At 42.0% G+C, this 60,948-nt stretch overlaps 3 protein-coding genes across 3 annotated transcripts; 1 reads left to right on the top strand and 2 right to left on the bottom strand.

Moving 5' to 3' along the window:
- Positions 1-9,318: 9,318 nt before the first annotated feature.
- On the bottom strand, positions 9,319-12,169 carry LOC310868421 (immunoglobulin heavy constant mu). The gene is made up of 7 exons (XM_083778871.1): positions 12,088-12,169; positions 11,687-11,998; positions 11,295-11,579; positions 10,636-10,959; positions 10,070-10,363; positions 9,693-9,841; positions 9,319-9,366 (listed from the first exon to the last, which is right to left on the bottom strand). Exons 1-7 carry the CDS (start codon positions 12,092-12,094, stop codon positions 9,358-9,360), a joined length of 1,380 nt encoding a protein of 459 aa, XP_083634997.1. The 5' UTR covers positions 12,095-12,169; the 3' UTR covers positions 9,319-9,357.
- Positions 12,170-15,999: 3,830 nt separating this feature from the next.
- On the bottom strand, positions 16,000-17,724 carry ighd (immunoglobulin heavy constant delta). The gene is made up of 3 exons (XM_083780210.1): positions 17,383-17,724; positions 16,974-17,282; positions 16,000-16,484 (listed from the first exon to the last, which is right to left on the bottom strand). Exons 1-3 carry the CDS (start codon positions 17,669-17,671, stop codon positions 16,075-16,077), a joined length of 1,008 nt encoding a protein of 335 aa, XP_083636336.1. The 5' UTR covers positions 17,672-17,724; the 3' UTR covers positions 16,000-16,074.
- Positions 17,725-56,199: 38,475 nt separating this feature from the next.
- Positions 56,200-60,176, top strand: cabp5b (calcium binding protein 5b; the record flags this gene model as incomplete). Its single annotated transcript, XM_083778897.1, has 6 exons — positions 56,200-56,247; positions 56,795-56,825; positions 57,057-57,200; positions 57,974-58,083; positions 58,518-58,665; positions 60,148-60,176. The coding sequence occupies 6 exons, from the start codon at positions 56,200-56,202 to the stop codon at positions 60,174-60,176; spliced, it is 510 nt and encodes a 169-aa protein (XP_083635023.1).
- Positions 60,177-60,948: the final 772 nt, after the last annotated feature.

Here is a 60,948-nt window from a genome sequence, read left to right as displayed (position 1 = left end):
CCAAAGCAAGTACAATACAATAAAACATTTTGTAAACAGAGCTATCTCACATTGCATCGTTATATACATGTTATAACAGCTAGGGTATAAAGCTTTTTTTTTTTTTTTTTTTTTTAAAGCAGCAATTCTTTGCAGTCACTTTGGGACAAATGGCAGCATTTTTTTCTCAGGACTATTTAAATAGTATACAGGAAAAACTCAGATTTAAGATCTATTTAAGGTAGCAGCTCTGTTTACATGTGCAGGGTCCAGTGGTCTACTTGGTACAGATAGTAGTCCTTAGGGTGGTTGTATTCCACATGGCTATCCTTCTTTTGTCACAACAGTTCACAAATCTTGCTGCCGTGTTTGCACATTGTTGTATTTCTCCCAATAGGTATGGGAGTTTTTTGTCATTAGTCACATTGTGTGTGTGTAATCTGTGGGAAGTATGTGTCTCTGATGTCTTGATTTAGTGGGCAGGTGGTTAGAAAGTGTAGCTCTGTTTCCGCCACATTTTGTGTGCAGTGGGTGCATAGTCTGTCTTCCCTTGGGAGTGGGGTCTGTCTGTGGCGGCCTTTCTCTATTACAAGGCTGTTCACTGAGTCTGTACCTAGTGATGCGTCGGTACTGAGTTCAAAGGTTATAAAGTCCAATAAACAGGCTATAAACATAACTCATGTAGGACTATAAGAAATGGCATATTTTAATGATTACCAGGATACATATCCCAAAATGAATGGGTCCACGTGATATGAATATGAACAGCAAATGACATGGATAAAAGCAGATACGACCTGCTATATCACAAATTCGGATTAGATCATATCAGTCCGTTAGTCGGGGCGCCCCTCGAAGCACAGGCCAGAGGTTTCGTCTGCGTCCTGTCTGCGTTCTGTGTCTCTACTTCTTCAGACACTGAGACACTATAGAAATCTTCCTGTCTCTCTGTGACCTTGCTAAGCACAGCTATGGGTGCACACTCTTATAAGTACTGGTAACTGCTTTAAAGGTCTACTTTATATCATCATGCTTTCCTATAAGTTTTGGGTCATTTACCGTGTTCAGGTATTCAGGCAATGTATATTCTATGCCAGGTAGCTTTCTTTTTGTTTTCTTATAATCTGTTTGAGTCCAATGGGTTTTCCTTCTGGTGGTTGTGCTTGCGTTTGTGTAGTCCCTGGACCAGCTGACTAAAGCCCCGTTCAGACCTAAAGAAGCTGGAAAAAAAAAAAGCTGTTCATTCCAAGCTTCAAAACGCAAAAGCTGCTCTGCATAGAGATAACATGGGACCACGAAGCTAAAGCAGAAGCTATAGCTTCTGCAGTGTGAATGGAGCTTAGAGTGTCAGGGGCTTAAGGGGGCATCCCTGTAGGTTTTATCTTAGCTTTAAATTGTAATGATATGCTCATTGGCAGTGTTGGGGGGCAATTCATTCTTGGGACCAGTCAAACCTGACATCTACTGAATACTGATGGAAAGCAAGAGTACTGGTAATCAGTACTATTGGCTGGTGTTGGTGACAGGTAAAAAAACATATAGCTGTTTCCGTAAAATATCTAATTTGTGAAATATAATAACCTATTTGAGATTTATTTTAATGGCCATGCATGGTCTATTATGCCTTTCATAGTCTGCCACTCTCTCTTTCATTTGTCAAGTGAACAAACAAAATAAGGGAAATGATTGACGGCCCACCACACACATATCATCTGTGTTAGGCGCCTTCGTTTCCCTCAGCTTATGAATAATAAGCATTCTACAGAGTATTTAGAATTTCATAGTAGGCTGTTTTGCCCTCTAGGCTGAAAAAAGTTGAAGATAACCATGTTGCTTTTTCTAATATGAGTTCACTCAAAAATAATGCAGCACGCAGACAATACTCAACACAGCTCTGTCCTCGAGTCATGATTGCTCTCTCCATGTACCCAAGGAATGCTGAGACAGCATTTGTTTAAATCTGCTCAGCAAGATGAGACTCAGACTCTTTTGATATCTCAAAGACTCCTGTTCATATGTCTGTTTGAACATATTACCTTCTAAAAATAAAGGCAGATGGCATAGCTGTTGCCTTTCATTTATATTCATATTTAAATAAAAAGACGAATAATCACACACTCAGCTCCATACTGCAGGTGAGTTATTCCCCATGCAGTGTTTTTGCCAATCCTGGACTTCGTCAAGGTGTTTTGACATTATGAAGCTATAGTCCTCAGTTTTTATTTTTATATTTGCATGTGGCTGTGAAAACATTGAGCATGACGTTCTAGAACAGCGGTTCTCAACTCCATGCAGAGTCCAGTCCTTCAGGGACCCCTGCCACTGCTGATAAACCGGATCCTATCCTATTTTAGTATTACGCGATAATGACATAAGCTCCTGCCTCCTGCATGCCTCGATCCCGCCTTATTCAAGTCTTTGGCTCTTCAGATATCAATGCAAACACCTCTATTGGGAGTGGGAGACAATTGACATACATAACATTTACATTCTATAAATTCTAGTTCTATAAATGTATGTTCCAGTCATTGTTTTGTCGCTCTACATATAGATTCATTAGCAGCAGGCAATGGCATGTTGCTGTCACTCACATAATTTCCATTCTCATAAAAATTTGTGACACTGAAACAAAACTGTGTGGATATTGTCAATCCAAAACACTCCCCTGAAATGAACAGTATTGCCAACCACTGATTTTGACAATGACGTGTTTTTTTTATGGTGATAATAATAATAATATCTGGGACTTATATGACGCTTTTCATGACACGCAAAGACACTTTACGTGTGTGGGGGCCAGGGGGAACAAGAAAAGGACAACTTTATTAGAAAAACAATATTGCCAACTACTGATTTTGACAATGACGTGTTTTTTTGATGATGATAATAATAATAATATCTGGGACTTATATGACGCTTTTCATGACACGCAAAGACACTTTACGTGTGTGGGGGCCAGGGGGGAACAAGAAAAGGACAACTTTATTAGAAAAACAATTACAAAGAATAAAACAGTGCATAATAACAAGTTTAAAAACAAATCAGCTTGGAAATGCAATTCTGAACAGGTGGGTTTTCAGTGCGGATTTGAAGGTAGAAAGTGAGGGGGCGCCTCGGATGTGTTTGGGCCACAGAGAAGGCCCTGTTGCTCCAGGTTTTGCGTTTGATTTGATGATAATGATGGTGGTCCAGTGATTATTATTTAGATGAATATAAAGATGATATTGTTTGGGGTAAAGTTGACAGTGACTGACTATTATAATGATGGTTATTGTGGTGATCATATATTCATAGTAGGTTGTACTATTTAAGAAGCTGGGTAACTACACTTTCTTACATGCTACCCTTTATAAAACATATATGACAACATTTAGGGGCCCTGGGGGCCTTCATCAGGTCTACAACACACAAATGCAGCTGGGAGCTATACAGCATTATACCAATTAACTTTCATACTAGATGGTGTCGCAGCCACCCAATTTATCTCTATACAAGATTAAAGAATAGTGTTCCCCAGAGGGATCAGTGAAGGGAAATTCAGCCTTTGACCCAGCAGTGTGTTGCTCGATGTGAGTGCAAGGGGGAGCAGAGGTGTTAAGTTAGTTATACTGTAATTACGTAAGAACTCATACAACATGTTCCTCTAATATGGATATTAAAATGGGACTTGCGTGTTTAATACTGCGTTCACACGGGCAGTTGCAAAAGATGCAATGATTCACAGAATATTTGTCGCTTTCTATCTGAAGTTGAAGCCAGTTCATCTTTTTTGTAGCTTTGTATCTTTTGCAGCAGCTATACAAACGTCCGATGCATCTTTGTTTTTTAAATATATATTTTTTATCCCACGATTTTGTAACCCATTTTTCACCCCTGTGTCAATCATCTAATGTGATCCTGGGCTCTACACACCCTCCACCAACCTAGTCCCCATATATGGGGGACAAGGGGAGAGCAACGGACTTGAACACATGCTTCCTTCATGCCTGAGTGTCCAAGTTGCTCCTTTACACCTGACAGAGGGGAGTTTCCCTGGTTGGACGTAGCGCGTGGAAGGAACACGTTATTCCAACCAGTTCCTTTCCCCTCCATATTTGCATTCATGTTGCTGGCTTACATTGACAATGAATGGTATACTGTATCATTGCATCTGCCCGTGTGAATGCACCATTAGACACAACAAGGGCTTCAGTGGCTCAAACGTTATAACACGTGTGAAGATCTAGCTACTTATTTTTTCCAGACCAGCACCTGGCTATGATGAGACAACTATCCCCTATTTCCAGATTGTATACATGAAAATCCTCAGTGGTCATTTATCCACACAACCAAATGGACTCTTATGGTCCATTTGTTTATACTTTTACACAGTCTCTGAGTAAAGTTTTGAGTTTGCAGTTATCATACTTCACTTGACATTCCTCCATGGAACCTGGAGTGACATGAGGTCCAAGGCGAGGGAGGGCCACCTGCACAATGGCACTTCAAAACATCATGCAGTAATCATGGTAATGATGTACCCCGCTGACCACCATAATAATTATACCAATCTAGTCAAGTGGCCATTAGAGAAGCACTCATATAAATCTTGACAATCATCTCGGTGCAGATGTTCAGCCATTACTTCTCCATGGATGCATAGAGACAAGGTGTGGGGTCAAGCCAGGATCCAGAGGGGTGTGTGTGTGCGTGGGGAAGGGGGGGGGGGTGACTTGGCACAAGGGTATAGGAGTGAAAGGGGGGGGGGTGTGTGGAAGGTCAGACAGAGAGACGCTCGCTGGCTGCCTGCTGGGCACGGTGCCCTGCTTCCCTGTCGGCAGCCCCTCGGCGTTTGAGACTGGCAGCAGCACGCCGTGACTCCATCCTGGCAACAGCGTCACAGGCTCGGGCTGGCTGCCACACTGTCCCCAGCCAATCGGGTCTACACTCGGTGCCAGGTCACACTCGAAAGCGGCCAATGGCGAGGAGCCCTGCGTCTCATCCCTCCCAGATGTGCATTCCTTCAAACCCACAATGTACACAACAGCAGATCCAAACACTGCACAGCTCACACTCATAGAAAGGGTGCGCACGCGTGATCGCGCGCACGTGCACTCTGGCTGGCACACACTCGCAAACTCAGTCTCACGACAGACAGACAGACAGACAGGCAGGCAGGCAGGCAGGCAGGCAGGCAGGCAGGCAGGCAGGCAGGCAGGCAGGCAGGCAGGCAGGCAGGCAGGCAGGCAGGCAGGCTGGAGCTATTGCATCCTCTAGCGGACAATGCTGGTACAACAAGTGAACTACTAGACGTGGCTTTGTGTCCCTAAAGTGTGGTTTTTGTTTTTGTTGAACTTGTGACCATTTGTGTTAATGATGACATCATCAAGATGTGATTCACAATGTTAATGATTTTTTTCAGACCTAAAGTTCTAGGAAACACAGAATGGGGGGACCTTTTTATTAATATTTCCACACGACTCTAAGGTAATGACATAGTAAAATGTTGCAAATGAGTGCCCAGAGAGCTTTTTGTATTTGTATATTGTATTTGTCTGTTTTTAAGGGGCGAAGCCCGAAGGGGCTTTCGCCCCTTATTTTATTTGTTTTTTCTTCTCCAGGAAAGAAAGTAGCCCATAACATGTCTACACAAACAAACAAACACTTTGCAGATAAAGGATAATTCAAGCTTTTCATACACTGCAATGTTGGTGAGTTTGATGTTGTTTATATCAGACAGGACTTTTCTGTTTGGATGCATGTGCTGTCAATGGGAAAGCTTGGCGGGAGCTTGCTTGGAAGAATACAATACGTTACTTTATCAAGCCCAAAAATGAAGAGTTTCCAGCAGGGCGGTCAGGGAGAGGGTCAATGTTGGATACAATGTGATAAAAAGATGGAAGATCATTTCCATATCTTTTGGGATTGTCCCAAATCCAGCCCTATACTGGCAAGAAGTTATCAAGGAAATCAGAGCTACATGTATTTTTGAAATAGAAATTGATTGTTCTTTTCTTACTGTATATGGGGAGAATTCCTGTTGAACTCACGAGCCGTGATTTATATATGTATGAAATCATATTGGTAGCTTGTAAGAAAGCCATCACTCGGAAATGGTTACAGGTCATACTACCTACCAAGGAAGATTGGATCGCAGTAGTCAACGAGATGAGAAGCTTGATGTAGCCAACCACTTGAACATCTTCTTTACAAACATTGCAACAATGCTGGTTAACAAACTGCCCTCCCACTCTGGGCGTTTTGGTGTAGAACACATCAAAGCCTTCTACAAAAACCTAGGTGTTTGTAAAGATGATTTTAAAATGGCAATGGTAACAACTGAGGAGGTACTTAAAAAACTGAGTGCCCTCCAACCCCACAAGGCCACTGGCCATGACAATATTCCCTCCAAATTTCTCAGAGACTCAGCCATTTCCATAGCTCCTGTCATCACCCACATAGTAAACCTCTCCATCAAACAGGGACAGGTCCCCCAAGATTTTAAACTGGCCAAAGTAACCCCCCTGTACAAAAAAGGGAGTAAATTAGAACCTGGCAACTACCGCCCTATTTCTATTCTAAGCTCCATCTCGAAAGTGATGGAAAAAATAGTCTATGAACAGGTTGAAAAGTATCTTGCCACTAATAAATTGCTGTACGAGTTCCAATCTGGTTTCAGAACATCCCACTCCACTGACACATGCCTCCTCTATTTGAGCGACCACATCAAACACGAGGTGGACGCTGGAAAATACTGCGGCATGGTCATGCTGGACCTCCAAAAGGCCTTTGACACCGTGAACCACTCCATACTGGTTAACAAGCTTAAAGCTATTGGTTTTGATAGCACATCAGTGAGCTGGATGCAATCCTACCTGGAGGGGAGAGAACAGATGGTGGAGGTGAACGGAACACTGTCCCCTCCCCTCCCAGTGAGCTGTGGCGTCCCACAAGGAAGCATACTAGGGCCTTTACTGTTCCTAATATATGTCAATGACATGACTTCAGCTTGTGACTGCAACTTGTTCCTGTTCGCAGATGACTCAGCACTGCTGGTCTCGGACAGGAACAAACTGCAGGTTGAAAAGACCCTCAGCTCTGAACTCGGTAGAATCTGCACCTGGCTCGCTGATAACAAACTATCCTTACACCTGGGAAAAACTGAATCCATTCTCTTCGGATCAAATAGTAATCTCAGCAAGGCAGATGGCTTCTTGGTTAGAGTGGGTGACAGTGTTATCACACGAAAAGATCAAATTACCTACCTAGGTTCCATCCTGGAGGCCAATCTTTCCGGTGATAAAATGGCCACCAACGTAATCAAAAAAGTCAATCAAAGAACAAGATTCCTTTACAGGATCTCCTCACTGGTCAGCAAAAACACCTTGAAGACCTTAACAGGAGCCCTCGTACAAGGTTTCTTTGACTATGCATCCACCTCTTGGTACCACAGCACCTCAAAGGCCCTTAAAACAAGGCTCCAGACCTCCCAAAACAAACTGGTCAGGCTCCTACTTGGCCTCACCCCCCGAACCCACCTCACCCCTGCCCACTTTGACAGGCTGGGATGGCTTTGTCAGGCTGCCGACCCGGAGTATGTGTGTGGAACCAAGCAGGAGATCGAACACAAGAATGACTGATATAAAACACTTTACTTAACTTAGGAATCAAAAGAACACAGGAAACGCCACACAGGGCAGGAACTAAAACATACAGGAACAGCAGCGCAAAGCTGGCGTAGAACCAAACTATAAACCGACACAGAGTCCCACAAACACACCACTTAAATCCCAAAGTCATTAGTAGGCACAAGTGTCCACAGCTGTGTTCCCAGGAGGAAACTGTCTCTCAGGTAGGCTGGGGGAGGGGAACACACAGGGTAGGTAGGAGAGAACATAAGGGTGGCAGACCAGGCATGGGACGTTCTGGGACAGGACGTGACAGGCTTAGGGTCAACGACAGAGTACAGCATCTTGCAATGGGTCTGGTCCACAAGATTCGTTACACCACCAAGATACCCATGTACCTGTCTAAATACTTCCTTAATGTAAACGAAGTCCACACCCACAACACCAGAGGGAGTGCAACAAACCATGTACAACCCAGATTCGGCACAAACAAGGGACTAAATTATTTTCGCTCCTATGCCACCAAAATGTGGAACGCCCTACCAACAGTCATTAAGACATGTGAATCCCTTGACTCCTTCAAAACCGCTCTCAAAGGGCACCTACGGATGGCTGCAATTCGAAACTGGCCTCTGTAAGATCTGAATCCCCCCCACCCCACCCCCCCCCCCTTTCCCCTCACTGTATATGTATCTTTTCCCTTTTTGCTTCCTATATGATGAATTCCTGTTCTGTTCTTTAGCTACATAGAAATGTCTATTTGTATGTCTCTAAATGTTTTGATGAATTGAACAATGTGGACCCTGTTGTAAACAAGTGTAATGCTTAATTGGGTCGTCCACTCACAGTTAACAGTCTTTGTATTGAGTTTGTGCTTGAAATGTACTGTAAATTCTGCAAACTGTTAATAAATATTTCAATCAATCAATCAATAGACACTATGGAAAACTTGACCTTTTCTCTTAGGCTAAGGGCAGAGCAAATAGCGTTATAGCATTTGTTCACCACCAAGTGTCACTGTTGCACCGCCTAGCACGCACGCACACACACACAGGCCAGGGATGAGGGCTTGTGCAGTATGTACAGTACAAGTACAGTATAGCACCACTCACTTCAGACGGGTCTGATTTTTTTATAACTTTTTTGTTTTCTGTGTATGTGCTTATCGTGTTATTGTCCTTTGGTTTACTGGATTTTGCTGAAAATGTCAGTAAAAAGTGTATATTTGTATGTCTCTACCTTTTCTGATTAATTGAAAATGGTGGACCTTGTTGTAAATACGTGTAATGCTTTCTCATGGATCATCCACAAATTAGCCTAACAGTTTTTGTATTGAGTTGTGCTTTCGTTTGAAATGTACCCATTCTGCATACTGTGTTTTATGATATACATGTTATGACATTGTTATAACATTAAAAACATCTAGGAGAGAGGAGAGAGAGCATCAGCAGTAAAATAAAGAAAATCAATCATCATCTTCCGTTTTTTACTTCAATTAGGTAATTTACATTATTACTGCTCAAGGCCGTTCTATACGTGTGAAAGAAATAAGGTTTTTATGAGCTAATGAAAAATAATGAAAAATTAATAAAATAAAATAAAGTAAAATAAATGCAATATCAATCTCAGAAATAAGTATTATTAAATACTTATTTAATAATAATAATAATTAGTATTATTATTCAGTTATTATCTTAAACAGGGAAAAGAAAAGACCCTCCCATCATGATCATGGCACACACTGATCCAGTCCATCCTTCAGTGGTCTTCATCATTTAATCTGAAAGAAAAACGGAACGTGATAGTAGTAAAATAGCAGATCTACTCTGTCACTAACGCATGGCTTCACAATGATTTTGAGCTTGTACATTAGCTATTTCATCATTCATTAGTATTTGGGCTTAAGTTGTTACTATTGAACAAATAATGCAAACCACTCCAACAATACAGGGTGTTGTACAACTACTCATGGTGAGCAAGGGGCAAGTCCCTACAGCTGGCGCTTAGGCACTGTTCGAGGTGCGTCAGGCAGACATGCCCTGCAGGTACCAACATCTGCCTGTCATGAAATATGTGATGTACAACTACCCTGAGTGCCATCCTCACCTTCATGAGGGTGACCAAGGTGCCATAAAGAAGAGAAATGAAGAAGAGGGTGAGGAAGGTGATGGCCATGTACCAATTCACCTCTGCCAAGTCTTGAATGATAGGTTCATGTCTGCTCTCATCAAAGAACACAGCCTCCTCTAGAATCTCTGTGAAAGAAAAGAGATTTGTGTTGCCATAATAGGCAGACATTGGGTGAAAAGATGCGGACGGAAGGGTTTAAATGGTTAATATGTTGATCCTTGTATCTATTAAAACTCACTGTAACTCTATTGTAAAGTTGTGCTAAATGAAGTATGTCATGAACACTCCGAAACCGCCAGGTTCTACCATTTGCACCTGTCAGCAGATTAAAGACATAATGGAGACAAACGCACCTGGTTTGGTTATGTTCAGGGCTAAGGTGGTTGTGGTATGTGTATGTGTCACCCTGCAGGTGTAGACCACCCCGGGGAGCCAGTCTAGTGGGGTCAGGTGGAGTTGACTGTGGATGCTGAACTTCCCATTTGGATCCCTGCTGGGTTCACTGGTGTTGTAGCTCTGCAGCTCCGTGCTGCCATTCAGAAGCCATGTGATGTTGATGATCGCAGGCCTGAAGCCAAACGCCAGGCACACAAGCCCACCAGAACCCTGCAGCAGGGTGGCTGTCGGTGGGGAGGGGGTCACTGATACTGGGGAAACGTTACAACCATTCACAATTGGATTGTTGAAATTCTCTGAAGTTATTTTGACATTTTCTTGAATTTTGAAGAAAAAAAAGAAGAAGAATCCATTTATTGGAAAATGTTTGCCTATAATGAAATGCCATGGGTTAATGTGGTATGTGGTATAAGGAAACTCAACTATAGGCGTTGTCATCTCAGAGTAGCCTAGTCACTGCTGAGTGAATTAATTAATTCTGCACCAAACTGCATATACAATACAATTATCCATTCAGCTATACCTGTGTTTTTGCTGATATGAACCTCATAGCCTTGGCTGGAGCACTGGTGTTTTGCCTCACAGGACACTTGTATGAATGCAGCCCAAGTGTCTGCTGACACGTTCAGGATGCTCCGGATAGTCATTGTCCCGTTACTGTGGCTTTGTGGTATCACTATAGTAGAATTTTGAGAAGATTTGGTCCCATTCACTTTCCAACGGATGGAAATATTATCAAGATTTACGCCAACCACACGGCAGATGATGGGCACCTGTTCATCTACCTCCTGGAGCTCTTTGAAGAGCCCCTCAAGAAATACAGCAATAGTCTGAGATGATGGCCTTACTGAAAAGGAATAATATGGAGAATATTCAATTGCTTGCAGTGAGCACTTTAGCTGTTATTGAATGAATGTAGGCTATCTATTTTTGTGTATTGTCTTATGAACCATCCCTTGAATTAGGCCTAATTCAAAATTTCTTATTATTCTGAACTGTACAGTGTGAAATTATTCAGAAATATTTTATTTCATGACATGTTTGATAGGGGGATCATAATGTTGTTTTGTTTTTTTGTTATCAAATGTTTTTTATTTCTAGACAAAAATCACAATAAGACACGTTAACAACATGAATGACTTAAACATAATGTTGTTTTGTGAGTTTTTCTGGTTGTTCTACCTGAGCAGAGGCTAATGTTTTTTCCAATAGTTTTTTTGGTTGACTGGTCTGAGATTTCACAGGTGACGAACTTCCCTGTTTTCCATTCAGTTTGAGCTATGTTGAGATGACTGGTTACTGCAACACGTCCATCTTCACCCATCCTGATGTCACTGGTTGGTCCGGATATCTTCTCAGACTCACCAAGCCATTGGATATGAGGGTTGAAGCCACTTCCAGAGCACACCAGTTTCTGTGATACCTGGTCTTCACTGGGAGCTAGGAGAAGCTCAATCGATGGGTCACCTAAAAGTCCCATTGCAAATTGAATACAATTAAATGACAGCTGACAAATAAAGAAAATATGGATATTTCACCAACAACACATTAAATAAGATCAATAAATCACTTACCAAAGAACTTCCCAGTGGAGTTTGACACCCACTTGCTGGAGAAGCCTTGGTTCACTGTGCATGTGAAGGTTGTTTGTTCATTCCAGTAATTTCTGGGAACAGAACATTGTCTAGTGATTGAATGGATATCTGTGCTTGCAGGAAGTTCAACAAACTGTTTTTCAGAGATCTCCATTCCATTGGCCTGAAAGGTGATGTAGAGATCACTGGAAGAGATCTGAGTGACGTGACATTCCAAAACAGCGCTGTCTTCTTTTAGTGATTGTGGGAAAGATCTTCTGATCAGCACTGATGGATCTCTCACTGCACGACCTGGATAACAGAAACGATGCAATATGTTCACTTGTTCAGTGTTCAGTTCTACCAAGTATCATGTGATAGCATTTCTCCAGCTCTCCTACCTTTCATTCTCACAGTCTTCTCAGAAATACGGAAGCAGCGATGTTCAGCTTTACATGCTATGCTACTGAGGTCTTTCCATTGACTTGTGGAAACAGTGAGGTTGCTGATGATAGCAGCTGTGGTTCTGGCCTGGTCCACTTTGTTTTTACTGGGTGAGATGTTCTCATCAATGAACCAGGTGACCCTGGCATCAAGGGCAGTGTGGACAACACACGTAGCTGTCACCTCAGACTCTGCCAGCATCACTGTCTTCAAGCTGGGGGTGTCCAAATTAATGTACGGAGAGGAAGGTGGATGAACTGTCAGAAGAAAGAAAATGACATAAAAAGTTAAAGTAGTTAAAGTAATGTTGAAAACATCATAATTGAAAATGATAAATAGACCTTTAACTGTTTTGCTATTTTCTCATTTGAATCCTGAAAAGTAATGGACAGTATAAGGTTTCCACCCAAAAAATAAGTATTTCAATGATTGTTAGGGGGACTTACTTGTACAAATACTGATTGACTGATTTGATTCAACTGCATTGTGTCTGGATATGCATTTAAAAATTGACCCCTTTTTCCACTTGTCTTTATCCGGTTTAATCTGGCTAATTAGACTGAAGGTTTTTTCAACGCCCTCCGTGCTTTGCAGTTTCTCTTGGACTGTTGTTGTGTTTAGATTATGGCTGTCCAATTGCCATTCCACACTCGGCTTGTCTGGAAAGAAGTGATTCAGGGCACAGATGAGGCTCTCTGGTGAAGTCCTGTCCTTATCGTCCCAGATAGGGTACAGGGTGATGGACGGAGACACAACCCTCTGCACTGAGACAGAACATATAATTTTATGTATTGTTAGTCTCACATTTAAATTGACATGTGCAATGATTTTGTGATATTTCACCTTCGATGAGGTTATACAATCCCTGTGGATTTTGTGAAAAGAAACAAGATACTCTAGATCTAGAGTCCTAGACATCATGGAATGCAAACTGTAATATACTACTACTTGATCTAGATTAGTTGTGTAGGAGTAGTTGTGATTTGTTTTGCTGCCAGGTGGACATGGAAGCAGAGGTGTTATATTTTTGTATTTTTCATTGTTTGAATTTTAATTAGTTTTTTTATAAGTTTGCTTCAGTTCCGGTTAGTTTCCGGAGTTGGTTTGCTAATTTCAGTTTAGTTTTATTGTTTAGATGTTAATTTGTTTCTATTAGTTTCAGTATTACGTTCAGAATACGGTATTTCAATATACAAACACTTTGTGAAGGCAATTGACTCACAGTCAATAGACATATGCAGTCTCAATACACAGATGCTTGTTGTGTTGACAGCGTTGTTGTGCTGACAAAGCCTACCAAATTGACAAAGACTAATCAGTTAAATAAAATAATTTTAGTTTTTTAGTTTAATTTAAATATAACCTTGAGTGGAAGGCACAGATGTTAGAGTAAGATCAGCAGGCAGCAGGCAGCAGGCGGAAGCGATGGTCTCAAGACAGCACACGAATTACAGAAGTGAAACAAGCCACTGTGCCACTGAGCAACGGTGCATCACACACCAGGTGTGAAGTCACTGCCCGTTAGGGAAATTAGTTGAAATTTAAATTTCTCATAACCATTTTGTTGAGATCTCACAAAAATGCTAAACATTTTGGAACACAGCTAGGCCATTAATAGAACCACATTGTAACCACACACTATTATTTGCATATTGCTGAAAATGGTCTGTTGAAGGTTGTTTTTCAACGCCCTCCGTGCTTGGCAGTTTCTCTTGGACTGTTGTGTTTAGCTTATGGCTGTCCAATTGCCATTCCTCACTCGGCTTGTCTGGATAGAAGCGATTTAGGGCACAGATGAGGCTCTCTGGTGAAGTCCTGTCCTTATCGTCCCAGACAGGGTACAGGGTGATGGACGGAGACACAACCCTCTGCACTGAGACAGAACATATCATTTTATTTATTGTTACTTCAGTTTCAAACTTGAATTGGCTAGTTGTAAAATGATGATTGTACATTAGAGCTTTGATGATGTTATACATGCCTGTGGCGTTTGTGCAATGGAAACACAATACTCTACACTGAACTGTAGTATCCTTCTACTCTAGCTAGATGGTGACGTTGTGCTTTACATATACTTACAATATTCAGGTGGAGGTGGAAGGCTGTTGCACAGATGTTAGAGTAAGACAGGACTGAGCGATCAGGGAAGCATGCAACACCGTGGTCCAAAAAGGCACTTGAAATTCAACAGAACCTTTTTCAACAGGACTTGACTACACTGAATCACTCTCTATAGTTACATCTTTATTTATGAATATAATCAATTTACAAAGCTATCATGGAAAGCAGTACACACAATTTAGGAAAAGATTAAGCCTACATGAGTACGATCTTCGGCCGCAATAATGAAAAATATACCTTCGGTAGCAATAATAGAAATACACAAATTATCCATTGGAAAAAATGTGACTTTAAACACAGTTCAATTGTCCTTTCTTGTTTCATTTAACCTGTAAATGAAACAGAAATAAATCTAGATCAGTAATATGAATAGGATACCAACAGTCTTACTTCATGCACTATTATTATCCCAGATTGAATGGTGAAAAATTTAACATAACGGTATATGCATGGCATTATTTACTAAAACCAATATTATCCTGCAATCATAAACTGTTCCACTACAGTTCATACGTCCTTACCTTGATGATAGTGGTCCCAATGCTGTACACCAGAGTGATGAGGAAGAGGAAGATGAAGGTGAGGGCTGTGTTCTGCATGCTATCTGGATCTGTCTCTGCTCTGTGACTCCAATGGGTGTCAATCAAAACCAGATAATCTGCTTGTACTGTGAAGATGAAAATGGCATATCACATCAGCATATAATGTTGATTAAACCTTTCACTACTAATAGCTTTCCTTATGTGACTGCTGTTAATAGTTTGTTTGTGGTGTAGTGTGATCATGTGTACCAAAAAAGGGCACCAAGTAAAATTAATCAAATAATTGTGAAGCTGATGCTTGGGCTTTAATGCTTTTATACCCATTGAGACCTGAGGCTGATTCTAGAAATGCCTTCTAAATCAGTAGTTCTCAAACCTTTTCATTCATTCCAAGGACCCCCATTTGAAAATGTTTTGTGCCAGGGACCCCCCCAGAAGAGAAGATTTGTTTAAAAACAAATCTATATTTTTCAATATTATTCACGTTCAACAAAAAGGTTCAAAAATAGCAGATGTATATCTGCTATTTTTTAGAACCATTGTTCTTACTCCTAAGAGTTTTCTGAAAAACCTATGTTGCTATATATAATATATATCTAAAATCTAAAATGACACAGATGCTTTCCCGGTTTCATGGGTTAAAATGTCACATAAATTAGCAGACTAAACTGTCTGCTATCGGATGTATAAGTAGGCTAAACTGTTTGTCTCTTGCTTTAAAAAAAAGTATAAACCAGTAATCACAGTGAGCCTGACTTGCTTTTGAAAGAACATCTTGACATTTACAGTAGGATAGTGAAATAGATTTGAGCATGCACCATTATTCACAGGGCAAGACCCAGTAGAGTGAACACAAACACACTAAGACAAGACACAGGGGCAACACTAAATAGCCTAAATGAAGATCGGACTTCTGAAATTGTCTTAGTTGACAGTTAATTTAAGTAATACTAAATACTTATATAGTCTGTGATCAGTCAGTGTGAGTGCGAGTATGCAATTATGATGTAAGAAATAGGAAAATCACAATAATGTGATTGTCAATCTAGTATAACTATGTCTTATGATTAACTTATGTATTACCAACTAACTTAAACTAAAATGTTCATTAGTGATTGGATAGGTACTGAAAATGAACTTCGGGACATACATCAGCAGAATAATTACTTAGATTTATTTTTTTATTTAGATTTTCATTTTGCTTTAGTAAACACAGGATGTCACATCACAAGCAACAAACAAAAACAAGACATAACACACGGGGACACAACATGACATCTACTAGGCCTTGCAACTTTCAGGGATGTTCATGCTGAGGTTGACCAGGTTGGCTTTGTCAGCTGTTCTTTGCACCATGGACCTAACAATAACTCGAGTTGTGTTGATCATAGATTCATGGTAAACTACACAGCTATACACCGTGTCAGTGTTTCCCCAAGTGGCATTGCTGAACGTTAGTTGGCCATAGACAGAGTAGTACTTGACTTTTCTCGAGTCTCGATATTCCATAAGGCTTGTGGTATGATACACATACTCTTTTGTGCCCAGAGTTTCCACAGGCTCGTCATTAATGAGCCAAGACACAACAACTTCCTTGGGGTAGAAGTCTTTCACATAGCAAGTCAGGGTCACCATACTAGTTTGTTCGACTGGCGGCAGCAGAAAAACTAATGGGCGATCAATCCTTCCTTCTGCAAGCATGAGAGTATAACAATTAGATCTTTTGCTGCAGATAACACACACAACATATTATTTCTGGTTATCAATTAACACTGAACTGAACATGTATTGATAAGGTCTGCCGAATGTAAATTCAAAAGCTATATCAGCACTTAAATGTAATATTTTTTACTTGTATATTGCAATATACAATATGCATTTCATTACATACTGCACATCACTGTTTCTCAATGTTGGGTCTGGGGACCCTACTGTAACTCTGACAGTGTACAAATGGAACCATTTGGTTCCATTTTTACACATACACAATTTAACAGTGAGGAATTTGCTGTGGGGTCCCAAAGATTCAAAATCACACATGTGTGAAGTGAGGGGCGCTCTTATCATCATACATCATATTCCGTGCTCAGCTGAGCACATTCTGTGCTTAAACAGACAGACATACAGAGACAGACAGATACACACAAAGCTGTGCATAAGGTTGAGAATAATTTGCTTACCATTTGACCTTTGGAAGCTGATCTCCTTTGGGGTAATAGCATCTTTGTGCTCAGCAATACAAATATACTCAATCCCTTTGTTCCACTCCTCGTACATCACGTCTACAGCAACGGTGATTTTGTTCTTGACTCTTGACTCTCTGGCATTAGGCAGTTCGTTTCCATCCGTATCCTGCCATGTGACACTCTCCACACCTGGCACTAATTCAAGGACTTCACACACAAGTTGGGCTGGCTTGTTGTGAAACAATGCCTCTATTGACAGTGGCAAGATCTTCATTGTCATCATCTCATCTTCACATCCTATTCCTGGAGAGAGGATTTAGGGAGTATAAGTAAACTGCATTATCTGAAAAATAGTTGACATTTCAATATACAGTATAGTACCACAGTGTTATATATTACTCACCTGAGTCACCTCCTCCGCCTCCTTTTTTGTACGTTACAGATTTGTTCACACCTCCGTCACCCCCCTCAAAGACACATGTTACTGGTTTTCCATCGGTCCAATCAGTTTGATTCACCTGGAGAAAACTTACTGCACTGTACAAAGTTCCATTCACCGTCTTTTCATCCTTGATGATGACACCGTATTCGCTCGAGTTGAGTTCATCGCCATTTCTCTCCCACCTGATCTTATAATCTTTCGGTGAAAAGCCAGTGGCAAAGCAGGAGAAGGAAGCCTTGTTTTGCTCCATCACATCCTCAGTAGTGGAGACCAGCACTTCAAGAGTTGGTGACTGATGATGCACGACTGCAAAACACACATATATACACAGATGTATGCAGAAGCATGTTATACAGTATATGCAGAAGCCGAGTAGAATCTGCTGCTACAATGGCAATTGAAACAAATAATTGTATGTAATCTTTCAATGTTATGCAACATTACTGTGTGCCATACAATTAACAAATACTGAAAGGAAAGATAGTTTGGTCTTGTAAAACACAAGACTTGAGTCTTGCTTCTGCATATACTGTACATTGTGTGCACAAGCTAGCACAGACAAGTACCTGACAGACTGTTTCAAACCAGCCACAAACATACTTTTTAACAATGATTGCTCTCACTGAAAGCTCATATTCCCACGTAATGTCTTGCATTATTTCAGTAAGGCACAGAAAGGGAACAGGGAGAAAATGGATGCAAGCGAGATATATACTGTATCATCAGTGCATGCCAAGCGCCAAAAATGACCAAACCAGCAGTTCAATTTGCATAGGCAATAATAGTCAATTTCGCTGTCAACATTTATTACTTTCTCAGGCAACAAAGCAATTTAGTATTTTTTACGGAACATTTAACACATGATATGACCACACATAACATGCATGATCTAAGCACAAAGATACATTTTGTGGACAGAAATTGTATAAGCGTGTGTTTTTATTTTTTGTTTTTATTACTGTATTATGATATTACAATTAATTATTTTGTTAAACTAGATACATTTTGTGGACAGAAATTGTATAAGCGTGTGTTTTTATTATTATTTTTTATTACTGTATTATGCTAATTACACTCTTCACTTAGTTATTTTTAAAGCAGCTTTGAAATGATCATAGTTTAGTATATCATGTCATACTTACAGTTGTTTAAACAGATTTAGACCACAACACATATTTAAGTATTTTGCATTTTGAGGATTGTTGTCAGTTTACATAGGAAGGAGTTTACAAGGAATTCCAAACTAATAATTAATTTGAAGATTTATTCAAATAAATAACAAATGATTAACTTTCTTTTCTTACCTGCAGGTCTTTCAAGTGCCACTTCCACATTTCCCGCGGAATTTTTGGCAGCACATTTGAAAACATTTTTGTTCTGCCAGTCTTCTCGTTTGACTCGGATCTGACTGACTCTCATATACTTGTCGCCTTTCTGAACAGCAGGGTATTCAACAAAACCAGAGGTAGGCAGGCCCGACAGAACGGTCCCACTGGCGTCGGTCCACTTGAAGGTCAGATCAGCAGGTGTGAAGCCGGTGGCCAGGCAGCCGAGAGTGACAGTGTCACCGACTCCTGAACCGCACTGGACCAGAGGAAATACAGTAGGGGCAGTCGCTGTAGCTGGGAGAGGAAATACAAAAGAATACAAATAAGTAAAAATAGAAATACGTTGATTTTACACTTTTCCAGAACGCAGAATTTTCATTTGTATTTGCGGTTGATATTAATAAATATCCTATAGGGAAATGAAACGTGCAGAATGAATTACTTGCAAATATTACTGGCAGAGCATGAGAGCAACTACATATTTGAGATGTCTGGCATACTGTTTGGAATAGATCTTCTTGAATTGCAACTTAAACTCCTATTGGTTTGTCAATAAAGAAAAAAAAACATCCAATTACAGTAGACACATTCAATTTGTTATTCCTTTAAAAAAAATCAAAATTGTTCTTACCTGATGATACAGTAACCATTGTACCCTTGCCCCAGTAGTCAAAAGCACCGTTGCGCAGTCGCAAATATACTCATTGACTAGTACAAAAAGCTACGGTCTTCATATTTAACATACGTAGTAGAATTTTCTAAAAGCCAAATAATCAATTTCACTATGTTATCCCTATTTTGGGCATGCCATAGGTGATTCTTTTTTTTAAATGAGCAGATCTACAAGCTTGTGAGGCATTGTGATATTAAAGATTGCCTAGATTGTTGTAAAGTTGAAGTATAGGGCTTGAGTGGTTAAATTGCAAAGGTTATGATATAGGCATCACTCAAGGATTCTACATATACATTTATGAATTAACATGACGATAAATTATCAGCTACTTTAAGATGAACTTGGTATATCATAACCTTGCTTTAGTTTTAAGATAATGCAGATTGAAAACTGTGTGAATCACTTACCTGCGGATACAGTTACCAGTGTGCCTTTTCCCCAGTAGTCAAAAGCCCAGTCATCATTCTTATCAACTTCCATTTTGTCCTGTCCATTTGGTCTGATACTATTAAATATCATATAGGCCTACCGATTCTGTTTAAATATATTAAGACTCTAAAACAACATTTTCCATAGATTTTGATAGATTACATGACAGATTACAGACTACATCAGTTAGTGCATGGTTTTCTCAAAAACCAACAACAGAACAACTTCAATAAATTTGCTCTTAATGATGTGAGTGACATCTTTGTGTAATAAATCAAATAATAATAATAAAAACATTTCTCACCTGAGGAGACAGTGACGATCGTGCCTTTTCCCCAGTAGTTAAAAGCATAGTTCACATTGTAACAGAGTGGCATCTATTGCATACAATAACCCTGTTGTCTCTATAAGACGTACAATTAATAATATAAACAGTTTATACATGTCTTTTTAACTTGTATGTGTTACTGTATGTTGTCCAAAATCATTAAGCTTCGCTATTATGATATAAATCACTTACCTGATACATTTAAACAAATGACTACAATACTACAAAAGCCAGTCATTAACTCATATTGACACAGTATTTCAATCCATACTGTATGTTTTGTGATACTATTTAATTGACTTACCTGATGAAACTGTAACCATTGTGCCTTTTCCCCAGTAGTCAGTACTGTATCCCACAGTGTAACATTTCGATGTACGTCCTGTTCAAAAACTAGCATCCACAAATGCAATGAACATGTACATGGCTTTTGATAGATGCCATTCAGGTCCAAAATATTACAGTATTACAATAGAAATAAAGTTAATTCCGTTGGAGTATGAAACAAAGGGTTTGTTATTACCTGATGTAACAGTCACAGTGGTGCCTTTACCCCAGTAGTCAAAGAAGTCATCACAGTGATTGGATTGATGAACACTCGATACAAAAAAGATCAGTCCATTGGCATTCACATGTCGATGCTACTGACGGACAGTGTTGATGTTTATTACAAAAACGATCTAGTTCTACCAATTAATGGAAATGTACATACTGCTATAAAAGTTGAAATTTGAAAAATATGGTAAGAGTTTTCTTACCAAAGTCACGATATTATTACTTACCAGATATTGCTGTGATATTTGTCAGGGTCACTTGCTCACTTGCTCACTCTGAAATATCCATCAAGGTGATTTGTGTCCTGGTTTGAATCCGACCTGTTTAAACAACATTCATGTTTCACTGACTAAACATATCCATATATAGGCTACTGTTTATTAACCATCTCCTTTGGGATTTCCATTTCCTGTTATACAGAGTTTTAAAGAAATGTTCTTTAGGTCACCAAAGTTAACAAGAACTTCCCCTTTTTCAGTGAGTGTCTTATATCAGCTCAATGCCCAACAACAATAAGGTCTACATTCCCTTAATCTGATATGGAGTTTTCCATTAGCTGTAGTGAAATGTTATTGGCTAATTCTTCAGTATAATTTACTTTGATTTAAAACACACGTGTACATGATACTCGCAGAAACATCATGAAACACAATTAAAGTCAGTGACTTATTTCCATTGTGGTCCACAAACAAAACATTACAACAAATAAAGGAAACATACCGTACATCATTCATGCCAATGATGGAAATTCTGCCTGTGCTAAGAAAGCCCAAAACATGGCTTGGCTGTTGGCTGTGAATATCAAACTGAGGAAAAGCAAACTGCCCCGTTCTGACATTCTTGTTATAACCCACACTTTTTGCATGAAACTTTGATGCATCACAGTGGGTAAAGTTTCTATTGAACGACACACCCAGGCAACAATTTGCTTAGAGCAGTTCAGCTGAAATGTTTTGTCTGCAGCGGCATGATGCTGTTTCTGCAACGTGAATACAAATGTTACATTTGCAGTGCCTGCAAAATGACTTGCTATCGTCAATTCTGTCTTTCCTCAGAAAATCTACTTTCTCGCCGACACTCGTCAAGTAAACTAGCTATCTTGCTTACCCTGGACCATGTGTACATTTTGATCAACAGATAGAAACAATCAAGAAACAATCTAAGAGCTGAGGAAAGCCAGTCAGACATAGGCTATAGGCTATTAACCTCAAGAAATTACAGTTTTATCACTATGGATGACAAACACTTATATTTTACAATTTAATCTATTCCTTATCATATCACACACAAGTGTGTATTTGTTAATATTTATTAATATCTCAAGGAAGTAAGCCTTACCGAGCCATGAGGCCCATAAGGGCAGCCTGGGCAAGAGGCAGGAGCCTATCTCCTGTTTCCTTGCTTGATGTACAAGTACACCCCCTGGACATGACGCTGTATGTCACAGGGACTTGCCCCAATCCAACCCTTGATGCCAAGCAGGCAGGCACTGGCCTTGGTCACATCCTTCAGAGTCTTTGGTATGACTGGGATGGGGATCGAAGCCTGACCAACCAGTGGGAAAGGATGGGCATAATTTCATGAACCTTGGTACGAGATAGTTACATTTTGATCAAAGTCAAGGTCTCAATCAAGGTCAATGTCAAAATGATATAATCATCCATATATAAAACCATGTTACACTAGATGTTAGTAAAGGCAATGTTAGCACCTCTAGGTGAGCCTTTAATTTGTAATTTACTTACTTTTAACATCTTACTAAGCTGGGATGACCAGATCTTATGCATGTCATTGCAGGCTGACCAGGCCATACCCTTCCTAGTTTGAAAGTCCTTTATAGAGCACACTGAGAATACTGGCCAGGGGCACCTCAATTTCCCAACCTGCAGGCCTTGTGGAGACAGATAGAGTAGGCGGCACAGACCCTAGCTGGTAGGCCAAGCTACAGAGGGCTGTGACAGTAGCACTGATAGCAAAAACTACAGCCAACTCCAACCCACTGCACAGTGCACAGCACATCTCCAGTGCAACAAAAATAAAGTCGCTTCCAAAACTCCAAAAGCAGTGTGAATGGGGTGGTAGGTGTCCTTGCAATTCGCTTTGCCATGGCTGCACACAGCTTTTCGTCTATTCCCTTAATGGAGGGAAGCTCACCTCCAACAATGAGCTGAGAGCCGTCCTCACCACATCGTAACACGCCTCCATTCTTTTAAACTTGGATTTTGAAATGGATAAATAGCTGAACAGCTATGGACAACATGCAGGTACAAACCGTAAAGCATCATTACACTTGATCCTTCTATCATCATTCAACCATCACGCCTATCCGCAATGAAGCCTATACAGAGCTGTCTGGAAATGTACAATGTAAATTGTAGTTCTTCTGCATTGACCTGCATCAGACCAGAAGTGCCATTCCGATTCGCCCCATTACTAACCCTAACCACACGCGGAAGCCACGTAGTCGGAATGGCGGTGCGTTGGAATGCCACTCTGTCGCTGTCACAGCCCCCTGTAGCTTGGCCTACCAGGGTCTGTGCTGCCTACGGTATCTGTCTCCACAACTTCACAAGGCCTGCAGGTTGGGGAATTGGGTGCCAATCAGTACATTGGGAGCACCTGGCCAGTATTCCCAGTGTGCTCTATAAGGACTGGGCGTTTGCCACACTCACCCTCTCTCTCTCTTCCTGTTGGCAGCAACACTTTCAGTTTAGCCGTTAGTTTGCACCATTCAACACGGTCACCCCACACTACATTCCCTCCACATCCACTCACCAGTCTCACCTACACTACTGATTTCACTGATTAACACACCCACATGATTAAGTTGTTTATATTGTAAATAAATATTGGTTTGTGCACTTTTAAAAGCCGTGTCTTCCTCCTTTTTTGTTATGGCCTAGAGCCAGGTCATTACAAACTGGAGGCTCGTAGTTGAACTTGGGTTATTTTAGATTTGGTCTAGCTGTGACATTTTTTTGAGCAGGTAAAGTGTGATTTCCTGTTTTGGTTTGAAGCCTGGATTGTTAAGGCTGGTCACAGTGGTTGGAGGAAGTGCACGGTAAGAAAGTGATTACTGATTTGTTTGGTTTAAGTATGTTGGTTATATTGAAAGTTTGGTTGTAATTTACATGTAGTGTATTGTTTGTCATCAGGATTTGATAAACAGGGTTTTTGGTGTGAGGCTCAGGGTGGGTGTTGATATGCTGTTGGTTGAGTTGTGTTCCCTGTTGGGCATAACGGTGGGTCCCCTTTTGGGTCTCACTGTATTTTTTTGTTTTCTTTTAGACTACTGTATGTTCCACAAAAGATGGGACACTCAGGAGGGCCACTGAATACCAGGGCAAGTTGGGTCAGTTTAGTATTGGCTAGGTAGCTGAGTTAGGGGGAACACGCTCACTTGGTTGGGCATGTAGACTCACTGTCAGCACTTTGCCTTGTCTTACAGCACACACATTTGTAGAGAGAGAGAGAGAGAGAGAAAATTGGTTACTGTGGGAATTTTATTTGGGTTCTTTTTTTGTTATATATGGCAAGATATGGTAAAGCCTTGAATGGCATTCATTACAGTGTGGTCCAGTATTGGCAGTACCTAAAGTAGGGCTGTTGTCGCTGACTTGGAGAGCTCCATGTGTGGAAGCTTTAGGTCAGTGAGTGAATATGTGAATGGCAGGAGTGGTCTTCACCAGGCTGGTGCGGCTGAGAGGCAGAGTGTTGTTTCTGCCAGGCTGTAGATAGCTGGGAGGTGTAGATTTTGTATATTACCCTGTCCAGACTTCACTGTATGAGATTTGTCTCACCAGGCCGGCATGGCTGGGAGACAGTGTTCTGTTTCCCCCTTTCCCATATGTCGGTTGGTGAGGGAGGTTGGTTGGGGCAACACTGGATCGATTTGGTGTGGGGCTTTCCATATGCGCAGTCCTGGTTAAATGGGAGGGGAGCTGCCACCCAGGCTTTTCAGGTTGACCGTGTTCAAATTTGACTGGACATTGTAGCTATCAACTTGGGGATTGAGAATGTAGTGGCGGATGCCCTCTGCAGGGTGCCTTACATTTTGGACAATGTGGTCTGGGTTTGGTCTCATATACTGGTCTTTTCTGTCTGATCTGGCTTTTGGTCCACGTACATCTCCTCTTAAACGCTCCATGAATCCTAGGTTTAATCTTGGTTGCTGAGGGGAAGGCCTGGTATGCTAGGATGGAATTGGTTAGACCAGAGGGTATTTGAGGCAAATATTTTTGTCACACTTGGTTCTAAAAATGTTGACTTGGTATTATATTTGGTTTATTGTGTTGGTAATATTTGTGAGTTATAAGTGTTTTCTTTTTGGCTTCTAGTTCATCTCGGTCCCTATAAGGGTCCTTGTTTTGTAGGGGGAGGGTGTCACAGCCCCCTGTAGCTTGGCCTACCAGGGTCTGTGCTGCCTACTGTATCTGTCTCCACAAGGCCTGCAGGTTGGGGAATTGGGTGCCATCAGTATATTGGGAGCACCTGAACAGTATTCCCAGTGTGCTCTATAAGGACAGGGCGTTTGCCACACTCACCCTCTCTCTCTCTCTTCCTGTTGGCAGCAACACTTTCAGTTTAGCCGTTGGTTTGCACCAGTCAACACCCCACACTACATTTACCACACATCCACTCACCAGTCTCACCTACACTATACTGATTTCACTGATTAACACACCCCACATGATTAAGTTGTTTATATTGTAAGTAAATATTGGTTTGTGCACTTTTAAAAGCCGTGTCTTCCTCCTTTTTGTTATGGCCTAGAGCCAGGTCATGACAGTCGCCCTGATGAACAGTGCAGATTTCTTCCCTCCAGTGTATTATCTACCTGTACACATTTATTATGGTATAGGGGTGACCGATATGGTCTTGGCCAATACCGATGTTTAAAATAACAATTTAGCCCATATATGTTTATTTATTTTGTTGTTATTTCCCCCTTTTGTGCCATGCATTGAAACAAGTACCTTCAATAGGGGTTAGGGTTAGGTTTAGTTAAGTTATAGTTTTGTAGGTTATGTTACTGTAGGTATATTTTAAATGCTCATTTGTTTTAAATGCTCTTGTAAATGCTCATGTTTCGACCTATAACGTTCTTCACCAGGGCTGACCTGATGAAAACCGTTATACCGGTATGTTACGGACCATGGTCCTTCTGAGTATTTGTTATAGATGTTGTTATGGTTAATTGTTGAAACATGTTGGTTTAAATAAAGTATTTTCACTTTGCCCGGATCTCCCCTTTTTTACAGCATATTTGGAGCTGAGGTTTAATTATGTCCTCATATAGAGGAAGCACCTGTTCTGAAGATTATATTTGTCGGTTACATAAATATTAACAAGGAACTGTTCTGCACAAGCACCAACCAAATTGTATTTTTACTTTGCCAGTTCAAGATGTAAGTACACTTAGCGTTTGTTCCAAATTCATGAATAAGTATAAATGAAGTGTACATAAATAAGCTTAAAGAGGATTGAAGGATAGCTTTATTTAGTCGGTGAACGGTTTAATTTTGAATAGCTGGATATTTATAATATGTTAACGGTTGTTTATATTATTATAAGATTCATCAATAGTCCCCTGTATCATAATTAAGACTTAACTTAACTTTAAGTTGTCAATGTGTTACATTTCTTAAGAGGCTCAGAGGTTATAGTGCTAAGGTTTGTATGCCAGCCGTCTGGCAAACAATTCAGCAGAGGTTTTTGTCATAGCGAGTATCACTGTGCCCCCCGTATAGCCACAGTGACATACTCCAATACAAAAACCATCAGTGATCACATACGCATTTCACATGGAGTATATATTCACCTTTTCATCAATCTGTTTCTTATGGTTATTAAAATACATTCATTGTTCTTCCACAGATCTTTGTATAACTTTATTATTTTCATTGCATGAAATGCAAGTACTGTATCTTTACAGTATTTTCGATTTGAAGGATTTCATAGTCCTTACGGGTCTAAAACATAGTACAACCCTTATGAAGCCCTTTCAAAAGATGATGTACAATTAATATAATGTTACACACTTAATTAAATATTTTAATGTATTATTAGTGTTAATGTATTTAGAAAAACTATGATGTTACATGATATAATACAATGTAATAATTTAAAATATAAAATTGTCAGAGGGTTTTAATTCACAGTATGCTATGTAGAAAATATGGTTAAGCTGTGTGATGTGTTGAGATTGCTTATAGTTGAACTAAATGTATACTGTTTGTTTGTGGGAACAAACACATTCTTCTTTCTCAAGAACCAGCCATTTGGCTGGGCGGCTGTGGCTCAGGAGGTAGAGAAGGTAGGCTTCACCTGGCTGTATGAATGAATGGACCATTGTAAAGCGCTTTGAGTATAAAGCGCTATAAAAATGCAATCTAATTGTAGGAGCCATCTTATTTGATTTGACATATTCGTGACCAAATGGCGCCCCCACTGGTTGCCTTGAGAAATGGCACCATGGTTCCCTTTAATTAAGCCACAGGCCCACAGCTGTAGGTGGAAAGACGCCAGTAGAGTTACAGATTTCAACAGCTCGCACGCAACGCAAACAGCGCAGTTAAAAGAAAAGAAAGGAAAGAAAGAAAGAAAGAAAAGTAGCCTACTTTATTATTTGTTTATGGAACGCTGCGCTCGTCTGTTTTTTGAGACCTTTATTTAGTTTATGTCTGGAGCCTGTTCTTGTTTTGTTTGCCCCGTTTATTTTGAAACCATTGCACTCACAACACAAACTCCTACCATAACATCAACCTGTTGCAGTCATCAATCACCATCGACAAACTACAAGTGAGTAAACAACAAGACGCCCATGTCACAAAGTGTGAGCCCGTTGCTAAACCGTATATATCTGGTGATGTAAGAAAGAAAGGCATATTGGCCCTACAATCAAGTTGAAATCTACTCTGATACGGACACAAGTATGAAATTGGATCGATTGGGAGGATCTAACGATAATGGATGTGTCACGCTATTGAAGCTAATGAAATAAGCGCTGCTGTTGTATTCTAAATACGGACTATAAGTTTGGATCTGGAAAATAAGCGCTGCTGTTGTATTCTAAATACGGACGTCACGTCACGTTTTGATGTCTGTAAATGGAGCGGAGAAATTACTCCAGTGTGAAAGAGAGACAGCGCATGAAGATGTTGTTCATGCTGCTGATAAAAGTGCACCAGCAATTGAGGGTAAAAGGCAAGTGAAGCCTACACCAAAGGCACTTGAAGCTAATTATGCAAAACAATGCAATGCACGAAAAAATAAACTTGGACAGCTCACAAATAAACAAAATGTGTTACAAGCACTCATGGTTGATTTCAAAAATCTTGCATTAGTTAAACAAGAGTACGATGAATTTAGTACTAAAACAAACGATTTCAAATCACTTCACAATTCTGTACAGCATTTATTATTAGAAGAAGAGGCCTTAGAGGATCATGAGCAGTGGTATAAGCCTAAACTTCAAAGCATATGTCAATTTCATGACAAAGTTATCTCATGGATGAATAATGCCCCTGCTGTTATGGCACAAGTCCCACCAGAAGTGTCACCGGATGTTCAACTTCAAGTGACACAAGCAATTAGTGTGAAATCACTGTCAAAATCAATCGATAATGTTTCAATTGGCATGATAAGCAGAAAGAAAACAGCTACAAGCTCCTCTGTATTGAGGGAGGCAGAGGCTGAAAGGGCAGCTCTAGTTGCACGTGCTGCTGCTCTTAAGCAAAGACGAGCATTTGAATTACAGGAGGCACAGCTCAAAGCCAAAAGAGAAGCCTTTGAATTGGAAGTTGAACTCGCAGCCGCTGATGCCAAATTGAAAGCATTAAATATCGGTAAACATGTAGACACTAACTTAATTAACCCATTAATCCACATCAATGAATATTTTGCCTCAATGCAATCTTTACCAGTAGACAGCCAGAAGGTTGATAATTATTATAGATTGGATGATGAAGAGGAAGATGATGATGATGATGATGAGGATGATGGTGATGGTGAAGATGACGATGATGATGATGATGATGACATTGATGACTATGATGAAGAGCAAGGAGCTACTTCACATCCACCACGGAGACAAAGGTCTCAGCATGCCCCTAGTAGCCAATCACGGCAGCCACAGAGACAAATGTCTCAGCAGCGTTCACGGTCACGCTTGCCTGTTTCTCACCAACAACCCCCGCAGCCTAACCCAAACATTGGCTTGCAAGATGGTGCTCGGGTTAATGTACAAGCAGGTGTAGGCATGATAGAAATTATGAGAAAACAAAATGAAATCACTGAAATGTTAGTTCAAGAACAGAGGTTCTCACTCTTGCCATCTAGAGAAATTCCTGTCTTTAGAGGTGACCCCTTAAGCTACATTTCTTTCATTAGAACGTTTGAACACTGTATAGAAAGCAAGACAAGCAATGACAGAGATAGACTTCTCTTCCTAGAACAGTTCACCGATGGGCAACCAAAGGCAATTGTGAGGAGCTGCCTCCACATGGATTCCCAAAGAGGCTATGTAAAAGCAAAACGTCTGCTACGCAAACACTTTGGGAATGAGGTGCTTATTGCTTCTGCCTACCAGGAAAAGATTCTGAATTGGGATGTAATCCGTTCAGAAGATAGCAAAGCCCTACACAAATTCTCACTCTTCTTGAGAACATGCTGTAATGCTATGAGCAATAACGAAATTCTACAAGACATGAACAATCCAACACACCTGAAATCAGTCTTATCAAAGCTACCATTCAGGCACAGAGAGAGGTGGAGAACCGTGGCATATGATTATCATGAACGCACACACAGAAGAGCCAAGTTTCCACAACTCGTCAACTTCATTGAAAGACAAGCAAACATTGCTGTAGACCCTCTCTTTGGAGAAATCCAAGATACAAAACAGAAAGACAAGAAACCAAACTTGAAATCCATTCCCGTTTCATCACACCCTAAAAGCAGTTATAAAAGCAGTTTTGCCACAGTAACAGAATCACAAGAACCTAAGTCTCAGTCAAACAACTCTACATCCACCTCACAGAAATCGTGTTTCTTTTGTAAAGGCAATCACAGCACAGATCTGTGCAAAGATTTTGATAAAAAGATGCACAAAGATAAGGTTGAATTCTTTAAAGCCAATGGCCTATGTTTCGGATGTGTAACTCAAGGCCACTTGAGTAAATCTTGTACTAAAAGACTAACTTGTAAAATTTGCACAAAAAAGCATCCTTCTGTGTTGCACATTGAATTTAAGAAAGACTCAGTTAAAGGTCAAGCAAGTCCAACCACTGATAGCATGTCAGTAAGCAGTGCATTAGTCACCATGGAAAGGCCCATCCATACCGGGGCCGGTGACCAGCAAAAATTATCAATTGTCCCTGTGCAAGTTAAATTAACTAATTCCAACCAAATTCTCAAAACGTATGCTTTCCTTGATCCAGGAAGCACTGGAACCTTTTGTACAGACGCTTTAAGGAAGCAACTGAATGCCAAAGCAACACCAACTCGAATCCTACTTCGAACCCTAGGACAAGAAAAGGTCATAAATATCAACAGAATCAATGGACTGGAACTGTCAAGTCTTGAAGGAAAAGATTTCCTAAAACTGCCACCACTTTACACTCAAAAAGAAATTCCTGTAACCAACAAGCAAATTCCCACTCAGGTTGATGTGCAAGAATGGGACTACCTAAAAGAGGTCAAGTTACCATATATTGATGCAGATATTGGACTGCTGATTGGTAATGATGCAGCTAAGTTTATGGAACCTTGGGCAGTAATTAATAGTAAGGGTAATGGGCCCTATGCAGTAAAGACAAGACTTGGATGGGTGGTTAATGGGCTACTAAACGAACCCACAATGAGCTGTAAGCAGCCAACCCATATTTTCAGTAACCGCATATCTATAATAAATTTGAATGACCTCATGATCCAACAGTTCAATTATGATTTTCCAGAAAAGGGTTACGAAGAGAAGGCAGAAATGTCTATAGAAGATAAAAGATTCATGCAAATCATGTCTGACTCCACTCAAATGAAAGATGGTCATTACCAAATAAACCTTCCCTTCAAACAGAAAGATGTTGCAATGCCCAACAACCGCCATCTGGCAGAGCAGCGTGTCATGTCGCTAAAGAGGAAGTTCAAGAAAGATCCTGAATTCCACAAAGAATACACTGACTTTCTTCAAAGTGTCATTCAAAAGGGACACGCTGAAGCTGTACCTCAAAGACAGTTAAAACCTGAGGAAGGAAGAACATGGTACTTGCCTCACCATGGTGTACGCCACCCAAAGAAGCACAAACTTCGTGTAGTCTTTGATTGTTCTGCGTCATTCCAAGGTACATCATTAAACGATGAGCTTATTCAAGGCCCAAATCTAACCAACACACTGCTGGGTGTCTTAATCCGCTTTAGACAAGAGCCAGTAGCAATGATGGCAGATGTAGAAGGCATGTTTCATCAAGTGAAAGTCACACCATCTGACAAAGACTTCCTGAGATTCCTATGGTGGCCGAATGGTGACTTCAGTCAAAGCCTAGTAGAGTACAGAATGACAGTGCATTTATTTGGTGCAACATCCTCATCCAGTGTTGCTAGTTATGCCGTAAGAAGGACTGCTGAAGATAATAAAGACAAGTTCTCAGCAGAGGCAGTTAATACTGTCAAAGATAACTTTTATGTCGATGACTGTCTGAAGGCTATGCCAAATAAGAAGGATGGCATAGAACTATCTAAAGAACTGAGAACCATGTGTGCTCAAGGAGGTTTCCGCCTAACCAAATGGGTAAGCAACAGCCGCACTGTGCTGGCCTCTATTCCAGAAGAAGAGCGAGCCACAGAGGTAAAAGACATTGACTTGGATCAAAAGAACCTACCGGTCGAACGGGCCCTTGGAGTGCAGTGGAATGTGGAGGAGGATACGTTCAGGATTCAAGTGAACTTGAAAAATCAACCCTACACAAGAAGAGGGATTCTTTCCACTGTAAGTTCAGTGTACGACCCACTGGGGTTCTTGGCTCCGTTCACATTCACTGCTAAGCACATCTTGCAGCAGTTATGCCAACTGAATTATGGATGGGATGACAGGATTCCAGATGCCTTTGGTCTCACATGGCATAGATGGCTCACTGGACTAAAGCAGATGGAGAACTTCAACATTCCAAGATGTATTAGATCTGAAGAATTTGGCAAGATCAAGTCAGCCCAACTTCATCACTTCTGTGATGCAAGTGAGACAGGATACGGTACTGTCACCTACCTGAAAATGACCAATGCTCAAAACCAAATTAACATCTCTTTGATCATGGCAAAGGCAAGAGTTGCCCCCTTGAAACAAGTCACAATACCAAGAATGGAACTCACAGCTGCAGTACTTGCAGTGAAAGTGAACAGGATGCTGCAGACCGAATTACACCTTCCACTCAGAAAGGCTGTGTTTTGGACAGACAGTACAGCAGTCTTGAAATATATCAGAAACGATACAAAGAGGTTTCAGACTTTCGTGGCCAACAGAGTCGGCATTATAAGAGAACACTCTTCTATTGAGCAGTGGAGATACTTAAGCACCAAGATCAACCCTGCAGACCATGTGTCCCGAGGTCTCACAGCTGAGGCATTTTTAAAGTGTGAAAGTTGGAAGAAGGGACCAGACTTCCTACAGGAAAAGGAAGAGACGTGGCCTAACTTACCTGCTGATCTCACCTCCATACCAGCCGACGATCCTGAAATCAAAAAAGAGAAGGTTACAGTCAATACCATCCAGACGACAGATCCAGATGCTACTAGCACTCTGATACATCACTACTCAAGTTTCGACAGATTGAAAAGAGCTGTAGCATGGATGCTGAAATTAAGAACTCACCTTTTGCAGCTGAGTAGAAAAAGAAAAGACCTAATGCAAATTCAAGACTCAAACCCAGACAAGCAAAGACAATTGATTCAAGTAGAAATGAAAAGATTCAAAAACACTCTAAGAGTACACAACCTGTCACTGAATGAACTGGACAAGGCAGAGACAGCTGTTGTACAATTCTGTCAAAGGCAAGGATTTCAAGAGGAAATCGAAACGCTACAGAAAGGAAGTTTGAACGTGCGAAAAGACAGTTCAATCTACAAGCTTGATCCCAAACTTGACCAAAGGGTATTAAGAGTGGGCGGGAGATTAAGCAGATCAGCCATGCCGGAAACTGCAAAGCACCCTGCCATCCTCCCAAAAGACCACCATTTGTCTAAACTCATTCTTCGAAAGATCCATCAGCAAGTAGGACACAGTGGGAGAAACCACATGCTCTCCCTACTGAGACAAAAGTATTGGATTCCATGTGCCAATTCATTGTCAAGAAAGATTATCTCTGAATGTGTGACCTGTAGACGTCTCAATGCATCTGTTGGAGAACAGAAGATGGCAGACCTGCCAAGAGATAGGATAACACCTGACCTACCACCTTTCACACAAGTAGGAGTAGATTATTTCGGACCCATTGAAATCAAAAGAGGCCGTGCCACAGTCAAAAGATATGGAGTCATTTTCACATGTTTAATCAGTAGAGCAGTACATCTTGAGGTGGCCCATTCTTTAGATACAGACTCGTGCATAAATGCACTCAGGCGTTTTATTGCTCGAAGAGGCCAAGTGACTGAAATTCGTTCAGATAATGGGACCAATTTCATATCCACTGAAAAGGAGCTAAAGGAATCTTTGAAGACATGGAACTTGAACAAAATAGAAAGATCTCTACAACAGAAAGGAGTCAAATGGACCTTTAATCCACCCGCCGGCGCCCATCATGGTGGTGTATGGGAAAGGATTATACGTTTGCTTAAAAAGACCTTGCTATCAGTCACCAAACAGCAAACTTTGAATGATGAAAGTCTCCATACAGTCATGTGTGAAGTGGAAGCCATACTTAACAGCCGCCCACTCACAACAGTCTCGAATGACCCCAATGACCTGGAAGCACTAACACCGAATCATCTGTTGACTCTTAAGAAACAGCCGATCCTTCCACCAGGAGTGTTCCAGGCCGAGGATGTATATGCAAAGCGCCGTTGGAGGCAAGTGCAATACCTGTCGGATCTATTTTGGACAAGATGGATAAAAGAATACCTACCTATTATGAATGTACGTCAAAAATGGAACCGCATCCGCAGGAACTTTGAAGAGGGAGACATTGTGATCATAGCTGACACAAATGCACCAAGAGGATCCTGGATGCTGGCTAGAGTCCTGGAAACAATGCCAGACTCAAGAGGACTTGTGAGAAGTGTACGTCTTCAGACGAAAACCAGCGTGCTCGACAGGCCCATCAGCAAGATTTGCCTGCTGGTGCCGAAGTCAAATTGAAGAAGCACCAAGATTTAGGCAGGCACATAACACCATGCCTGTTTCCCCCCTCACAAGTATTTATTTTGATTTTGAACCTTTTGGTATGGCTCCAGTTTATTTTGATTTTATATTGTTATTAGAGCATGCCCATAACAATAGGGGCCGGTTATGTAGGAGCCATCTTATTTGATTTGACATATTCGTGACCAAATGGCGCCCCCACTGGTTGCCTTGAGAAATGGCACCATGGTTCCCTTTAATTAAGCCACAGGCCCACAGCTGTAGGTGGAAAGACGCCAGTAGAGTTACAGATTTCAACAGCTCGCACGCAACGCAAACAGCGCAGTTAAAAGAAAAGAAAGGAAAGAAAGAAAGAAAGAAAAGTAGCCTACTTTATTATTTGTTTATGGAACGCTGCGCTCGTCTGTTTTTTGAGACCTTTATTTAGTTTATGTCTGGAGCCTGTTCTTGTTTTGTTTGCCCCGTTTATTTTGAAACCATTGCACTCACAACACAAACTCCTACCATAACATCAACCTGTTGCAGTCATCAATCACCATCGACAAACTACAAGTGAGTAAACAACAAGACGCCCATGTCACAAAGTGTGAGCCCGTTGCTAAACCGTATATATCTGGTGATGTAAGAAAGAAAGGCATATTGGCCCTACACTAATATTATTTGTAATATTGCGACGGTAGGTCGCGTTTACTATGAAAATATATGGTCGTGCCTCGTGACATCACGTGACATCATGGAGACCCTTAGATCTCCATATATGGTTATCAGTCCAACCACTGTGGTTGCCACGACATGACTCAGACTTGCAAATGAACCAAGTTGGTACAACACATGGATCTCCATATGTGGAGCTGACTATCATCACCCTCAGCTCTGTTGTTTCAGGCCTGAAGGTATAGGTTTTGTCATGGGCTGTGTCATGGTGATGCGGTAACTTTTCCAGTGTACGGCGGTGGACAACAGAGGAAACAGGATATGATGTGATGAGGTTGAAGAAAAGCTTTATTTTTGTATCCAAAAGCCGTCCAACAGTCAAGGCAAAACGATGAGAACAAAGGAAATTCTCCGTGGTTTCTCTGGATTTACGCAACACACAGTACAACTCTAGCCGAATGATGAGTTTTAACCGGACCCAGGACCCCCGATCAGCCCTCCAGACTAGCCTTATATTGTAACTATATAGGTCCCTCCTCTCCCGGACATACGGCAGGCGTTTCCTGACTCTTTACTAATGATAAAACTCTTTCCGGCGGCGGTTGGAGAGAGAGGCGGGACCTAGGAGAAGAGGGCTGTTCCGTTTCAACTGCTTTAGATGATAACCCCTAGTTTATCTAAGCTCATCTCGCTCAAGAATCGCCTAAGGGTGGCGCCATTTCCATGGTGCCAACACAGAATAAATCCATATACTCACGAAACAATACTGATTGGGTCGTGCAGCTGTCTATCACTGCTGTAGCTGCAGGCTCCGCCCAGAGCCTATAAAGCAGCGCACAGCCGTAAAGACGTCATTCCTGCTTTTTTCTGCGCTAACACAGATGTATTTCTAAGACTACCACTTCCATAACTCCGTTGAGACTATTATTCCCCCTGGACGAGTGCTTCACTTGTACCCTGGAATTCGCGGTGGAAACCCGGTGGTCTTACACTCACGAGAACGAAACGCAGTAAGTTTCAGAAACAAAGAAAAAAAGGGGCTTTTTTCTGTTAGTGCTGTGAAGCCTCTCGGACATAGCCCCGTTAGCTTTGGCTAACACTAGCTTAGCTTTAGCCTAGCTGTTGACAAACGCTAGCTTAGCTTTGGCTCAGCCTAACCAGTGTCGGGGGACCTCACGTTAGACAAGACACAGCCGCTCGTCGGAAAGAAGCTCAGCCCGGCGACCCGCGGAAGTCAACCTGCACTGCTCTGCTAACGGTGAGTTGATAAACCTCCGCTTTGCAACCCCAGTTAGCTCTGTTTTCTCCCCTGTTTTCTCTACACTATCGTTGGAAACTTTGAGGGACCCTACTAGCTAAAACGCAGTTTTCACAGACTCCCTCGGCCCGCGCTGACCCACGTTCTTTCCCGCTACGCTGTGTCGCAAGACTCCGTCGGCTCGGGAAGCTCTTTCCCGCCACGTTGTGTCGCAAGACCCCGTCGGCTCGGAAGCCCGTTCCACGACTATCACAGGCTCCCACACGGCCGCAAGGCCTAGCGCTAGATCGGCGACGCACGTTGCTCCGCGTCGAAAGACCCTAGCTACTAGCTAGCTACTATCTAGCTGCCCTCTGGCTACTTCTAGCCTCCTCTAGCTGCTATCAGCTACTCCTGTTGCTTCTAGCTACTGTTGACTACCCCTGGCTCTTGGTGTGTGTTTCTGTAGCTGTTTATAGTGACTTCTAACGTCATCTGGCTACACCTAGCGACTTTGTAGCTGTATTCTAGCGACTTCTAGCTACTTTTTCTCCAGACTTCTGGAGAACACTGCGCTTGGCCTACAAAACTCTCTCCGTGTGTCGGAAGACCCTGGTTAGTTTTCTAGCCTTTACTACACCTCAGTGGACAGTTGGAAAACTAAACTAGGCAACATGGCTACCGGCGGTGACGCTACACAACACAACCAGACCCAGGAGGACCCTCAGTGGGTATGTTTCAGTCGCAACTGTAACAGAACCCTGGCAACAGACAACCCGCATAAGCAGCAAGCTGCAACGCTGTTTCGCTTGCTACCGGTGTTTCTAGCTAATCCTCGGCCGCTAGGCGTTGATTTTAGCGCCACCAACAACAAGCAACCACCGTAGCCGGGTTACGACGCTAGCTTGCTATCCAGCCGCAGCTTCGCTAGCCTTCCTAGGTTAGCTAGCTCCCGCTAATGCAGCTATAGCCTTTTAGCTCCGCTAGACACTAGCTAGTTTCCAGCCGTCAGGCGTTAACTACAGCTTCTCTAGCTTCTCTTTGGCACGGTTGTTTTTTGCTATCGAAGGCCACAGGCCTGCTCTACACAACCCGCACTACCCAACGAACCGCCGCATCGCTCTGTGTCGTCAGACCTAAACAGCACCAGCCCGACGGCCGCGCTACGCGAGCCCCAGGCTTTGCGGCCTTCCCGTAGTCCGGCGCCTTTTCTTTCACGCAACTAAACAGCTTCTCTGGCCACCACAGTTTCACAACGTGGTCGTCTCTGTTTAGACAGCTGATTTTCAGTGGAGCACCACGAGTCCTACTCTTCTACTCCACCACCACTTTTCCTTTTTTTTTATAATTTTTATATTATAACTTAAAGGAGAAGTGCTTCTACAATGTCTTGAACTGCTGGTTCCTTCTTTAAGCTACAACTGTGCTTGACCTACAAGACTCTTCCCTGTGTCGGAAGACCCTGGTTAGTTTTCTAGCCTTATTACACCTCAGTGGACAGTTGGAAAACTACACTAGGCAACATGGCTACTGGCGGTGACGCTACACAGCACAACCAGACCCAGGAGGACCTTCAGCAGGGGTGACAACAGCCCTCCCGGGTTCCCGAGGAGGAACGCCACCGGGAATTTCTCATGCAACTGCAGCAACCTGCTGTCCCCTGAGGACAGTCACTCTCGCTGCATGGTTTGCCTGGGTCTAGAGCATGCTCGCCAGGCTCTCGAGACCTCTGGTCTCTACCCCTGCTGCTTCTGCTTCGCGGACGGGGAGAAAAGCTGACGCATCTCACGCGTCAAGAGTCACCAAGACAGGTCCCTGGTCGACACCTCCGAGCCAGGCTGTCCCGACCAGCCCCAAACTTCGAGGCCTAGGCCCACCACCTCGTCCTCTCTCTCCAGACCCCTCAACCTTGACGCGTCTCAGAGACACCATGACGAGTCCTTCCTGGGCTCCTCCCCTGCCAGGAAGGCGGCTCGGACCGCCAGCAACAAGCTCCACACGCTCTTCACCACACTGGTAAACAGGCCTGTGGAGCCAGACCCAAGACATCAGCCAGGCCTCGCCGGCTGGCTCTGGGTGCTGCTCTCCCTCCAGCGGGATCTCGTCGGCCCACCAACGAGGCTCCCCCGAGCCGGGTAGTTGCGACAACGAGATGTCGGATGCAGTCCTAGGCCTCCACCGACAACTACCGCTGCTACTACTTCACGCAGCGGCCGAAGGCACGAGTCTCACTCGACATGGTTCCCCAGCGACCCTCGACTACCGACTGCTTCCCTCAACATTACAGGTATGTACATTGTGAAGCTAGGGTTGTTTAGCTATTTAGCTAACTTTTTTGAGGTCGGGAGTAGCAACCTCGTTGGATGGCCGATGCCACCCTAGCATGCTTAGCATTCTAGATAGGCTGCTTTTCAAGGTGGACGACGGACAGCGAGCTCCTCCAAGAGCTCCCTCCGCACGCCAACCCCGACACACCAGCGGTGGTAGGGGTGGCCGCCCTGGCTCCAAGCCCCACCAGGAGAGGGCAGGAGGCCAGCTGGCACCGTCCGGTGCCTCGGCCGGCACCCCCAACCGTGACAGACGCCCGGCTGGGCGTGGCCACGGCCGCCCGCCCCATGGCCCCAGACGAGGCCAGGGCAGAGGCCGTGGGGAGCCACAGAGCAAATGACACCGTCCCAGTCCCAGGGGAGACGAGACCAGACGTCTCCCCTCCCCCCTGAGCCTGGATTTGAGTATTCTTCTCACACTCAGACCGCCCAGGAAGAGGCGGGGGCTCACGATGCGGAGCATCACCACGGGTGTGGCCGATCATCGACATGTTGTTGTTTCCAATGTTGTACCTGTTTTATTTCCTGTAATGAAGGCCTTCACGCCATTAAAACAAACAACGACAACAACATCGGGGGGACATGAACCCACTGCCAGGGGTAGCCCCCGGGCTCTCCGACACAGTGGGGCGGGACCTTGGCCTTGTGGCGGGCCTAAACGCCACTGGCAGGACGGGTCATGCCAAATTTTTCTCTGGTCCACCAGGGGGCGCCAGCCCTGCGCGACGACGCGCTCCCCTGGCGATGGAGAACCCCCTTGCGCGTCGCCTGACACAGTGGGAACTGTGCGGAGCGTCTCCTTGGGTTTCTCCGCACCATAGCGAGAGGTTACAGGCTCCAGTTCGCTATGAGACCCCCTGCATTCGGAGAAGTCCTCTACTCCGATGCACGCGGCGAGGCGGGTCAGGTTCTCCAGCAGGAGATCGACTCTCTGCTGGAGAAGAAGGCTGTCAGAGAGGTACCCCTGAGCCAGAGTCGCAGCGGGTTTTACTCACGCTACTTCCTGGTCAAGAAGAAGGGGGGGGGGGGGGCTACGTCCAATCATGGACCTACGAGCTCTCAATCGGTACCTCAAGTCCTTCCGCTTCAAGATGCTGACAGCCAAGTCTCTTGTGCGCTCTATACGCCTGAACGACTGGTTCACATCTATAGACCTGAAAGACGCCTACTTTCACATCCCCATCTACCCACCTCACAGGAAGTTCCTGAGGTTCGGTTTCAAGGGGAAGGTGTACGAGTACACGATTCTCCCCTCTGGGATGTCCCTGAGCCCCAGGGTGTTCGTCAAATGCACCGAGACGGCTCTGGCCCCTCTGCGGCGAGGAGGTCTACGTGTAGCAAGCTACATCGACGACTGGCTTCTGAGTGCGTGCTCGCCACAGGAGGCACTGTGGAACACCACTCGGGTGGTGTCCCATATGTCCTCCCTAGGGTTCACCATAAATCACGAGAAGAGTGTTATGGTGCCCGCCCAGTCGATCAACTTCATAGGCATAGCACTGGATTCAGTCTCCTTCACGGCTCGGTTGAGCCCGGAGAGGATCGACGCCTTCCTGAAGTGCGTGGCCCTGTTCCAGAGAGGACACAGACTGCCACTCAGGATCTGCCTACGTATGGCGGGACTGATGGCATCGGCCATCTCCCCGGTGCGGTTGGGCAGACTCCACATGAGACCCTTTCAGCGCTGGTTGAGGTCTCTACGGGTGCCCACCAGATTCCTCTCGCGGCGAGTGACAATCCCCGGGGAATGCACGCTCGCCCTGAGATGGTGGTCGGACAGACGGATCCTGACGGAGGGAGTCCCCCTTGGTCTACTGTTGACCAGGAAGGTCGTCACTGCGGACGCGAGTCTGAGTGGGTGGGGGGCCACCCACGAAGGCAGGTCAGCCAGAGGGATATGGGATGGAACCTTGAGGTCCGCCCACATCAATTATCTGGAACTCCTAGCGGTCTTCCTCGCGCTGCAAGCGTTCGAGCCGCTCATACGGGGCTGTCATGTCCTCGTCCGTACCGACAACACGACAACGATGTGCTACATCAACAGGCAGGGTGGACTGAGGTCCTTACGCCTGCACACATTGGCATACAGGCTTTTGACTTGGTGCGACAGATGTCTTCTGTCACTGACAGCCTGCCACGTCCCGTGACTTTGGACGTTGTCCAGAGGTCTCCTCCGCTACAGCAACTGGTCCCTACACCCGGGTGTAGTGGAACAGATCTGGGACAGGTTCGGGACACCGGTCGCAGACCTGTTCGCTGCAGGCGGGAACGAGAAGTGTCCACTCTTCTTCTCCCTGACAGGCTCACTGACGTTGGGACTGGACGCGATGGCACATCGGTGGCCTCAGGGCCTACTCTATGCTTTTCCTCCACTGGAGTTGATTCCCTTCACCTTAGCCAGGGTGAGGGTTCAGGGCTCGAGCGTGCTCCTAGTGGCGCCAGCCCGAGTTTCCTGGAGGCAGGACATCTGTCCCCTCCTCTACGACCGGCCCTGGCAGCTCCATCTATGGAGGGATCTGCTTACCCAGGCGGGTCACGAGATATTCCACCCGCGCCCGCAGGACCTAGATCTCTGCGTATGGCCGGTGAAGGGTCGACCCTAGTAGCCACAGGCTTGCCCCCTAGAGTCATTGAGACGATTTTGGGAGCCAGGGCCCCTTCAACTAGACAGCGGTACAACACGGCTTGGAACGTGTTTGTGCGCTGGTGTGCTGCGAGGCCGGAACAGGCGGTTCCTTTTCAAGCCTCGGTGGTTCTTATCCTAACCTTCCTGCAGGAATTGTTGGATAGAAACTTGGGGAACTTCTCGGTCAAACTCAACCTGGCGGTCGTTCGGCCTACCATGTGGGTATGGACAACAGACCAATAAGTGAGAACTTATTGATTCGTCAGTTCATGAGGGGTGTCAAGCGTGCTCGGCCGGTATCTAGATCCTTAGTTCCGTCCTGGGACCTGGCTTTGGTGCTACACGCTCTGTCAAGAGCCCCCTTCGAACCACTGGACACAGTGGGTTTGAAATTTCTCTCACTAGAGACCGCCCTGCTGGTCGCCTTGGCTACAGCGAAGCGATCTAGTGACATGCATGCGCTCTCAGTGAGCTCAAGCTGCATGAGGTTCAGTGGGAACGATAACAGGGTTTCGCTCAGGCCGAACCTGTCGTTCATGCCGAAGAATTTTCCTTCCGGATGTGCTCCGGTAGATTTGGCAGCTTTCCACCCGCCCTCGTTCGCATCGGCGGAGGACGAGAGACTGAACAGTCTCTGTCCTGTCGGGGCACTGGAACTGTATGTGAACAGGACTGCTGCCTTTAGGAAGGGCAGTCAGTTGTTTGTTGCATGGGACCCTCAGAGAAGAGGGACTCCCATAACCAAGGTGAGACTTTCACAATGGGTTGTGGAAGCCATACAGTTGACTTATGCCGAAAGAGGAGCACAACCCCCGGAGGGTTTGCGGGCTCACTCTACGAGGGGCATGGCTGCATCCTGGGCCCTTGCGAAGGGAGCCTCACTTCAGGATGTGTGTACGGCGGCGAGTTGGTCGCCCCCTTCGACTTTCGCCACGTACTATAACTTGGACGTGGCATCTTTTGGAATTGCTCACGCCGTTCTGGGAGCTGCCGCTAGGTGATGGGACAGTTGGGAACAACGGTCACACACGCGCACTTCAGGAGATAGAGCCTAGGGCATATAAGATGGGGAACCATCAGCCCGCGTCTGAGTGCTTAGACAGTTTTCACTGGCTAGCTCCTTAGATAGGTTCTTGTCTACTGGGCCTGTGGTCCAGATAGCCTCCTTGCCTTTCCTTCTCCCCACGGGCAGGGAACTGCTGGGGGAGGGGTCCCGGGTCGGGCCTCCTTTTCAACTGGTGGTAGTGATACGGGGGGTTTATGTACACCCTTAGGCGATTCTTGAGCGAGATGAGCTTAGATAAACTCTGGGTTACTTTAGTAACCTCAGTTTATCAAGCGAATCGAGCGAGAGAATCGCCCTTACTACCCTTCTTGCTTAGAAAGAGCACAGAAAAAAGAACTGGTTGATAGGAATGACGTCTTTCCGGCTGTGCGCTGCTTTATAGGCTCTGGGCGGAGCCTGCAGCTACAGCAGTGATAGACAGCTGCACGACCCAATCAGTATTGTTTCGTGAGTATATGGATTTATTCTGTGTTGGCACCATGGAAATGGCGCCACCCTTAGGCGATTCTCTCGCTCGATTCGCTTGATAAACTGAGGTTACTAAAGTAACCCAGAGATAGTAACTAGTTATAATGAAACTTAACAAAACTTAAACGTAACCTTTAAACAACTTATGAACATGGTTAATCATACCTTAACAGTATATAAAAATGGAAACACTTGTAGTTAGGAATTGTTACGGACCTATAAAGTAAAAACTGAACACTAAAGGAAATGAATTAAGAACCGTGTGAAACAGTGATTAAGACTAAGCACCAACATGTCGAAACCCTATGTTTTTTATCATACCTTTTACAGGAGACTTTAAACTCACTACAAATAGTTAGAGTCTTAGATTATTATATAATCATTGAGTTTTAACTGTGGATTTCTATCAGTACCAAAGGGTGACCAACTGTTAATTTCTAAAACCTCTCCCCTTTTGGTCAAAGGACTATGCAAACACATGTTTCTGTGACAAACAATAGGACCTGGCTTCATAGACACCTCCGAGCAAGCTTCAAAGGTTTTTTAGAACAATAGATGTTAAATTTAGTCAGAAGCCCCTGAGTGAAAAGACCTTTTGGTCTGCGATCACTAAAACATTTTACTTGACTCAGTAAAAATAGTACCATAGTTATTTAGTTAGTTAATTTATAGAAAATTATACGACAGTGACCCCTGGTATAGCACAGTGGTCTGTCCTATGACAATAACCCGGTCAACACATATACAGCAGTAGTACATCACTTGTAGGGGACCAGACACATTCGACACTTTAACAGAGTGCATGCTGTTAATGCACTGGTCACAAACACAGCGTCTTTTTGGGATTAATCATGCAGGTAAGGGCATTTTATCTGCTGTAAAATAATAATAGGCTACAGTACTTGCTTTTATTATTATTATTATTACATTTATTATTATTATTGAATATTCTGATATTTGGCTCTGTAAAAGATTGAATTAAACTTTTAATATTTCAAACAAAAATTTCATCAGTTGGTTAATTTCTTATTGTGTAGAGTTGTAGACCCTACGTTGTATATCGTATGTCATGTCAAAACAAAATATATCATCTTCTCAAACAGGAAAATCAATTCATCGGTCAACTTAAAAATTTGTGAGGTTGTAATTGAACGTGTTTATGAATACAAATTCTTGGGCATCACAATAGATGACAGACTCTGCTGGAAATCACACATAGATAAGACTAAAACAAAAATATCTAAATCGATTGCTATACTAAATAAAATGAAACACTTGGTAAACAAAAATTCACTTCACATACTGTACTGCTCCCTCATACTCCCATACTTAACCTATTGTGTGGAAGTATGGGGGAACACCTATAAAACCATTATAAACCCAATTTACATGCTACAGAAAAAAGCTATAAGAATTGTCAACCAAAGCGACTACCTCACACCAACCAACCCACTTTTCATGAATTCAAATACACTCAAATTAAATGATCTAGTGGACCTAAACACTGCAGTAATCCTGTACAAAGCACATAACAAATTACTCCCTCCCTGCATGCAGGAGCTATTTGAACCTAGAGAGTCTCAATATCCACTCAGGGGGGTGGCCCAATTTAAAAAAATATGCTTCAGGACTAACATAAAACGTAGATGCCTATCTGTAACCGGGGTCAACCTGTGGAACAATTTAGATACCGAATTAAAACTGTGCTCAACGATCACTAAATTCAAAAAGCTGTTCAAAAATACGGTACTAAAAAAATACAAATTAATATTGTGAAACCTATATATATAACTAAGTAGATATATGGGGGTATAAATAACTATATATATACCTAGAACCATGCTCTGCGGCCTAGTAGCCGCAGAGTTTGGCTGTAGGCCCCAATCATGTGTGTCCCTGTGTGGGTCTGCCTCATATCCTGTGGTCGATTAGCCACATGGTATGAGGCAGTGAATACATATCTCCCCAGTTCCCTTGTGTCTTACCCTTGTGTTTCTTTGTTGTTTTTGTTAGGTAACCTTGTTTTGTTTTGTCCTTCTTATTTAATAACATCTGTTTGTTTTTGTTTGTTTTGTTTGCTTTACTGTTTTGAGTTTTTTTTGTTTGTTTTTTGTCTTCTTCCTTTTCTTATTACTATTATATTATTATTAATATAATAATAATTATTATTATTATTATTATTATTATTATTATTATTATTACATAGGCCAAATCTAAGCCCTGCTTAGATTTATCTTTCTCAGAATCTATGGCCAGAACTTTATAGTTTATTTCCATTTTTATTAATTTTTTATGTAATCTAAATCTGACACTATACTCTGCTTAGTGTATTCTGAATATTGCTCAAACAAGGGTAGGCGCAATAAGCCTCGGCTTCAGCCTTCACCTTTTCGGTACCACTAGTAACACTAGTGGAAATTCATGTATGTACTGTACGTCTGTATGTACTCCTTTTATTGACCGAAATAAAATCTATCTATCTATCTATCATGTGCAAAGTGTCATTTGCATATTGTTTTTTCTTAAATTCCAAATTTTCATTTAGTGGTCTGAAATAATTATATTCTTCCTAAAGCCAGTAACCCATGGTGGATATAATGGGTCACACATCTTGCACTCTATTCATCTTTTAGGAGAAACGTCTTGTGGCTCCCTCGTGTGCTTAAAATCTCAGTTTTGATACTAATGTACTTGCTATGCATGATATACATTATTCCAGATATTAAAGTTTTGCTTCTAAAAAAAAAAAAAGGGAAAAAAAGAAAACTTAAAAAAGTACGTGATTTATTCTAATTGTTGTAATTTACGAGCTGCGTTCGCTTCCCGCGTTTGCACGTCTTACTTGTTTTATGTAAGTCCTCAAATCCGTCAGACTCGGAACGCTGGTTGTCCAGAACCAGCACAAAAGCCTCTGACCGATCTCTGGACAGGGCCTCTGCACAGGCTCTGGACATTTCTATATCTTGAGCTGGCCTATTCTGACATCACAATGTTGTTCTGACATCTGCATAATAAGTAAGTAAGTAGCCTTGCTGAGCCATGAGGCCCATAGGGCAGGATCCTATCTCCTGTTTCTGTAGCGTGAGGCAGCTTGATGTACAAGTACACCCCCTGGACATGACGCTAGCATGTCACAGGGACTTACCCCCAATCCAACCCTTGATGCTGAGTGTCAAGCAGGGAGGCATTGGGTCCCATTTTTACAATCTTTGGTATGACCCGGCCGGGGATTGAACCCCAACCTCCCAGTCTCAGGGCGGACACTCTAACCACAAGGCCACTAGCTGAGCTGGCACTCTGCATATACTATAGGAAAATTGAAACCTTTCAGCAGCATAGTGTGACATAAATAAAACTAAAGCTACTGGACAAACAGAAAAACAACAGACACTGATGGACAAAAACACACACGACCTGCAGGGCCATCATAGGACAGTATATGCATTAGCATTATAGAGTCTGATGGCAGTTGGCATGGAAGAGAGTCTGTACCGCTCCATGTGCATCCCCGGGGGGGAAGGTGAGCCTTCAGCTGAAGGTGCTCACACTATCCTGCAGCACGCAATAAAAAGGGTGAGAGGGGTTCGCCAGCATGGAGTTAAGTTTGTCCCTTATCCTCCTCTCCACGACTGACTGCAGCCCCTCCAATATGAGGCCATTTATATAATAGTCATAGTCGCTATATTGTGTTTTCTTTCGCTTTGACACATTAATTTGGTAATATTCAGGTTTATTTCTTTTTTTTAAACCTTTTTTGAGTGGCGCAATCACTCTCTTACGGAGCGTGTGGGTGCCTGCCTGGCTGGGTGGGTATATGAGCACGAAAATAGCATGCTTACGGAGCGATGTGTGTGGGTGCCTGCCTGGCTAGGTGGGTAAATGAGCACGAAAATAGCATGGTTGTTTTTCACCACCTGTGCGCAACCTAACACACACACAAACACACACGCACATATTAACTATATATATGATGTTTTCGGGTGTGCCAGTACAGTACAGTAGAAGGTACAGTGGAGGGACCCCCTATAGATGAAATCTCTTGATATTAAAGGTATATTCAGTGATTTCACTCAAAAAACCTTAGGTTTCGTTTTTGGCTGTGGGACCCAGCCTTTCGTCCAATCAGGATAGAGAGTCAAAAACGAAACCTAAGGTTTTTTGACCCCCAGGGGTTAACTGGGGACAGGGAGGAACTCCTTATATGGCCAGCACACTCTATAGTAGGGAGGATTATCACAACAAAACAAAAAAATAAGTGATATTTGAATTAAGTGAAATCACTGAATATACCTTTAAATCAACAAAGAACACATTCAGTGATTTTTATTCTGGTAAACTTTCTTTATCAACTAACTACTGCAGTAGTGTACACAAAATTGTACACACAAGAGAGAGAGAGGGGGTGGGGGGTGGGAGAGTCCTTCTTTTGTATAAGGCCCACATCATCTAAAGAGACTTAATAGAATAATTACATCTTTGTATGTGATTGTATGATGTTTGCCTATCCACAGATTCTATGCTACACAAACTTTTCTAACCCATCTTTAGTTCTTGTATACAGCTCTGTCACGGTGGCTCTCTAGCACAATAATAAACAGCAGAGTCTTCAGTCTTCAGACTGTTCATCTGGAGATACACCTGCTGTCTGCTATTGTCTCTGGAGATGATGAACCGACCCTGGACTGACTGGGAGTAGTAGACGGTACGACCACCATCACTGATGTAGGAAATCCACTCCAATCCTTTTCCCGGTGCTTGTCTGATCCAAACATGTGCGTAATGGCCACCAAACCCAGCATATGTACAGGTCAGCTTGTGGGATTCTCCAGGATTTTTAACTGCTGGTTCGGACAGTGTCAGTGTCTGACCTTCAATACCTGCAAATATCAGAATACCACAAAATAATGCATTTGCTCTGGCAACCACAGCTGGTTTGTTCTAATAAATTTAGTTTAATTCTATTTACCCGAAAAGATAATAGACAGCATAAGAAATCCAATCACAAATTCTGTGGAGTACATCTTAATACGTTTTCTAACCAGTCACTATGTCTGGTCTCTCTGCAGACAGATTTGTAGAGATGGAAGAGATCAGTGTTTTGCATTGACTCCTCCTCCCACAAATGAGAAGATCACATACAGTAGAATGAGTAGATAATAAAGAAAATAAATCACACCCGTGTGAAGTAAGTGGTGCACCCCGCGTCCGAAACGGTTGAGAAATGACAGAGTTACCGTGTGGGGGTCCCTCTACTGTACTGTACTGTACTGTACTGTACTGTACTGTACTGTACTGTACTGTACTGTACTGTACTGTACTGTACTGTACTGTACTGTACTGTACTGTACTGTACTGTCACACCCAAAACCATCATATATACAGTTAATATACAGTGTGTTAGGCTGCGTAACAGTGAAAACCAACCAAACGCTATTTTCGTGCTCGGACAGATATTTTCGTGCTCGGACAGACCCAGGCAGGCAGCCAGCCAGGGACAGACCCAGAGACACACAAAGCTCCGTAATGAAGTGGTTGCACGTCAATAGAGAGTTATGTGCTATAAACCTTCATTATATAGTTAATAAAATGATTATTTTCTGGGAATACTGATGTTTTAAAGTGGCATTACAGTATGTAGCTTTTCTAATCAAATGTACATCCAATCTGTAAGGTACGTAGAGTAATATGCTAATTCTGTTAATACAGTATAACACAATTGGGGTGGTTGTATTTTGCCTCCTTGCTCTTCTATTGAGACATTTAAATCGTGTCAAAGGTCATGTCTCACCTATAGACAGTGGATCTGACAGTGTATCCCCTGAGCAAGCAGGCAGGCTCTATATTAGATCATTGGTAAAAAAGTTTCAGTATACTTTCAGCGCAACAAACCAAGTTCAAATCCCAGGTAGAAGATGAAAGTTACATTTTCATTAATAATGATTTAACATTTTTTGATAAATTAGATAAAATCTCGTTGAAACGAGATTGTTTATTTGGCAATATATATCATTATTATTCTCTTTTCCTCCCAAAAAACACATAGTACCTCAATTAACCATCGAGAGAATGGAGGGACAGTTTCGCTAGAGAGTTGATCGAGGAAGTACTTCTGGTATTACTCTCCTATTGCAGCGTGTCACTGTGTCCCTCTAGCACAATAATAAACAGCAGCGTCTTCAGTCCTCAGACTGTTCATCTGGAGATATAGTTTACTGCTGGAGTCATCTCTGGTGATGATGAATCTATCCTGGACTGACTGGGAGTAATAGATATAATGACTAAATGTACCAATGTAGGCAATCCACTCCAGTCCTTTACCAGGAGCCTGTCTTATCCAGTTCATTTTATAACTACTGAATGTGAATCCAGAAGCTGTACAGGTCAGTTTATGAGAGTCTCCATGCTTTTTAAGAGCTGGTTCAGACTCAGTCAAGATCTGACTTTCAACGCCCAGAGAAACAAGAACACCAACCAACAGCAGCAACATCTTTCTATGAGCCATATTTACAGGTCCAACATCTTGAGGGTGCGAGGCTTTTATGAACAAGACACAAACTGCACTGTGCAAGAATTTGACTATAAGCTCCTCCTGTCAATATGTACATGTAATATTACATGTGTAATATATCACTATGACTGTATTGTTTCTTTAAGTTATACGCAAAACATTATGCCTCCTTAACTGATGAAATAATTATGTGCAAGATATTTCTTTATAAATAGTGTATTATCAAATGTTATAATAATTATAAAGTAAGAAAATATCGCCTCCTTCAGGCTTAAACAGATCACCACCAATAACATGTCTATTAGTTCTCTTCTCATATAGATTCATTGACTTGAAGTTGAGCTGAATCACATTCACATCTTGAACCATCTGGAGATAATTTTTACGGAATACATTGAAATGCATTTAACCTAATGGAAGTAGATAAAAGTACACACTGGTTGCTCTATTGTCTGTTACAACATCACTACACATAGTTCTCAATCTGCACTCTCATGTAACTTTCCTCTTTTATCCCAGATTTGAACCTGGGTTTCTGCACAAGTGCTGAAATGTTTACCTTTGAGCCTGTCTGCTTGCTCAGGGGATACATTGAATCTTGACCTTCAGGTCAACATTTGTGTCAAACCAGAAACAGGATCGTGTCAAAGGTCATGTCTCAGGATCTAAATGTCTCAATAGAAGAGCAGGGAGACAAAATGCAACCCCTGAACCGCTTCAATTGTATAAATGATATATTATTAATATACTATATACTAAATGGTGCATTTCTATAGCACCTTTATCCAAGGCGCTTTACATAGATGTGCATTACATTCACCCATTCAAATTCACGCACACATTCATACACCGATGGCGGAAACCATGCACATCAGGAGCAATTAGGGTTCAGTGTCTTGCTCAAGGACAATGCTTGTCCGCTCACGCACCGCTCACGTAACGTCACGTTATGAGTGTAAACACCGTTGTGAATGAGGACCTCTGACACTAATTCTGGGGGAGCCTGGGTTCAAACTATCCAGCCACTCTGCCCCTGAGCCACCGCCACCCCTATATACTACCATACAGATTGGACATATATTTACAAAATGTGCATACATAACATGGGAATGACATAATAAAATAATAGTTCAAAAGAGGTAACATTTCTAATGGATCACAGAATTCACATATTTTGTTAAACCTGGCTGGTCAGAGTTGGTCGAACACAGAACTCTCGAACACACAGGGGTTTGTGTTTATTGAGGGAGGGCGTTGGTCTTAATATTTTGTCAATTAATAACAGCCTAAAATGTTGAACTGCCATTAAAATGTGTATGTGTACAGTTATTGAACTTTTCCTAATAATAAAAAAAACAAAAAAACAACAACAACTATATTTTATCTGAAACATTGTACTGAGAGAATTGTCTCTGAGTGATGGTGTGTTGAATTAGGGAAGTAGTTTTTGTACAGTACTCCTATTACTCTGTTTCACTGTGGCACGGACACAGTAATACACTGCTGTGTCCTCAGCCTTCAGACTATTCATCTGGAGGTACACCTGCTTTCTACCATCATCTCTGGTCAGAGTGAACCGGCTCCTCAACGTCGCTGAATCAGAAACGCTACCTCCATAAATATGACCAATCCACTCCATATTTCTCCCAGAAAGCTGTCTGATCCATCCAAGGTAGTAACCACTAAATGTATTGTCAGAGGCTGAATATGTACAGGTCAGTTTGTGGGATTCTCCAGGCTTTTTATTCACTGGTTCAGACTCTGTCAGTGTCTGAGTCTTCACAGCTGTAAAAATCATTCATATTCATATTACTGTAGCATATCTCTGATTCATTCATTAATTTAACTTAATTTAGTGTGTACAATGGATGCAGTGAAGTCAAACGTACCAACCTGTAAGACAAGCAGCCAACAGCAGTAGTTCAGTGAGAGTCATGGCTATACATACATATGACATCACACTGGGTCTTAAATCGTCCTTTTATATGTTCGGTAGTATAGGCCCAGATATAAATGGATGTTTGCATTAACTCCACCTTTTTTAAATGAGCAGACAAATTTAAAAATTGCATCATCCTTTTAATGTGATGTACTGCAGTTCGGATGAATAATTTTATTCAAAGCAGCTTTGAAAATTATATTCATATAACTTGTCTGAGCGATTATCACTGTTGTGCATCTGAAAATGTCACTTGAAAATATGGTTTGTTTCGAGAAAGAAATTATGATTGGTGAGAAAAATGCAATTCCATCTTTATGTATGTGTGTGTGTATATAGTCTTGGGGTTTGTTTAATTTATACGATGGTATTATTGTTATGTTAATGTAACACAAAAACCCAAATGAAATCCAATTGTCTCTGTTGCCATGTATAATGTGTGTGTGAACTGTGATGTTGTCTCTACATCCTCTCAACAGAGACCTGCATCCTAAACTGAGCTCTGACATCTGTTTCATGGGCTCTTTAAGGCCTAGGGGTTTTGCACATCACTTCTGTTGGTTTGTTTCACTGTGTATCTCCTGGCACAATAATACACAGCTGTGTCTTCAGGCTGCAGATTCTGTCCTTTCAACGTTACTGTGGAGCCATCTACAGCCAGGCTGAACTTATTCTTCAGAGAATCCTTTTGGTGTGTGCTTCCACTACAACATATTTCTCCAATCCACTCCAGTCCTTTCCCTGCAGGTTGTCTGATCCATGCTGTATTATAGCTATGAACAGAATATGAGACCTGACAGGTGATGGTCAGTGTTTGACCAGGCTGGACAGTCAGGGAGGCTGGCTGAGTCAGTGTTTCACCACTAACACCTGAGAGGAATTAAGAACAAACAAGTGAAAATCTAATTATGTGCAATACTTCATTATAAATTGACAATTGATAATGTTATTACTACAGTATTTCACCAGAGACTTACATATTATTCCAGCTGTCAGCAGCAGCAACAACAGAGCTACAGAGGACATGGTGTTGAAGCTGAACTGTGGGAGATGTTCTTCTTCTGATCATTCACCTGTGAGCAACATGAACTCCTTATAGCAGTGTGACAGTGAAGTAGACTTTGCATAGAACAGGCACTGACTTATAGAGGGAGGATGGATTTGAAAACCATCAACGGAGTGATGTTGAATAAGGAAAATACATGAATATTTGTATGTGTTTAAAATATAGTTATGTCACAACATCCAAATAGCTGATCATTGGTGAGACACATGTTACTTTTGTTTCGTGCAAATTTCGACAAACATTTCAACCCAAGTTTTTGTGAAAAGCAGGTAAAGGTACTTTATTGTTGTGACAAACCGTTCAGGTTTGAATGATGAAGCAAGGAACCAAGTTGACTTAAACAAACTGTAGTGTAGGTTACAGAAATAGAAAATCTTATCTTATGTAATAATTTATGTTGCCATTGTTTTCTAAATAATATCTTCCAGCTTTGAATGTGAACTACAATACCATATCTGTAGAAAACACTTTGTTTGATTAATAAGGTATTTGTTTTCATCATTCAATTCAGTCATATGATGTGAGTGCCTCCTCTGGTGGTTTCAGGTATTACAGTAACTGCTGAGGGATGTAGGGTTTTTGTTCATGTCTACTGATGGTTCGTATTACTGTGTGGCCTTGGCACAATAATACACAGCTGTGTCTTCAGGCTGCAAATTCTGTCCATTCAGAGTCACTGTGTTGCTGGAAGAGTCTAATGAGATACTAAACTTGTTTTTGAGGGAATCCTTATAGTATTCCGCTCCTGTAGATTTCGTCCCAATCCACTCCAGTCCTTTCCCTGCAGGTTGTCTGATCCATGCTGTAAAATAGCTACCCAAAGAATATGAGACCTGACAGGTGACGGTCAGTGTTTGAGCAGGCTGGACAGTCAGGGAGGCTGGCTGAGTCAGTGTCTGACTGTTCACACCTGTTGAAAAGAGAATCGTTTAGTAATAAATATCAATTTACACCTGTATTCGATTCGATTATAAACAATCTAGAGAGACTCACAGGAACCAGCTGCCAGCAGCAGCAGAGCTACAGAGAACATGGTTTTTATAAGATGAACTGATGGAAGCTGCTCTTCTCAGAGGGACGGACTGACTCCCTCAACTACAAGTGAATGGCATTTATATGAGGACTGCTAGGATGAGGAAACCAAATATGTGTTTTACATAATTACAAATACAAAGCTATTATTAACATTATTCATGCATGTTCTTTACAGATGTTACCATTAGCAAGACTAGATTACTGTCATGGTTCATCTTGATCATGGAATTTATTTATGAAATGTTTATAATAATGGATTATTGTGTGGGGAAAGAGGGAAGGACTGATTGTCTCAACCATAAATAAATGTAATTTATATGAGAGCTGTTAGGATGTTTTATACATAATGACACAAAGCTATTATAAAGGTTTTTCATTTACTTTACAGAGACAAATGTCACCATTATCGATATATTATTAAGACTGAGATTTAGGCCTACTGTATAGATTAATTAATAGATTAATATCTTGAACACAGAATTCATTTGAAATGTAGCTTCAAGAAAGCTACAGTCTGATAACCAGGCTAGGATTTCACTGCATATAGAAACAGGAAATGTTTTTGTCTTCAGTTTCAGGAAGTCTGTCAACTGTTACTGATGGTTTTGTGTGGGTGTGCATGTCCCGAACCCTCATCTTTCTGAATACTATATGTATGCTTTATGATTGTGTGCGACAGTTGGAAGATGTAATTCTGTTCGAAATGCTTTTTGTTTGGTTTTAACATTGATGATAACATTCAGACTCAAATAACAATTATGTTTGATGAGTGTGAGTTTTACCCTGTTTAGTGTTAACTGATGTCTGACCGTTTACTGCCCCCTGTTGACTAAAATAATCTCTAAATGTTTTTTGTGCAGTTTATACTCTCACACAGCACTGTGGTATCTCGCACAGTAATACACAGCAGAGTCTTCTGGCTTCAGGTTAGAGTGTCATATATACCATGTTGTTGGTATTGTCTCTGGTGATTTCTATACGTCCTTCGACACTACTGGCATAAACTGTTTTACTTGCATCGTACCAAATAGCCCCAATCCATTGCAGTGCTTTTCCTTCGTGTTGTTTTATCCAGTGCATTCCATAGCTGCCGAATGTAAACCCAGTTCCCCTACATGAAAGACTGAGAGTTTCTCCAGGCCTTTTCTGCACTGAACTGGAAGGAATGGACTCCATGGCCTGTCCATTCAAACCTGATTAAAAAGTATAAGAGAAGACACACAAAGAAAGAAAGAGGTAAATGTGAGAGAGAGAATTATAGAAGTGATAATAACTATATGAATTACGTGGAATGGAATACAAAATCAGTAAACACATCAAATCTCAAATCTCACAGGGCAGACAAAGAGCCATCAACAGAAGAGACAGTTTGACCTCCATCCGTTAGATGCAACCTCAATTGCTCCTCACAAAACAACAGCACATAGATAATCTCCTCAGATGTATATAGTATACTGTACACATGATTTGCATCAGGACTTCTTGAGGGAGGGGCTGATGTATTAGGTTCAAAGAACACATTAAATATGAGTTTCATGTCGGCCATTTAGACATTTCACAACTAGTTTCACACAAACAGATGGAAGGAAGTACGTGGCAAAAACAAAGTGCAAAAACAAAACTTCCCACACATTGTATAACAGTATAATCTTAAAAATAAATGTCTGAGATAAAACTACTTTAACCTCAGGTAAGCCAGTTCGGCAGTGGTTGTTGGCCTGTCTATCCATTATCAATCGAAACAGGTTTCAGGAGAGTTCAGTCATCTCATCTAACAATAATTAGATTAATTACCCCATCCCTAGCATTTACAATCAATGGGTGCATAAATTGTAAATTACCCTGTTATTTGAATATGAATGGTGTTTGTAAGCAGTCAAACACAAGGATTAACTTTGTTATGTAAGAAGATTTGCAGGATATAGTTGAAGACATCATGAAGGCTGTTATATAAGATTGTGGACCATTGGGTGTGCACTTTCTATAGGTTCTGATTGGTAATCTATGGACAACATAGATTACCAGGTTTCCATTTGCTGGGGCGCTCTGCTTTTGAAATCCCTGTCTGGTCATTGCTTTATTGTTTTATCCCTGCTTCTGGTCAGACGTAATTAAATACATGCATTAAATACATGCAATTCGTCTACAAGCCGTGTGACTTCTCCACAATATATTTCTCATACTACAATTAATAACGGCTTGCTTTAAAGGAGAATTCCATGCTAAAGGCTTTCTTACCTTTATTTGTAGTTGTTACGCCCCCACCAAAGAGGTCCAGGTGTTATTTTGTGCAAAAGTGCATTATTGGCTATTTCCCCTAACATAAGCCCTATGGTGGGGACATAACAACTACATATAAAGGTAAGAAAGCCTTCTAGCATGAATTCTCCTTTAATTCTTGTACATGTGTGTAGTGCATTATCAATGTGAGCATTATCAGACATGAATTGGAATCCTTCATGGATTGTGGACATTACACATGATGGATTGTGGACATTACTATAATGTATACATAATACCAACCCTTATCTAATACCAGTCCATTAGAATACATATTTCCATGATATATTATGTAATGGCATTCAGGATCCTACCCCATCTGATGACAGAGGTTGTTTCTCTTCCACTCACTCATCCGTACAAATACCCCTTCCAGTTTCACTCTGTGAGAGTAGCTAGAGCCCTACCGGATCTAATGTCACTCACATATAGCCTTACGTGAAGACGGCGACGATCTAGCTATCTAATAGATGAAATATTGTTCAGTACTGTGTCCTCCCTAACACAGATGATTTTACAGTGTAGGAGTACTTTTTTTAAACAGTATTTTGCCTCTCATACTAGTATTACTTATGTTTCACCGCAGACTAAATGTAATTTCAGCATGAATGTATATATTTTTTAATGTTTCAACTAACAAAAGCGCTGTATATTCACAGTGTTAAGCCCATCCATCCGTCTTTTATAGACTGGAGAAAGCACAGAAAGATAATCCGGCTGAGACCCCCCCCCCCCCCCCCCATCCTCCCCCCCCCCCCCCCCCCTCACTGGCATATACAGATCAACAGTGATCACGGATGCACACGTCATAAGGAACAACACAGCGGCTGTAACTTAGAGCGCCGAGAGACGGGCTTTGAACAAGAACACAGTACACACACAGGAAGGACATCTCCACTGAGCCCGTGGTCATGAGTCTGGGACCAGCATGCATCTTCCTAAGAGGAGGGAAGAGGAGAGTAAGTGAACATGTGCTATATGGATTCTATTTACTGTATGTTTCTCCAAGATATGATTCCCTTTTTTTAAATTAATTGTAGTGCTAATTGATACATTTTGTGTTCAACAATTTAAACAAAGATGCTATGGTGTTGCTTGTAAATCAGATATTACAAAATTGTCATTTAAAACAAAAAAATGCTCAAAATAGGGCTTAATGTTCATTTATAATTAAATTGTTTAATTGTGATATTGTAAAATATTATATCAGAGAGTCTACATTTCCCAAAGGAAATGCATGAATTAAGTCTTGCCCACAAGCATGGATAAACATATCCGCACCGGCCATTAAAATGTATGACCAGAGGAGATATCCTTAAGCAGAGCCATACCACCAGCAAATCAAACCATGCATGAATTGATTGTTTCGTTTTGATGGGAAAAAAAGCAATTTGCTAAAAAGTCGTTGCACAGATATTGACTTGATCTCAGTTGATTTAGTCATTTAGCTGCCAAAGCAAAGATTATGAAAAAGTAAATTAATTCTTTCATGATATTGTTTTGCAGACAAGGACCCTGTCGCAAGATGAAGTAGAAGGTGACTCTTTGCATTCCTTTATTTAAGATGATCTTAAATCTTTTCCGTACTGTGGGTGGAAACCTTGTACAAAACCATTACTTTTCACGAATGAGAATTGTGAGCTTGTAGATTGGTTATTTTCACTAATTGTTCTTGACATTCTTGTATGACAAAGTAGGGCATTAAATGACAAATAATTGAGGTATGAGGTTAGTGCTCAACAGCTAATTTATTTTAATTTCTTTTTAGAGCTACGTGAGGCTTTTGTGGAGTTTGATAAAGACAAGGATGGATTAATATCTTGCAAAGACCTGGGGAACCTGATGAGGACCATGGGTTACATGCCAACTGAGATGGAACTGATCGAACTAAGCCAGAATGTCAATATGAATTGTGAGTGACATCCATTAGCTCTTTTTTGGCACATGCTTTTGGGAAAGGGAAATGGCTGTATTCATTATATTACCCTTTACAACAGTACAACAAAGATATATAGGTCCCAAATTGGGAAGCAAAAGGTGAGCTATTTTTGAATAGCTGAAGTATAAAATAGGGCTCAAGTGGTTAATGTGTTTTGTAGATTCATAATTAATCATCTAAATCTGCCAAGAAACCATAGTAACTATATTTTCCTCTGAGATGTAGGGGAGGGAGTATAAAGTATAAAGAATTGAAAAATGACAGACAGACAGAGAGACGGACGGACGGACGGACGGACGGATGGATGGACAGACAGACGGACGGATGGATGGATGGATGGATGGACGGACGGACAGACAGACAGACAGACTGAAAATATGATTTTTGATTACAAGACGTGAACAAAAATGCTAGCCTATTTACCCATAAAGAAATGGGTCCGGGTCAGGATTGTTTGTGAAAAACTGGTTCAGGCCTACTAGCTGCATGGTCACAGAAATCACCAAAAGATTCACGTCAAACAAGAGGAGGGTCATAGATCACCTCCAGCCACTGCAGACGTGCTATTATATTCTAATTACATATTCTGCCATACAGATTGTTTAAAATAACATTATACAGTAAAATGTCCCAAATTGTGCAGTAGCTTTCTAAAATAAATAGCTACATACATATATATGCTGTGTGGTTCTATGGTCGCTGCAGTTGCATGCATCTAACAATTGTGTTGTCCCGTCTTACCACAGTGGGAGGGAGGGTAGATTTTGAGGATTTTGTGGAGTTGATGAGCCCCAAACTACTGGCTGAAACTGCAGGGATGATCGGGCTGAAGGAACTTAAAGAAGCTTTCAAAGAGGTGAGCTATACTGAAACACCCTTTCTCTCACACTCACTACATGCTCTATTCAGACTTTACAGTTTGATGTCTATGATATGTTTGATGTGATCACATTGTGCCTGTTGAGACCTAAATCATTGTAAAGACAGCTGTCTCCAACAAGGCATCTCTTGCACTACCTGGTGGACATAAATGACATTAATGTGCTTTGCTGCTGCTATACTGTATAAAGTTGGGGGTGAACTATAAGCAGAGTTTGATCTTTGATTCTGGATTTATCAGCGACAGCCAGGCTGGTTCGGGTTTAATTTCTGCTTGATCCAGTTCACAAAACATGGTGGCGACATAACATTTATTTTCCCCCATTAGGTTGACGTGCTGCTAAACTGAATTAATGAAGGTATACTTAAAGTATGGTAATCCTTAAGTTATTCTCATTTTGTTTCCTGCAGTTTGATATGGATGGCGATGGTTCTATAACATCAGATGAGCTCAGACATGCCATGGCAAAGCTATTAGGTGAACAGACCAGCAAAAATGAGATTGACGCTGTCGTCAGAGAAGCTGACAATAATGGAGATGGGACTGTGGACTTTGAGGGTGAGACGCACGCACGCACGCACGCAGTACGCACGCACGCACGCACGCACGCACGCACGCACGCACGCACGCACGCACGCACACACACACACACACACACACACACACACACACACACACACACACACACTAGTTCCATATGGGGCCTATAGCCACCTGGAACAGGATTTGTCTGTATTTCAGTCCGTCTGTCATCTAGCTCTGTCTCCAAAGGTTAAGCAATCACATCTAAACTTAAGCTGCTATACATGCATACAGCAAACCTTATCTTATCGTTTGTGGACAGAAGTCTCTTTAAAGGACCATATTTTGAGTTTTAGAATACAGCTGCTTAGAATACAGCATTTTGCATGGCAGTTGGTCATTGGATATAAAACATGTTTAGATCAGTCTACAGTCACAGCTTTTAGACCACACTGGTGTCAATACAGTACACGCCATTGTGTCTATTCACAGCTTCAGTACATCGTATGTACTGAAGCATCGTACATAAACATTGACCATGTCATGTTAATTGTTTTATTTTTTAGATGTCCATCGATATTAAAACATTAACAAACTTATTCAATGTTGGCTAAACATCATTGTACAGAGTCAGTATTTACCTGTAGGATTATGAAAGACCTTAGCCACCCCAGCCAGGACTATTTCAGCCGTTACCATTCGACACGCAGTACTGCATATTCAAGACACTACTTGCAGGACAGCTATTATCCTAACTAGACAACCATGTTCATGAAAGATTGACACTAAAGGCCTATTGTCTGTCTGCATACTACTACAACTAGCCTATTACTGTCTTCTACTACTACTACTATACTACTACTACTACCACCAGTGCAGGCTTAATGCAAGTGCTATAGCACTGGGCACCAAATGGCAGGGCATAAGTGACTAAAGGCCTATTCATAATCCAATTTTAGGTGAAGAGGTCGCCACCTTTTCAGTGGTTCAGCGAGTCTGGGTGACCACCGTCTCGGTGGTTAGTAAAAACAGAGAGAAGGGTTGGGGGGAGAGCGGTGGTTTTCTCTTCACCGCAGCTCAGTGACGTCATGGTGTCGTTTTCAGTGATAGTGGTGGTCACCTCATCACCGAAAACTGGAGTATGAATAGGCCTAGCCCTGAAACATGACTGTCATGATGATTATCAAGTACGAGCGTCATGTGAACCATGGCTAGAATAGGCCTTAAGATCACCGAAATTTTGAAGCAACGGCTGCTGATGGATCGATAAAAACAGGAGGCAACAATGCTGCAGCAATTCACATGAAGATTTTCGCTCTGCACCATCTTGCAGTGACACATCTTATAACTTCACACATTTATACTAAGATACTTGACTGAACTAGAAATGTGATGCTGATACAGGAGGGGAAGATGACTTTTTGCCTCTTTGCAGAGTTCTGACTGAATAAAATGTTCTATTTATCACTTATTGCAGTAAAAAACATATCACTTACACCCTGCCTTTTTCCTATTCAGAGTTTGTGAAAATGATGTCACGGGACTGAAGAGCACAAAATTATATCACCGGCATGAAGAGCACAAAAGTGGAAATTAAGAAAATAAACAGCACAAAATTATGTCACAGGAATTAAATGAACCTGTAAACCTGTGATGTGACAAATATAGCCTAGCTGATTCTGAAGAGAACAAAATTATGTCACAGGAACTGACAGTGAAGTGAAAAGATTGTTTTTGTTTTAATGTATTTGGGTTTTGTTTTTGGGTTCATGTACAAAATGACTTGATTTTATGTTCTGGGAAATCTTTTGGATATCATGTTTATTTTTAAGTCAATCCATGTCCATTTTAATTCACAGAAAATCTGGTACAGACTGAGACATCATTGTGTGGATGTTGATGATTGTTTTTTAAGAAAGCAAACTCAGATGTACTTCTTTTAGCAGAGGACTTGGTAAAAGAAAATGTATCCCATACTATGTATGTATGTTGGTTCGGTTGTGACTCTTATATGCCTTCCGACTGAAGCTGCAGAGACAGCTGGCTTTTGGGGTTGTCCTTTCCAGAAGGGGTTATTCACCCACACTGATTTGCATCTGTGAATCTTGGATGCTCAGCAGGAACAGACACACACGTGTTGATGGTGGAGGATGTACCTCATTATTGGACCCAAATCTAACAGACGGTCCAATCTGTTAGTTAGATAATGAAAATATTCCTGGGATTTGGGACCTGCTAAAACCCACTGTTGCATACTCAGGGTCATTACAGAAAGAAAATTGAGAAAATAAACTTTGATTCATAGGTAGCCATGACTTT

This window comes from Protomyctophum parallelum, assembly GCF_964188405.1.
Source record: "Protomyctophum parallelum genome assembly, chromosome: 13".
Taxonomy (NCBI): Eukaryota; Metazoa; Chordata; class Actinopteri; order Myctophiformes; family Myctophidae; genus Protomyctophum; species Protomyctophum parallelum.
The sequence above is the reverse complement of the archived record's forward strand: the minus strand, read 5'-3'. Positions and strand labels throughout refer to the sequence as shown.

Bases quoted from the DNA above. Each gene is read 5' to 3' on its own strand.
- LOC310868421 (XM_083778871.1), bottom strand. The intron at 10,960-11,294 runs GTAGAACAACCA...ATTCCTTTTCAG, and splicing joins AAACATTAGCCTCTGCTCAG to TAAGGCCATCATCTCAGACT. The intron at 9,842-10,069 runs GTGCGTTTGTCT...TTTCTTTCACAG, and splicing joins CCTGAACATAACCAAACCAG to AGATTCTAGAGGAGGCTGTG.
- ighd (XM_083780210.1), bottom strand. From the start codon at position 17,671: ATGGAGCAAAACAAGGCTTCCTTCTCCTGCTTTGCCACTGGCTTTTCA. The intron at 17,283-17,382 runs GTGAGTAATATA...TCCTCTCTCCAG, and splicing joins AGGCGGAGGAGGTGACTCAG to GAATAGGATGTGAAGATGAG. The intron at 16,485-16,973 runs GTAAGCAAATTA...TCATGCTTGCAG, and splicing joins CAGCTTCCAAAGGTCAAATG to AAGGAAGGATTGATCGCCCA.